The sequence below is a fragment of the Lygodium microphyllum genome, chromosome 17, assembly GCF_053477565.2.
Source record: "Lygodium microphyllum isolate KBCC chromosome 17, Lygodium_microphyllum_v1.1.10, whole genome shotgun sequence".
Classification (NCBI taxonomy): domain Eukaryota; kingdom Viridiplantae; phylum Streptophyta; class Polypodiopsida; order Schizaeales; family Lygodiaceae; genus Lygodium; species Lygodium microphyllum.
The window spans coordinates 62,766,986-62,839,074 of NC_141151.1; the positions used below are offsets into that span (position 1 = coordinate 62,766,986).

The 72,089-nt window shown below is 42.1% G+C and overlaps 1 protein-coding gene across 4 annotated transcripts; it reads right to left on the reverse strand.

The window, feature by feature from the left end:
* Nucleotides 1-8,740: 8,740 nt before the first annotated feature.
* Nucleotides 8,741-51,544, reverse strand: DNMT2 (DNA methyltransferase-2). Of its 4 annotated transcripts, XR_015694422.1 has the most exons (11): nucleotides 51,237-51,542; nucleotides 46,391-46,501; nucleotides 44,227-44,320; nucleotides 27,286-27,404; nucleotides 27,064-27,186; nucleotides 26,580-26,970; nucleotides 11,133-11,223; nucleotides 10,066-10,147; nucleotides 9,921-9,985; nucleotides 9,106-9,734; nucleotides 8,748-9,019 (listed from the first exon to the last, which is right to left on the reverse strand). XR_015694422.1 is itself a non-coding variant. In XM_087697512.1 (10 exons), the coding sequence occupies exons 1-10, from the start codon at nucleotides 51,297-51,299 to the stop codon at nucleotides 9,611-9,613; spliced, it is 1,263 nt and encodes a 420-aa protein (XP_087553638.1). In that variant the 5' UTR covers nucleotides 51,300-51,314; the 3' UTR covers nucleotides 8,741-9,610. The 4 variants fall into 4 exon arrangements, 2 of the variants coding, with proteins under 2 accessions (XP_087553638.1, XP_087553637.1); XM_087697512.1 differs by having other exon boundaries at nucleotides 8,741-9,734; nucleotides 51,237-51,314; XR_015694423.1 differs by lacking the exon at nucleotides 8,748-9,019 and having other exon boundaries at nucleotides 9,665-9,734; nucleotides 10,066-10,170; nucleotides 51,237-51,544.
* Between the last annotated feature and the right edge of the window lie 20,545 nt (nucleotides 51,545-72,089).

Below are 72,089 nucleotides of genomic sequence, written 5' to 3' on the forward strand. Positions count from 1 at the left end.
CATTTGAATGCTCTGATGATAGGACACATTGTAAGAAAATTCCACCAAAGGTAGATGTTGTATCCACCATCTATGTTCTTTACAACAATATGCTCTAATTATGCCTTCAATGACCTGATTTACACACTTTGTCTGCCCATCCATTTGAGGGAAAGTTGTACTAAAACAAAGCTGTGTACCAAGAGCTTCAAATAATCCCTTCCAAAAATGCAATGTGAATAGAGAATCACGATCGTTGATAATTCTCTTTGGAAGTCTATGAAGTCAAATAACCTGGCAACATCTAAGGCTTTGTAGCTAGTTTTGACCGGAATAAGGTGGGTAACCTTAGTCAACATATCCACAATTATCATGATCAAGTTGTCCTCCTTGAACCGAGGGCAATCCAACTATAAAATCCATACTAATGAATTCCCATTTCATGTGAGGAATATCAAGTGGTTGTAGCTTTCCTGGCAGCTTAACTCGTTCGGCTTTTACTCGTTGGCAACTCAAGCATTCAGTTACATATTTAAGTATATCACCTTTGAGCTTCTCCCAATGATAGCTTTTCCTAATTGCATTGAGAGTTTTGGCATAGCCAGGATATCTTGAAAATGGGGAATCATGAGCTTCCCATAGTATCTTCTTCTTAAGTTCTTGACTTGAAGGAATACATAATCTTGTCTTGAAGTAGACAAGTCCTTCATCAACAAAGAAGTTAAGATACTTTGCCTTAAGCTTAGGATTTTGTTCTTTATTATGAATTTTCTTCAGCATTTGTTGATATTTGGGATCATTCTTTGCCTTCTCCTTGGCTAGCTTGATGATGGGATTGCTAGGCATTGATATCATTGTAGCTAGTGTTTGAGCTCTAGGAGGTTCTTCTGAGATAAGTGCATTTAGAAATGATTTGTAGCTTAAAGCATCTGCAATTACATTCTCTTTGCCTGTAATTTGATCTCAAAATCATACTCTTGCAAGACTTTGATCCACCGACATTGCCTCATATTTACTTCTGGTTGAGTGAAGATCCACTTAAGACTTTTATGGTCAATTACCAGTGAGAACTTCTTGGAAGTAATTCCATGTCATGAGTAGCATAATTTCTCTTGTGAGTCTTCAATTTTCTGGAGGAATATGCTATTGGATGTCCTCCCTGCATGAGTACGCATCCCAAAGCAAGAGAGCTCGCATCGGTCACCACTTTGAATTCTTTGCTAAGATTAGGTAGTTGGAGGATCGGAGCCATGACTAAGCTTAGCTTGAGCCTGTCAAAGCTAGACTGTTCAACTTGGGTCCATTTAATGGCAATCTGCTTCTTGAGTAAGTCGGTGAGGGGTGCAGGAATCAAGGCATAATTCTTAATAAAGACTTGATACCATCCTGTTAAACCCAAAAAGCTATGAACTTCACATACAGTGGTTGAGGCAGCCAGTTTGTACATCCTTGACCTTGGCTATGATCTACTGAAATTCCTTCTACTGAAACTATAAACCCTAAATACTTGATTTGCTTCTTGAAGAACGCACACTTCTTTTTCTTAGCATACAACTTGTGAGTTCGCATTGTCTCAAGAACTATTCGCAGTTGTGACTCGTGACTTCCTTGGAATATGTTAAGATGTCGTCAAAGAATACAAGGACAAAATCATCAAGATAAGGTTTGAATATATCTTGCATTAATCTATTGAAGGTAGAAGGGGTGCTTGTTAATCCAAATGACCTTAAAATAAACAATGACCATACATTGTGCTAAAAGCAGTTTTTGGAATATCTTCTTGCATGATCTTGATCTGGTAGTACTACCTTGATCTGAGATCAATCTTGGAGAAAATCTTCACTCCTTGTAGTCAATCAAATAGTTCGTCGACCTTGGAATCGGATACTTATTCTTGATCATTACCTGATTTAGCCCTCGATAATCAATGCAGAGGCAAAGAGTCCCATCCTTCTTCTTTTGAAATAACACCAGAGCTCCCCAAGGTGACTTACTGAGTCTAATGTATCCCTGAACTAAGAATTGTTTAAGTTGTTCCTTTAGTTCTATGGCTTCCAGATTGGACATTCGATATGGTCGCTTTGCACAACTGGTGCAGCTCCTTGTACTAGCTTGATATCGTGGTCGACTTCTCTCTGTGGTGGAAGTTTAGTTAATTCTTTAGGAAATACATCAGCATATTCCCTAACCCACGACGGTTCATCTTCGACTTCTTTATCCTGTTCAATCTTATTTAATTTGATTAGATATATAGGTGAGCCTTTTCTTAAACCTTTAACGATTCGAAAAGCTTTCGCTAAATCGAATCTTCCGTTTTCCTACTTCTTCTTGTGTGGTCACTTGTTGTTCTACAAGATTTAAGAATGTGACTTGGCCCTTTTCACAATGAATATGAGAGTCATTGGGAATTAACCTATCCATTCCTAACAAGCATTCATAGGTTCCCAGGTTCATCACTTTGAAATGCATGTTGCTCTGATTTCCACCTAGATTAAACTCCACCTTACTTGTCTATTGTGTTGAGAAAACTTCTTTTCCATCAACTAACACAACTATCAGCCCATGTGCATGCATTGTGTCTATGCCTAGTTTTCTAGCACACCTTGGTGATATGAATGAATGTGTGCTTCCACAATCAATCAAAATTTTAAAGGGTTTACTATTATAGGTTGATGGTGTGTGAATCACTGAGAACTATCGATTTGGTCCCTTCTTGTTGAGAGAGACATGAACTCTTGCTCTCTCCATGTCGGTTTCCAAAGTGGGACCTTCATCATCTTCTACTTCCTTGAGGGTTATGCCGGAAACTCTTCCTCTAGCTATGGTTGTTTGTTGACTCTGGTCGTTATGAAACTGGCTTTGGCATACGTTCTATCCAAGTTTTGGGCATCGCCTTTGGATGTGGCCAGGTTCGTTACAATAATAGCACCTAAAAGTATCCTTATTACCACCAGTAGATGGAATAAAGTTTCCCACCACTGATGTTTTAGCCTTCTTGCTATTAACAGAAAAGCCATGTGTTCAAGGGATCATCCAATTCGTGGCAAAACTTGGATACTTATTGCACAATATCCATAGACGGTGCATACTTGAGAAGTGTTACAAACATTGAGTAATAGGCTTCCAGTGTCATTCCAAGTTGCTTTAGACCAAAGAATTCATTCATCTTTTGCATGTTGTATGCTTGTGGGAGATACTGGCCTCGTACTACATCCTTTAATACGTCCCAACTAACAGAGACTTCGGAGATTCCTTGGTCTTTACACCATTGTTTCCACCAAATTCAGGCTTTTCCTATTAGCTTCAACTTGTCGATCATTGCTTGATTAGCTGGGGTAATTCCAGCAGCAATGAAATAATCTTCCATTGCCATCAAACTTAGGTGGTTTGGTTTGCTTAAGCAGGAACTTCTTTTCTTGGATCTCAGCAGAATTAAGGGTAGGAACAATTTCCTGGGGTATCATAAGATTTCTTTAGTCATCTCCATGAATGTTATCATACAATTTGATCATATCTTTTCAAAAAGAGAAATCGTTTCAGAAGGAAAGAAATACTTTATATTAAATTTTCAAAGAAGGTTACATCATGATAGAGTTTTCTTAATTAACTTAAGGGATCTAACCATGGATTTCATATATATCTACTAATTCATAAGATGGTTTTTCAGCATATATATTCAATATTCGGTCTTTAGAAGGATGGTTCAGATATCCCTCTCTTTGGTAGTTACACCGAGGTCTCAACCTAAGACTACAATCCTATAACCTCTATTAATTTTTCATATACATATTGATTTCGGGGAATCTGACTTCCTTCAATATTGGGATTTGGATCAAAATCTTCAAAAGGAATAATTCTATTGAACTCGTCTCAGGTTAACATGGAGATAATCAAGACGATTAGACTCAATGTAACAGTCTATACCGTATCTCCTCCATTGCCACTCAGGATAGGAAGGAAAGAAATTGTATATCCCTTTAAGATAGTCATGAAACATCTTAGCCATCCATAGTTTGAAGAGTGCATAGCAGACGTAAACATAGCACAAAGCACTAGAAATTTCTTCCAAGTATCATCCCCCTGGAAAAAAAATCATTATCAACTAAATAATTTGCACAAGACTTAAGGGAACAAATATTTTTTAAATTGTTCTTAGTTGCTAGAATGGCAACCAATTTCATATACAATGGATAGATAAAATAATTTCTTTCACCATAATACATGGTTTATTTGGAATGATTGATTATTTGGGAGAGATGATTTCCCTACTACAATCTAAACATGGCATTCGAATACATCCATTGGGTAATAATCGGGCTTTGAAGAATGGATAAGGAAGATCAAGAAGTCCATCTTTGACGTAGTTGCAACGTTTAGAGCGACCCACAACCATAACCCAGTCCGCTGGGATGACCTTTGTCGCTTCCTCGTAAACATATCGATTTAGTTTCAGCTCCCGATATCTAGTGAATAAAGTTGAATTCACTTTGGCTTCATTGAATAAATAAACCTTCATGACTTTAAGTTTTTCCATCCATCTTATCCTCTTCAAATTGGTCTTTAAAAGGAAGGCAAGATGGTTTGCATCAATACAACAATATCCACCGCTTATCATCCAGCATCTTTCTTGGTATAGTGGAGAAGGATCATAGATGCGATCTAGAATCTGCATTACTTGCATTCTCCATCCATGATCCGCAGAATCCATTTCCGATGTAAACATTGCTTGGAAGATTATGAATCACTCCCAATCTTCGTCTCTCTTGGTAAGATTAAAAAACACATACCAACAAGGGAAGGGAAAAACAACTCATATCTCAAGCTACAACTACCCAGTTTTTTATTTATTTTGGTTTTGAACCAGTTGTAACGTACCATCGTTGATTACGTGACAAATAACGTTTTAGTAGTCGCCTAGAGTTTACCTAAATGCTCTAAGATCGCAATATTTCTTAAGAGACGTATCTTATTCCTATTGAATTTGGATAGAAATTTTTAGAAAAACCTATGGTATCGCGATTGGTAAAGGGTTGTTATCTGCACTCATGCTCCGTTAGTGACTCATGTGTGCCCGCAACTCCAACCATTGCTTCCACGTTAGTATGGCCACTTGTGATTCCTGCTTTTGAATTCTTTCTCTTTGGGGCCATGACGGAAATACGATTTGTAGAAGGAGAAGAACACGACAATAATATTGGCTATCAAAGGTGTAAGACTCTCGATGAGGATGATGGTTATTGCAGGATTCGATAATGTAGGCCTCACGAATGGTTCTTATTGCTTCATGGAGAGCAATACTTCTCTCTCTCTCACCTTGGCAAGTAAGGTTAAAAAAAAGAGTAGCTCTTTCTCTAGTATAGAGCAAGAGTGAGAGAATCGGTATGACCTCTCTTTCTCTCTAGTAGGCAGAGTAGGGACGAGAGTAGAGGTATGGCTTCTATCGAATTGATAGAATAGAATGGGTTCTTTAGCATCTTCTCTTCTCGGATTAGAGTAGAAGAGAATGAGAGACCTTCAGCATATCCGCTCCTTGGGTTGCATGGAATAGTGTCTATTCGTCTCGTGAGTAGAGTCTCCTCGCCTTGGAATTGTGGAAGAGAGTCTCCTCCTTCTCGATCAGCGTCTCATCCTCATCAATGATTGACCTTGTTGTTCTACCTGGTTATTCCCATGCCCTCAATTTATAGTTTTGCAGGGGGGGGTTGTTGATCAAAGCACATTAATTTTGTTTTTCACTTTTTTTTTTTTTTGGGGGGGGGGGGGGGGGGGGGGGGGGGGGGTTATTATCCTTCCTACTGTGCAACGTGACAATGAGGACGATGCTAACATCTGTGATGATGAGGATACTAACATCCGCGATAATTGGGGATGTTGATGTCCGTGATGATGGGGATGCTAATGTATGAGTTGTTGATTTTGTCGACGTTTGTTAAGCTATTATTTAGCTTATAATCTACCACTTTTATGACAAAAAAAAAGCTTATATAATTTATATGCTTTGTTTCGATTTAAGTCATTCTATAGTATTAGGATATATAACTGTAAGGCATATAAGTAACGCATTCATTGTCTTTTTTTTGTAGAGGGGAGAGGCGAATTGTGAATTGAGAAGATTTTTTTAATTTCTTGTGGGTTGAAAACATTACAGTTGTGTGGTTTAGACATTTTAGCATAAGCACTTTATACATGGGTGTACTTGTCGTCTAGATCCATCTTATCGTGTTGACTATTTTAGAGTAAGAAACTCGGTGTGCACTTCATAGTTACAAGTTTTGTCGTTTTGCAATATAAAGGTTGCATCATTTAACATGTATGTTCATTTTACTCTTCACGTTGAATACAATGGATTTTTCATTGTGAAATGAAAATGTAACAATTTGAGAAATGTGTTCTTTGTGCAAAATAGTACCCTCCTCGTTTTCATCCACATCCTCAATTTTTGCATCATCAAGTTTTACATTGAGATTAAAACCACTATCTTTTTCATGAGTATTCTCTAGAAAGTTTTCCTCATTTTGTCAAAATCAAAGCAATCTATTTGTCTTTTGAGTTCCCCTTAGAGCAGGCACGGAGCTTGCAGTACCATTAGGGACCTCCATGAGCAAAGGAGAGTACCAATTACTATTATTCTTTTTTTTTATTTGATTGATTTGAGGACTGATTCTAATTTTGGGTTCTTTCCCCCCTTTTATTTGCACTTTGAAACCCATTATCAAATTGTTTCTTTTCTTCTTTATTATTTGTTGTCTCCTTAAGCTTAAGGTATGGGCACTCCCTTATGAAGTGTCCTACCTTCAAGCATTTGAAGCATGCACATTGAGCAAGTTCCTACAAGTTAAGGGCTACTTAATAAGCAAGTTTCCCTCTATATCTGTGATTCTCAAGAAATGGAAAATTTTTACTAATGTCCATCTCTATCGACACCAATGAGGATTAATTATATTAGCTGGCATTTTCTCTAAGGGGACTATGATGGTTCTCATGAGTGGCCATAAATTTTTGGGGAGGTGTGTTGGGCCTACATAGGTAAGAGGCTTTATCATGCTTGTCAAACCTTGGATAGAATTCGAGAGTTCATTTGAATAAGGTAAGAGGGGACTTCTTTATCATACACTGCCATATCCCCAAAATGCTCACTACCATTTCTTTATCTTGAAATAGAAAGAAGAAATTATTAGGGAAGTAATTCATTTCTACTATTCTAAAAATAAGCGAGTCCCAATTGTTCTTGATCCATGCTCTCATGTATTCAATTGGAGACCTAGAGCCATGGCACCAACCAACTAAGGCTTTTTTTTCAAATATAAAATTCCAATGTTTAAGTGTAGGAGTAGGGACAAAGACAAATATGACATCCTCCTCTTCTTCTTCCTAGCTCGAAGGCGTAGTTCTTTGGCTTCCAAAGAGTGTGTTTCCACTTGAAAATGTTTGATAGCCTCCTTCCCCATTATTTAGCTTAACTGTAAGAGTCCCATGGTATCAACTAGCTTCAGGACATTGATGGTGTTGCACCTTTTTGTCTTGGGAAACATGATCCAATCTAGCAAAATAAGCTCTCTTGTAGAATTTCTTGATGTCAACATCCATCTGTGCCTTCTTCGCAAGTTTGTCTAGTTACATGTAGATTCTAATGTTGCCATATATTATTTTGAAGCGAGTGGGTGATGTTGTAAAGACTCCTACTAAAAAGTGGGTTATATGCCGCTTTCACAAAGTCAACAATTTCCTACCCTTGGTGGAAGATGATGCTAGTGGAAGATATTAGTCTTGCAAGAATTGAGCCAAATTGTGGAGTGGGTGTCGAGATACGATGTGTCATCATGCTAGAGAGTGTTTTAGTCTTGTCCTCTCCTTTGAGAGGGAGAGGAGAGAACGGACATCACAAATTATCCTTGGAGATCTAGAACAACTGAAAGTGACGTGGAAAAGAAAGGGAGGTTCAAGCATGCAAGGGGAGAACTATGCTTCAATGGGAAAGTTCCCGCTAGAGAGCTAGTTCTCTCCGATTCTCTCTAATTCCTCCTCCCCCTTGGTTTTTTAAAAGGTCCAAGTGCTTATTGTTGAATAATTTAGAGAATTGTGTTTTTGCTTTTGTTGCTTGAAAATCAAACTTGAATATAAATGTTTTTTTTTGCCATCGTGTAAATTGTTAACATAAGAATGTACATGCCTTCATGATAACAATACCATTCTAAGTTTAAATATAAGTCAAGTAAAATAAAATGTCTATTCTAAACTATGTATTTGATGAACAACACTCACAAGTATTTAGAGCTAATTAGGTTTAGCTACAAACTTGTCATATAGATTAAGATGTGTCGATGAACCTCACCGCACAAAACATAAGGTGGGAAACCAAAAAGTTGCTTGGTTAAAGTTTGAAATATAATGGTTTTTTTATATTTGAATTTTTCTTTGTTTAAGATTTAACTCATCACTTTGTACAAACCTAGCAATAATACCAAAAATGACAAGAATATACGAATAGCATGTAAGAAAGCTAGCACAAGTCTCTTCGTTGTTTTATAATTATAGGGGAAGGTGTCATTCCCTCATCTTTGTTAGAAAGACATGGACTTTTCTTTGCTTTTCTTTACTTTCGTTTACTATTGATGATGTTAAAAAAGGAACAAAAGGAGATTCAAAACTGGTGAAATATCGTATATAAAAAAGATTAATTCTACTTGCTAAAGTGAAGCCTCCAATGACAAGAGAGGACCAAACGAACAAAACTTTATTAGTTGTAAGTATAACAATTATTAATTTTACATTTAAAAATAACGACTAATAATAAATTGTGTAACGACAAATAACTAAGTAATTAAATATGTATGTATGATTTGTCTCACATACACACAAACAATGGGGTTAAAGCTTTTCCGCTGCTGCTGCTGCTGCTATTGTCTCCGAGCAGAACTCGAGGTCGTCGCCTTGAGAGCTGGTGCCGCCGGCCCAGTGCTGCTTCACGACTATTGCCTGCTGGCCGTTGGCAGCACGCCACGGTGCACAAACTCAAAGTCCACAAAGCATCATGATGGGCCTAATACAACCAACGATGATAAGCCAGCGATGAATGTCTTCTTTAGATTTAGTAATCAGATCAAACGCCTTGAAAAGTGAAACAACCTCAACAAACATACACAAGGAGTTGTGCAAGGTTTTCCTCGCCTTCTTTGAGCAATAATCATCGACCCTGAGGACCAGCACAAAAGCTTGCCTTTGGCAAACCCAAGATGTGGTTTCTGTTATACAGTATGTAGTGGTAGACTTATCCTTGGCTATACAAGGAGCAAAGTAGTGCCTTTTTCCCCCCCAGCAAAGAAAATTTCTATCAATAACACCTTGGAGGAAATCCCCGTTGCATAAAATACAAAGCACAATGAACTCTATAAAGAGAAGTACATCACAAGTACACTGCTTGTGTGAACAACCAATCTGGTTGGCTAAAGATGTACTGCACTCCACACTCTCACAATTTTCGCCTGTGATAAATATTCTATCAAATGGCAATCACACTAGAAATGTCAATTTTGCTTTGCAGAATGTGTACAATGTCATGTATGAACCTCGTTTTGAGTTGTCCTGCCCTCAAGTGTCTCTATCTGTGCATGATCGGCTTTAAATAACGCCATTAAGAGGGTGAGTCAGTATCATATGAGGCTTTGTCCAATCCATCATCATTTTTCTCTGTGATGAGGTAACGCAGTAAAGCTGCTGCAACAGCCACACTCAGGCTATTTCCTAGTAAGGCATACCTGAAGCATAACAGCATGAAACAAATTGGGTTACAGCTACAACCATACAGTTTTTGCATGATATACCAAATCCACACTTCAGAGAAACCAAAGAGTCAGCTAGTATGAACTCAAAAGTAAGGATGATGGATTGCACTTCTTGCTTTTAAGGGTTATTCATTTCATCATAAAACTCAGAAAACTGACCTTTGCTTCAAGCCTACATTGTCTGGGAAGTTGAAATTCGGTGGAAAAGAGTGAAGATTGGCAATCTGCAGACATCCATTCTAAATAGTAAAATCAGGGACTCATCAAACCTAAAGTACTACACACAGTTTACTGATCCCGTTACCTCTCTTGGAGTAAAATATCGCAATTTCAACTGTTTCAGCCAGCTTTTGCTCTTTGTCATACCATACTTTGCACTACATTCTCTAGAATTGTCACCAAGCAAGTTCTGTTAGTCACAATAACCACCATTAAGTACCACCTATTTAGATATTATATTAAACAGAAATGAGGATCCTTACTTGTAGAGTGAAGCAAAGAACAGTGAGACTGTACAACAGTCTTTAAGTTAATTATCTGGAGAGTGTGAGATCACATGGACATTGAATGTTTTAAGCATGTGCCTCCTGAACAATAGACACAGCGTGATTCATGAAACATTAAAAGCATTCAATTGCAGATCCCGTCTGCGCTAAATATGTAACTAACTAGGTGATAAAATTAGGAATCTCTTTGTGGAGGTTTAATAGGTATTGCCTAATATGGAATGTTTTGTATTTTGTAACCCACTTCTAACTACATCCTGAGTGTAAATTTAGCAGTTGGGAACATAGATAAAGCATACAACAAATAAGATTAAGGTTTGGAATGTAGATACAAAAGCTCGAGTGTGCAGTACTAAGCTTAAAATTAGTTTACCAATTCTTTAAGCATTTGATAAATTTAGAGTTGAAAATAAGGGCCATCCTTATCCTTCTGACAATCACAGCCAAATATCAGATATTTCAGCCTTCTCAAACCTTAAAGAAGAAACTTGTGCCTTAAAGAATGGCACCCAAGATAGAGGACAGGTTAAACAACAGAGAGGAAAAACCTGGAGGTTAAAGAACAAGGGCCACACAGCTTCCAACAGAAGTACTTCATAAAGAAAGGAGAACAAAAGGAAGAGGAAGAAAACAGAAAGAAAGGACACATCTCAGCACATGTGTCATGTGTTACTTACAAACAATCAGTTATGCAGAACTCTGCAAAAGGAGATGGGGACTAAGACTTTAAACAAACTTCAAATAGTTTTTGTGAAAGTACAAGTTATTCTATGTACAGCTAAGCCACACCTACAATTTTCATCAGTTGGCAAATATCTGAAGGTTTGTTCAAAAATATGTGTGATTATATAAGGTGCATTCATACCTAGTTGCTAAAAAAGAGCCAGTGCCTTTTACAAAGCGCCCATAACTCTTTGTGAAGCAGCAGCACCTCTTAGAGGTTGGCGTGACTATATCTGTAACAGCACTAAACTGCTTTATAATCCGTACACAGTTGTTAGTTGTATCTTAGCTTTTCATTACTCTAGCATCAGCATTCTACATAAAATGATGTCTACATAAAATGATGAAACAAACAGAATGAAGTAAATTACTAATACTATTTTGAGCCTCTTTACCTGCAGTGCTCTTTGCTAAATAAAAGCCATTTCAAAAGTGTGCTGCAAAAGTTCAAAACCAGCAAAGAAGCTTCCTAGTTTTTGAAAAGCATGCTTGTCATTGACTACTTCTCATACAAAGCTTGGCGTGACACCAACAATTGTTTCTCTATATAGAGTAAAGAAATAACATATTCTGTATCTACTTGTTTAGTCAATCGCCCAACAATATTATCCACTTGTTTTTTAACTCACCCAACAATATGCAATCAACCCTTTTTTTGACTTCCCCTCCACTCCCCTCACAGTCAATGTGGTTAAGGTTTGAGCTATTTAAAAGACATAGATTTCATAGACCTAGCAAATGCTCAACAAGATGCAGCAACTACAACAATCTCCCTCTGAGACTGATAAAGAATTGCTTCACACAGAGTGAATATAACTTGGGGAATTTTTCCAGACCAGGACAAAAAAGGCACAAGCAGGGACAGCTATGACTATTGAGACCACCAGTAAGATAGTCAAGCAAAGAGAGATTGAATCAAAGTAGCAAATCCCTTACACATGCCCAACAAAGTATTGTATTCGTGGGTGATTCAATTGCCCCTTTTTCCCTCCGCAAGATCGCTGAACTTAAAGATCAGAGTCATCAAGGTCTTGTGTCCAGCTCCATTTTGCTCATGAGCAGTTTGAGTCCAAAGCACCCATTTTTGGCACACTGACCCACCTGGGTCCAGCATGCTTGTGCACACACACTTTTTGTTAAAACAACAAAACGTACACCTGCATCCGCACATATATGTTGCATATGTTTACAGTGTTGAGATTAGAAATGTGTTACATGCTGATTAGCCTCTTAAACAGCCCTGAATGCTTATTCAATGAAAAACCCTAAAACGGGGCACGGTTTGAGAGAGTTTCTCCAAAACCCTAATTTGGGTTGGTCCATCCACATCTATAAATAGACAGGCTGCCCCCATTTAGTCTCCATCTCTTCAACGCAGGTTTCTCCCCCTTGTGTGCAGATTTTGGTCATCACTCTCCCAGCATGTAGCAGTCCAGCCTTCGTGATTGCTGCCACCATTCCATCTACCCCTCCAGCTGGCTGGCAACTTCTTCCATGCTGCCACCTGCTGCCTGATGACTATCCATTTGCTGTGTTTGGACCTCCACTGCCATCACCAGCCCTCAAACACCCTGTTTCTGCTTGCATTTTCCCTCCAGCTGCCCAAATGCCGAGTGTTCTTCATCAGGCAACTGCTCCACACTTGCATTTGCAGTTTCTGACTGCCACTTGTCATCATCACCCCTCCACTGCTGTGTTTTACAGCTTCCAGCTCCCGCCAGTCTCCTCTAGCATCATCCTTGCTATCGCCAACTTCCCTAGCCTCCCTTGACATCTGCGTTTGACAATTTCCTCACCTCCAACACTCCAACTGGTGGTCAAAACACTTGGGATCCATCTCTATTGGACATCTCTCTCTGACACTACTGTTTTGCCCTTGGCACACTCTATACTCTCTTACATTCATTTACAGTATTCATTCACTTCAGAGTTGTGTTCTTCTCTCTCTTCTTTTACTTGTGTTTGTTTCTATGTTCGAGTTTTGAGTTTTGCACGTCTGTGTTTGTACCGTTGTGTTTTTGTCGTGGTCATACACTGTGTGTTTCCTCAATGCAAACCCTAGCAGCTACTCCACAGTTTTCATCACATGGTATCAAAGCCGGTGCTCTTCTAAAGAGTATCATGCAGATATTGTGGAGTGCTAGGTTTTGTGCGACGCACATGAACCACTCATATCCAAATCACAATGTCCCAGTCGCCTTCTTATCAAGACCCCATGATATCATATCAAGCGTCTCCATCAATGAAGGCCTTGAGGAGGCATTATGGACTCCGCGAGGAAGACGACATCCCACCTTCAAAGTCACCTTCTTTGCTTTCTCTTGTTCTAGATTTCAATCTCATGACAAAGGAGTTTGAAGAGTACTTGCGCATCACGTATAGTTGAACTTACACCCCTCCTACTAGTGTTGCTACTCCATTCCGACCACTTGGTGAGGCTGGCCACCTCTCCAATCATGGAGGACATACAACATTTAGGACAATTGATGACCCATCTTCTCCGTCTCAGCCATGTTGAGAAACCACATCGTTTCATACGATTTCCCTTCTTCATTCCCATTTTTGGTTTCAACTTCCAGCCCCAAAAATGCTTTATAGGATCTTTTGAGAGTATCAAAGCATCATACGAGAGACCTCAGTAGGCGAGACTCGAGATTGTTCATGCCTATATATACGGCACCTCCCATTCATTCTTCACCCACTTCTTTCACTCACTTCATGAGACCATCATCTCTCTCTCCTCTCCTTTCACTATCTCCATCCCTGTTGTCATGAACCTATCTCCAGCTTCCTTGGGCTGCATTCATGGTGGCAATGGCTTCTTCCTCTCCAATTGGTGACCATCCCTTCATCATGGTGACAGCATTTTAAGGGTGGATTTCTTGCGTTTCACATCCTTTGCCCTCCTTCTTTAGCTGGCGTCCACCACCATCATCCAAGCATCAGATTTTCAGTCCCTATCCTCTACGTTTGCTAGTCGAGAGGCTGTATCCATTTGTGTTTGTTGCATTTCGTGTCTTCTATATAGTTGGCGACCTTCATCTCCGTCAAGAGCCAGCATTTGGGTTATTCTCTCTTATGTTTGGCAGCTCACACTCTCCAGACATTTGCATTTTGGTTCCTGGACACTTTCAAGCCATCACATGTCACTCTTCCAACTAGCACCCCCATCTTCAAAGATGGCCTACATTTGTGTTTTCAATTTCTGGCTCTTTTGTCTTCTCCGATGTCACTCCCCAGCATTTGGCGTCAATCTTCATGCTTGCGTTTGCAAACTCAGAGGCTCCTCATCCTCCGACAGCAGTCTTCCTACTCCAAGCAACACCAATCTTCATCCTTGCATTGGGGATTCAGAGGCTCCTCTTTGATGGCAGACTCCTTGTCCAAGTGACACCTCATCATCCCTACGTTTGTAGACTTAGAGGCTTCTTTAACAATCTCCCTACTCCAGGGCATCCTTCGTGCTACGGCACCCTTGTATGATATTTCATTCATTCATCTGAGTTTCATTTCTCTTCTCTTCTCAATGTTTGTCATACACTCTCTATGTTCCTCCCTAGAAACACTATTGTCTCTCTAGTTGCTCAGTCATTTCTTGGTATGGTATCAGAGCTAGAGACACTCAATGAGCCACGAAGATCCTCTGCATCAGTGAAGGCAAAGACAGGTTGCAAGTTTGGTATCAACATCTGATTTCCTTACCATTTCCGCTACGTAACTAGGAGATATCCTTTTTCTCCCTCCCACCCTCTCTTTTACAAGTTGGCACTACGAAATCATGGCATCTCCACTATCTGATTGCCTATCTATTGGGTGCTTCTACTACAACAAGAATGGTCACACCCCCAAAGATTATCAACATCACCCTTTGCTCCTTACCCCACTAGAGTATATGCATCTTTCACTAGGCACTCCTTGTGTTGCCTCTCCTTTTTGGGCCACAAAGATTGTCCTACATTGGCTCTCAACTTACTATGCTCAAGGCAATAAGCCGCATCCAACTCGCACTAAGTCCTTATGAGAAAATGAAAGCTTTCAAACCTCACGAGACTACAACTCCTCCTAGAGACTACCACACTACGTGGAAGTTTCACCCACCCACTTTCGGGTCTAGTGACTGCCACGGCCCACATCTTCTCCACAGTCTACTCCATTGAGAGCCCGCAATTGTTCCCCGCCCTTGGCTCACCCTAAGCCTTCTCCTTCTACCCCACCCTCTTCTCCTTGAGTTCAAGAAGACACCTCTGGGAGCTCACCGGCTTCTACTTCTTCAGAGCCCCAAATACCTTCTTCGGCACGACTAACGATACTTCCTTTGTCATCCAACACCTCGGAATCTGTAATCTATGAGTTGGGGTCCCTATCTCTCTCAGAGGGGACTCCAAAGGGGGATCTTTTTTCTTTCACCTCACAGGGGGCATCTTCTCTCTCTTCATCTTCAGAGGAGAATCCTACTCCTCCCATTTCCAAGGGGGACCCAACTACTCTCAAAGTTCCTCACCCACCATCCTTTACTTTCAAGGAATGGCTTTCTTTCGAGTAGTCATTTCCTCTACTCCTACCCAATCTCAAGAAGATCTATCTTCGATTGGGGCCCTTGGAATTTCAAACATGACTTTATGACTAGGCCTTCGTATTCCTTCCAACATGGTGGAACGGAGCTAGTGGCTTCTCACCCAAGGTTGTGTTTCAAGTTCTACTACTCATCCAATCTCCTAACTATCTTCACATGTCTCCTTCTCGATGGCATTCTCAAATTACAAGATGCATCATCTTCTTCTCTTCACCTAGCTCCTCTTTTGTGCTTCTTTTTGGGCCTAAAAGGGGGTATTGAGAAACCACATCATTCCATACAATTTCCCTTCTTCATTCCCTTTTTTGATTTTAGTTTCCAACCCCGAAAAGGCTTTCTAGGGTCTTCCAAGAGTGTCAGAGCCCCGTAGGAGAGACTTCAGTGAGCAAGACTCCAGACTGTTCATGCCTACACATACGACACCTCCCATTCATTCTTCAACCACTTCTTTCACTCACTTCGTGAGAGTCATCTCTCTCTCCTCTCCTTTCACGGTCTCCATCCCTGTTGCCATGTGTCAGTCTCTAGCTTCCTTGAGCTGCATTCATGGTGGCAGTGGCTTCTTCCTCTCCAATTGGCAACCATACCTTCATCATGGCAATAGCATCCTCAAGGTGGATTTCTTGCATTTGACATATTCTGCCCTTCTCCTTCAATTGGCGTCCATCACCATCATCCAAGTGTCAAATTTTCAGCCCCTATCATCTGCATTTATTAGGGGGTTGTATCCATTTGTGTTTGTTGCATCTGGTGTCTTCTACACAACTGGTGACCTTCATCTCCATCAGGTGTCAACATTTGGGTTGTTCTCTCCTACGTTTGGCAGCTCACGCTCTCCAAATATTTGCGTTTTGGTTCCTTGCCACTTTCCAATCATCAAGTGTCACTCTTCCAGTTGGCGTCGCTAGAGACCGCCTACATTTGCATTTTCAATTTATGGCTCTTCCGTCTTCCCCAACATCACTCTCCAACAACTCATGTCAGCAGTCTTCAGGCCTACATTCTCAGACTCAAAGGCTTCTCATTCTCCGATGGCAATCTCCCTACTCTAGGCATCACCAATCTTCATCCTGCATTGCGGAATCAAAGGCTCCTCTTTGACGGCAATCTCCCTGCTCCAAGTGACACCTCATCATCCCTGCATTTGTGGACTCCGAGACTTCTTCGACAATCTCCCTGCTTTGGAACATCCTTTATGCAGCAACACCCTTGTATCAAATTCACCTCACTATTTCATTCATTCATCTAAGTTTCACTTCTCTTCTCTTCTCAGTGTTTGCCCTACACACTCTGTGTTCCTCCCTAGAGACCCTACTGTCTCTCTGGTTGCTCAGTCATTTCTTTACAAGCCAAGCCCAGCGTCAAGTTCGTACAACCCCTTTGAGTCATATGAATCAAAACCCTCTCCTGTTTCTCCTTATGGTGTGCAAGATCCAAATGATTTTCTGTATGTAAACTTCGTTAGAGGGGCATTTGAAGTAGACATCCTTCATCAGGTATATCTACATCTTCTATTTCATTTGAGCATGTAAGCCACTCTTCTCAAATTTCTTCCATCCCACCCTCTTCCAACCCACACCTCGATTTTCTCTCTTCTTTATTCCAAAACCTTGGATTACACTCCACATCTACATTCCCCCTATTGGGATTCGGAACCTCCATTTCCGCTCCTAGCACATTATCATTCTCCATTCCATACTCACACTTTCCTACCACTTCACATCATGGTGCATCATTACAGGAAATGCCACCCTTTAACAATGTGCCATCCACTTATCCTTGAGCCACTTTGCACCATGGGGCTTTGTTGCACGGCATACCCTTTAACACAGTTCCCTCCACCTTTCCGCGAGCACATCATTTTCCACTGAGATGGTTGTGATGGGCACCCTCCTCACAACCCCCAATCACACACATCCTTTGACCTCTCAGACCCAAGGATTTCCCTCCTCGGCTTACGATGCATCATCACACTTTACATGGGTCACTCCTATGTAGGGATTCCCATCCTCTGCTCCACGTGTCCCTATCTCTCCCACATGGGCTCCTCATGCGGTTACCATGCCAATGCCTAGCCAATCCATGTCCAAATTCAAATCCACTATGCACACATTCCACATGCAAGTGTAGTCCTCCACCCTATCCATCTTACTCTCATTACACCCCTTCAAGAGATTGCACTTGACATATCAATCTCAATTTTGAGCTTCAAGAGTTTTCCATTAAGGAAGGTGATGATTTAAAAGTCAAGTTGGCCAAACATCCGCAGTTACTCCAAAGTTTGCCGCTATTGGCTCCCTGAAGTCAAAACGCCGATTAGGTCACATGATTGAACAAGTTGCCTGAAAAATACTTCTATTTTATCTAGCCCATCATCTCACTGTCCAGATTGCTGACCTTCTACGACTTTGAGTGTCAATTCTTGCATTACGCAAGGCTGCATGACCAAGTCCACAAGAAATCCTCTACACATACTTACTCATAGGAGGGACCGATTGCATTTGTGAAGATATGCTAGGGTTTGCATTGAGGAAACACAACATGTACAACCAAGACTCAAACAGAGACAAGCAAAACTCAAACCTTAAACGCAAAACTTAAAACTCAAACATAAAGACAAAAACGGAGAGAAGAAACTCTGAAGTGAATAAATGTTGTAAATGAATGTAAAAGAATACAGAATGCCCAAGGGCAAAGCAATAAAGTATTGGAGAGTGACGTCCACCGAAGACGGATCCCAAGTGTTGTGACCACCAATCGGAGTGACAGAGTGAAAGAAACACCAAACGTTGATCACCAGAGTGTGAGAAGACTTAGGTGACCACAGAGAATGATGCCTGATGATATGGGCGAAGCAACAAAACACACTAGTAGAACGTCGTATTAAAACACCACAATAGAGAAGCAAACGAGATGATGGTAGCTGTCGCTAAGGCTAGACCACCACATGGTGAGAGATTGATAGCTGAGATCTGCACACACACAAGGGTGAGACACTTAAACAGAAGAGATGAAGCTAAATGGTGGGAATTCCATCTATTTATAAATGTTAAAGGGTGCCTCAAAAAATTACGGTTTTAGGGGACCATTGAAAACTCTCTCGAACCATGCACCAAACTTGCATTTTGCATTAATTAAGCATGTTTTGGGGCTGTTTAAAAATGTTAATCAATTGTAAAGCATATTTTAGCTCAACAACATATTCTTCACAATGTAAAACCAACAGTGGCAAGAACTCACAAGATGCGGAGGCAAGCCAAATCAAGGGTCACTCCCTTTCTTCAAATTAAAGAAACAAAACCGATATGGCAACAACTCCCTAAGAAAAGCAGGTTTTGCACACACTGTGAGAGATCATGCCATGTGGACGAGGAGTGTCGTACCAAGGTCCTTCTTAAGTCTTCTAATGCTTTTACTCACACACACATACACACATTTGCATCATTGCATTGTTCCTTCACTTAGCTTTTCATTTCAGTTTTGTTTTGTTTTTTGAAGCATCTCATTACTGATCTTTGTGCTTGCAAATCTTTATCTCTTTTGCAAGATTTCGTTTTCAGTACAGGACTAACATACAAGTTTGCACTACTCCTACCTGGACTAGAGACTTGGAATGTGCGCCTTTTCATCCATGGTTTCATCCTAGTAGTTTTGCTCTTCTACCAACATGGAGGCTTCCTCTCTTGAGGCAGGTCATGCAACATCTCTCTTGATGCTATCATGGCAGTGACTTCTATCTTGTTCTTCTAGTTGGGATGCCTCCTCCCATCATGGTTCTCACTTTTGCATTGCATGATTTCATCATCTTTGTAAAGGGTGCTTGGGGGCAAGTGAACAATTTTTCCACAAGGGACACTTCCAATGGCACCTACTGCATAAGCATTTCATAGCATGTAGCATACTTATTGTGCATAGCACCACTAGATGGATCCTAAGCTGTTTCTACCAGCAATTTATACACTACCTATGACACCACCATTACTTCATCACCCTTCCCTCGTCATCAACAGCCTTGAGTGGATGGGTAGCTTGTTTATTTGGTGATGGGTTGGACCTAACCATCGCTTCTCATTCTCTCAGATAGTACAATTACTTAATCAACTGCAAACTTGTTAGAATTTGTCAATTCTATGGGCAGTGTCCAATGTTTTAGTCTTTAGTTCCTTTTCAATTCTTAGTGTGAACACAACTAAAGTTATAAGTTGTGTCACCACTCTTAGAGTTAGAGTTGAGTCAATTAACTCTAGTTGAGTTAAAGCTAGGTCTATCTTAGACCTATCTTGTACCTTTCATTCTCATTTTTACAATTAAGCAAGTACACTCTACTATTTTGTGTCAACGCACTCTCATTGTCTCTCTTTTCTCTCCTCCATAGCTGGCTGTCATTTTCCAACATTTGATATCAGAGCAAGGTTCTACGTGCGGATTCAGTTCAGCCACTGTTAGTCGATGCCACTCCGCCTAAGGTCTTATTGCTGTCAGCCAACTCTCTGCTTGAGGAAGAGAAGGATGAGCTGCTGTTGTTTTCAGCCTGCACACAGCCCTACACGCAGTCTCGTACGCAGCTTGCACGCAGCCTAAGGAGCTACTGTTTTGGAGGAGCTGCTGCTATTTTCAGCTCTGCCCTTATTTTCTCACCTCTGCCCATCATATTCTCAACCTTGTCTGCGATTTTTTGCAAACCCTAAAAAGTGCAAAAACCCTAATTTTCAAAATTGGGATTTTTTCAAAATTTTTGCAGATTCCCATCTATTTTGGCCATCTCTTTCTGAATCTCAGCTTGTGCTGCCCAAAATTTGCAGTTCTATTAATTTTCGCTCCCAGAGTTCAAATTGACATTTCTTTGACATTTCAGCCAAAAATTTTAGGGCTTTTGTCCGATTTGTAGTTCGACATGAGAATCTTCATTCGAAACGCTAACATTGGACAATTTCATCAACATTTGTGCAAGAAATTTGGGGCTCTTCGTCCTAGAGGCTCCGAGATGCATCACGAGGCAGATTCCAGTTGTTGTTTGCTGTTGGCATGCACCCCGAGGTGACATTACTACATAAATTTAACCTGTAAGGTACAAATTTCTTCAATTTCTTTGAAATTTTAGGAAGAAATTTGGGGCTTTTGCCCGACATGCATTCCAAGGCAACAAACAAGTGGTATAGCAACATTTAATTGCTGTTACAATCAAATTGAGCAAAAAAATTTGAAAAATTTTAGTAAAGATTGGCATTAAGTTGCTGTAATTTGTACTTTTTAGGGCATGTATTATGAGGCAGGTGTGGTACAACATTGCATTGCTATTATTTCTTGGCTAAGTGCTTATTTGGGTCAAAATTGAATACACATTGACATTTGTGTGACAGTTTGGTACTTGTTGCATAATCCCGAGAGGACTTTTGGTACTTTAAGAAGTACAATCTATACTTTAGCAGAGAAGTATTTGGCTGTAGATTTTTGTTCATTACTGAAAGCATGGCACATCAAGGGACTAATGATTAGAGCATATCCTTGGTGTCCTCACTCAGGAGGACAAACTTCATAGATCAAACTACCCGTTGTGGAGTTTTATGGTCCGCAACCTTCATGTAGCGAAGAACTTGTGGCACTATGCTACAGGTGATTTGCAACAACCAAGAGGTCTTACACCTCAACGTAACGCTAGAGGACAGGTTGCTAGTGTTGTTGCCCCTCCTCCCCCTCCTACTAAGGATCAAAGGAGATGGGACTCAAAAGATGCACACGCACTTTCTTTGATTGCCTTGTCAGTGAAAAGATCGATCATTCCACACATCCAGTCTTGTAAGACCTCAAAATCAGCATGGGATGTACTTGAGCGTATGTTTGCAACACATAACGAGCCTAGAATATCTTATCTTTGTAGAGAGTTGGCCAATGTGAACATGGATGAGGGTGATAGCATGACAGATTACCTTACTCAGATACAGGATTTACGCGAGCAGCTGCTCAATGTGGATGAAATCATTCAAGATGTTGAATGGGTAAGCATCACACTAAACTCTCTACCAAAGTCATATCTTGGTTTCCACCCCTCTTTGATGTTGTCTTTGGGGGGGAGGGGCAGCAGCCCCTTATATTTGTGGAGTTAGAAGGCCTCTTGTTGCAAGGGGAACACACTCAAAAGAATGTTGCATTGCATTCAGAACATATGAATATACTTTCCAAGTTCAAAGGCAAAGGAAAAGTCAAGCAAAATGCAAAAAATTTAGCAAAAGGGTGATGCTGGACAACCATCAAATAAGGTTTTCCAAGACACAGAGAAGTCTAAAAAGAAGGGGAAATGTCATTATTGCAAGAAGCCATGTCACTATATTGATGAATGCCGTAAGAGATTAGCCAAAGAGAAAAAAAGGACTCCGATTTGGCTGTCCAAGAGACATCAGCCAACAAATCTACTAATGGTGATGCTTCAACCAACTTTGTGGAGGAGGACTATGCATTTCTGACTTGCAATTATGATTCTTCAACGGCTGATTCAGCATTTAACACTGTTAAAACATAGTGAACATGGTATTTTGACAATGAAGCTTCAAAGCACATCACTTCTAGGAAGTGTTTGTTTTCCTCTTTCCATTCAGCCCGTGCTAGGAAACATGTTACACGTGCGAACAGCAGCAGTTATGATGTTTGTGGCATTAGGGCAGTCAATATTACTGTTGCAGATGGTTCTGACTTCATGCTTCTGGATGTCTTGTTTGTGCTTGGCATTACAAAGAACTTGTTGTCTATCTCTACTTTTAACAAGTATGGCTTTCACGTCATCTTTGAGGATGACAAATGCATTGTCAGAGACAGGGAGATGGATTATGTACTCAGGCTATCTAGGACCCTGTATAAGGATTTGTTTTTGTTAGATACATATGATGCAGTCTCATGATGCTTTGGTAGTCACTACTCTATTGTCGGCTATGCAAAATGCAGAGCTATGGCATGCCCGCTATGAACATATGAGTTTTGGGAGTTTCACGACCGTTTAGAGGTGTCATATGGTAGATGCATTGCTTCCACTAGACTCCTCCTCCTCATGCATGTGAGGGATGTATTTTGGGCAAGATGCATAGATTTGCCTTCAAAAAGGATGGTGCAGTGTGTACTGTCCAAAAATTGCAGCTTATTCACTCTAATGTTTGTGGTTCCATGAGGACACGTGCACTTGGAGGTCATCTTTACTTTGTTACATTTATTGATGACTATTCTTGGTATACATGGGTGTATGGACTGAAAGCAAATTCTAATGTGTTTATGCATTTTAAATATCTTGTTGCAAAGCTTGAGGCTGAAACTAGCTTGAAAGTACACGCACGGATAGAGGGGGAAAGTACACGTCTCATGCTTTTGAGACATATTTGCTTGAGCATGGCATTACACATCAAGCCACTGTTAGAATGACTTCTCAACAGAATGGTATTGCTGAAAGCAAGAATCGCACTCTTATGGAGATGACTCGTATGCTCAAAAGCAAGGGGCTACCTCATAGATTTTGATTAAAAGACCTTCATTGTGCAAATTATATGTTGAATCGTGCACCCACTAAGGCACTAAAGACGATTACCCCGTTTGAAGCTTGGCACGACAAGAAACCCAAGGTTGACTACTTTTGGGTGTTTGGTTGCATAGCCTATGCACATGTTTTGAAAGAGCTTCGTGGGAAGATTGATGACAAGGTTGTAAAATGCATATTTACTAGCTGCAGTTCGGAAAGCAAGGGCTATCGCTTCTATGACCCATGCACAAAGAAAGTTTTTGTCAGTAGGGATCTCATATTTGCTGAAAATGCTGCATTTTCACAAGATCACTTTCAATGCTAGCCACCATGACATTGGTGATATCTGTGAGGATCTCTTGCCACTTTCTTTGAAGTTCGTGCTGCTGTAAATGGCTGGATAGACATAATACAGCAAGCTATTGTTGCACCATATCCACCTAAACAGCAAGGTATTGATGATGGTTTGCCACATGCAGTGGAAGATGCAGTACAGCATGAAAGGGCTGCTGTAAATGCAGCAAAAACAATCTTGACATGGCTGTTATAAACTCTCCAAGAGAGTAAAATGAATGCTCCTTTAGCTCAACGCACTAGAAGGGCTACTAGACATGCAACACATGATGCAAGAGAGAGCCCATTTGGCTGATTTTACAGAAGTAGATGATTGTGATGAGCATGTATTTATGAGCTCACTGTTGGATGATGATGAGCCTACTTCCTTGGACAAAGCTCAGCAAGATGTACATTGGATGCAAGCCATGCAGGATGAGTTAAGACTCTATTGCCACTGACTCTAGATGGGATCTTGTGGATTTACCACTTGGTAAGAAAGCCATTGACACAAAATGGGTTTTTAAACTCAAACGCAAGGCTGATAGTACCATTGACAAGTACAAAGCACAATTGGTAACAAAAGGCTATGCATAGAAAAAGGGCATAGATTATAAAGAGACTTTTGGTCGGTGAGATGTGTAATTGCTATGGCTACAAATTATGGTTGGAAGGTACACCAATTGGTCATTAAGATAGCATTCTTAAATGGGGATTTGTAGGAGAATGTTTGTTTCACAACGTCCATGATTTGTGGCTAAGGATGTTTGTTTCACAACGTCCATGATTTGTGGCTAAGGGGAAAGAGCACATGGTATGCAAGCTAAACAAAGCTCTTCTTTATGGTCTCTAACAAGCTCCTCATGCATGGTACTCTAAAATTGATGTATATTTGGCCACCAAAAGATTCAAAAACAATCCAACCGCTCCCACTCTATACATTAAGAATAAAGGGGAGGACTTGCTAATATCATTCTTTATGCAGATGGCATGCTGCTCACTAGACCTTCAGAAGCAAAAATTGCAGATTTCAAGGCTGAATTAAAACATACATTTGCTATGTCAAATATGGGTTGTCTACACTATTATTAGGGGATTCAGTTCACCCAAAATAAGCATAGTATCATCATGTCACAATCACAATATGTCAATAAGCTGTTACATAGGTCTAATATGCAAGATTACAAACCTATGTGCACTCCTATGGAGCCAGGCTTAAAGCTATCTATCTATGCATGATGGTGAAGAGCCTACACAAGAAAATGTTGCAAACATTTTCACCAAGGCACTACCTCATGAGAAGTTTGAGGCTTTTTGCAACTCCTTAAACTTGCTACCCTTTGCTGATTGATCATTCCTATACTTTACCACATTGGCATTGCAGGGGAGTGTTAGAATTTGCCATTTCTTTGGGCCGTGCCCAATGTTTTAGTCTTTATTTTTCGGTTCTTAGTGTGAATACAACTAAAGTTATAAGTTGTGTCACCACTCTTAGAGTTAGAGTCAATTAACTCTAGTCAAGTTAGAGCTAGGTCTAACTTAGACCTATCTTGTACCTTTCATTCTCATTTTTTTAGTTAAGCTAATACACTCTACTCTTTTGCTTCAACACACTCTCATTGTCTCACTTTTCTCTCCTCCATAGCTTGCGGTCATTTTCCAACAAAACCATCTCTTACAACGCCCTTTTTTGTTTAAAGTTCATTGTGGTTCCATCCACCTTTACAAGTCTTAGTAGGCCACTAGGTAGCCAACAAGCACCCTTTGTCCGATGCCCTATCCTCTCTAGGGTGACTACTTGGACTCCCTTGGTGAGATAGCCATCGCCTCTGTAGTCTGGGTAGGCCACTGAGCAGCCACCGTGCACCCTTTATTCGATGCCCTAGTTGCTTTGGGGTGTGACGCCTTGGCATAAAACTAGGTTGGCCTTCCTTTCTAGTCCTATTTTGGGCCTAAGAGGGGTGGTTGAGCTTAAAAATGCATTATATGCTGATTATACTCTTAAACAACCCCAAAGCATGCTTATTTAATGAAAACCCTAAAATAGGGTGCGGTTCAAGAGAGTTTTTGTGAAACACTAATATGGAAGGCTCCGTCCACATCTACAAATAGATAGGCTGCCCCCATTCAATCTCCATCTCTTTGATGCAGGTTTCTCACCCTTGTGTGCAAATTTTGGCCATCAGTCTCCCACCACGTGGCAGTCCAGCCTTCATGACTGCTGCCATCACTCCATCTACCCCTCTAGCTGGCTAGCGACTTTTTCCATGCTATCGCTTGCTGTCTAGTGACTATCCATTTGCTGTGTTTGGACCTCCACTACTATCACCAGCCCTTAGACACCCTGTTTCTGCTTGCATTTGCCCTGCATCCGCCCAGGTAACAGATGTTCTTCATTAGGCAGCTGCTCCACAATTACATTTGTGGGTTCTAACTGCCGCTTGTCATTATCACCCCCTCCACTGCTGCATTTTGCAGCTTCTGGCTACCGCATGCCTCCTCTAGCATCATTCCTACTGGTCACCAGCTTCCCCTTCATTTGACAGTTTCCTCACCTCCAACACTCCGACTGGGGGTCACAATACTTGGGATCTATCTTCGATGGACATCACTCTCTGACACTACTGCTCTGCCCTTGGGCACTCTGTACACTTTTATTTATAGTATTCATTCACTTCAAAGTTGTGTTCCTTCTCTCTCCCTCTGCTTGTGATTGTTTCTATATTTAAGTTTTGAGTTTTGCATGTCTATGTCTATATCGTTGTGTTTCTGTTGTGGTCATACACTATGTTTCCTTAGTGCAAACCCTAGCAGCTACTCCACAGTTTTCTTCACATATAGTGTGTGCATTTTTACTATCCCTCACCAAGGCAATGAGTTGTGAGTCCTTAGCCTATATTATTGTGGCCAAGAGTGTGAAAGACTCGTGTTGTCTACTTTCATGGTATCATTCCTCATCTGTGAACTCCAAGATCCTCTGAGCAACTACAATGCAGCTGAATTTTCATAAAATTAACCTGATTCTACCAAGAAGGTTAACTTTCCGCACATTCCTCCACTTGAAAATTCTTTATTTATTTGGTCAAGAGAGCAAGGACATCTGCTCTTGTACAAAAACTTACAAAGAGGAATTTGTTTATGGTCTTGATTTTCACATAAGGGAGTTTGCAGGGCTTTTCACTTACCAAATGCATCCCCCCACCGATCTATTAAGGAATCCGGAACCATATATTGTGCCAAAATGGGAATGTTGAATTGTTCCTCTTTGTTCTCCATAGCAGTTGTAGCTTTTCTTTCATCTTTGAGCTGGAAATTCGTATTATCAACATGTGTGCCTTCTTTGGCAGGTACATACTCCAAGTCCAAGTACTCATGAATGCATTTGCATGGAGTATTTGGCTCCAAATCTGGCTCCCGGAGCTGTGAGGCTTCATGCGAATCCCCTGCAGCTGCATTACTGCTTAACAACTCCATCTCTAACCTCACTTCAGTATTAGTTTGTGCTACAGGACCAGGCTTGCAAAGTATCCGGTTGTTAAGCTGAGGGTATACAAAAGACATTGTGTTTCTCTTTGCCTACAAGACAAACAAGAAGAATATATTGTTCAATTTAAGAAATGGATTCTTGAAACTTTTGATCCAACATTCGAGCAGTTCAGATTTATGTACCAAGCAAAAGTAACGTGGTCGAGAATAAGGGATGCCAAATTGAAGGGGAGTTAAAATGAACTCCTGCCATGCAAAGCCAGTATCCTTCAAAGCCTGTACTAGCCGATCATGAGTGACAGAATCCTGAATAACAGAAACGAGTTGCCCTTTTTCAGCAAAAATGCTTAGCATGCAGTCAAGGCAAAGAATTTACCACCACTGGAATGATAACACTTTATATACCTCAAACCCCACTACATTCTCCAAAAACAGATGCGTTGGAGGCTTTGAAATGAGGGGAAGCATCTCCAATAACTTCAAAAAAGAGGAGGCCCTTGAATCTTCCACATCCTTTTGTAACCCTGTAACTCTTTGTCAATTGAGGAAGTCAGATCCTGCACCACACTACCTAAAGAATCTTAAAATCCTTTCTGAGTAGCAACTAAGAATATAGATTTCCTCAAGAGCAAAGTCTTGAACACAGAGGCACGGATGATTGATTACTCAAAAAAGTAAAGTGACTAAAGCCTTCAAAAATTTCTAGCACTATCATCCCTACATTATTCACAAGCAGAAATAGAAAGCACTCAAACATAAAAAGCACCCAAACATAAGGTAACAGACAATGATAACAACTCAACCTGCTATGCACAATGCTACATAATGCCCTCAAACCTGCAGCAAATGTCCAGAAAGTAAGATAATTTAGAAAGATAAATGTTTTGAGGTTGGATAGGCAGATAAACTTTTGAACGTTCAAGATTGTTGACGTACAATTCACATCCAGATCCTGACCCAAACTCCAAGAGAGCTATTGTGATACTCAAAGGATCCCATAAAGGGATACAAGGCCTCAACACATGCCAATCAGGAAAAATATAAATGCCAATGCACAAGCCATGCTGCAATCAGCAGAACAATATAAACACCACTGACACACAGATGGAACTGTTGCAGCGCCAAAGGCTTAACTGACCTAAACTTATCTTATTACTGTTCAGTAGACTGAGATGGGACAGCTGCCATGGGGTTAAAAGATAAGGCTGTCAGGCAACATTAGACTGATTGCCTGACTAGCTGCAGGAGGCCACTCTTTGTCTTTCACAGACAAGCCTATAATGTTTGCAGCCACATTTTCTGCCTCTACTAACTGCAGTATATCTGCTTGCCAATGTGACATGCGTGTGGACTGTGCATGTATCTGCTCAAGCTGAAATTGCAAACTGAATATCTAGCCTTGTGTAGCATAAATAAATGAGACATCCAATTGTTGCAGCATATGTATGAATGTCAAACATGTCACTATCATCATGCAAAGACAACTTAAGTCCAATCTCCATTGGTGTACTCTGGCTTGCAATCCTAGAAGCCAAATCTCTCAAGAGTTTACCAATATATCTAGACTGTGACAACCCAATGCCTCTAGTATCATGAATAAACTAAATGCCCAAATAGTAATGCAAAGGCCCCAAATCTAACATTTCAAAAGTTTGCTGCAAATTTTTCTTAAATGCTGAAATCTGATCAGCATGTGTCCTTGTGAGTAAAGATTATGCACATAAAGACAAATGACCAACAAGGATCCCCCCTCTTTGCAGGTAAAGAGTAGACTCTAATGGGCTGTTAATGAACCCTTGGCTGAGTAAAAAGGCATCAATTTTGGCATATCAAGCTCGTGGAGCTCGCTTCAAACTATACAAAGCCTTTTTCAGCTTGCATACCAAGGGTTCGAATCCTTCAACTGCCAAACCCATGGGCTGCTGAACATACACTTCTTCCTGAAGTTTGCCATGTAAAAATCTAGTTTTAATGTCAAGCTGGTGCGCAATCCAACCATAATGGGCAGCCAATGCAACCATACACCTAATAATAGTCGTATAGGATGTAGGAGCAAACGTCTCCTCATAATCAATGCCTTTCTTTTGTGCATAGTCTTTTGCCACTAGCATGGCCTTATACTTATCAATGGATCCATCCACTTTTCATTTCAACTTATAGACCCATTTAGTACCAATGGCTTTCTTTCCAACAAGCAATGTAACTAAATCCCATGTTTGATTCTTCGTTATGGAATCAAATTCAGCTAGCATTGCTGCCATCCAATGCATGTTTTGTTGTGCATCCTCAAAAAAATCAGGCTCATCATCATCAAGTGTGTTTGCTGCCATAACAAACTCCATAGCATCAATATGATCATGCAGACGTGTTTGTCTTCGAGTACGACCAGCAAGAGAAGCATCCAAATGACTATCTTGTAAAGTCTGTAAGTACCATCTAGGTATTTGTCTAGCCTCTTGATTATGTACATGCTCTTGATGAACCTCAAGTTTAGCATCTTGTTGAATATTCAGATCAGCCATAGGCTGAATTTCTGCATTATTTAATGGAGCAGCTGGCGGAACATTTTGTTCATTTAATGAAGCTCCAACTGTGTCACCAAAAGAAATAGGTAGCAACTCTTCAAACACATCATTTGCAGCCTGATATGTGTCATAACCAGCAAAAGATAATTCTGATTTTTTATCAAAAAATCACATCACTACTGACAAAAACTTTCTTAGAAACAAGATCATACAATTTGTACCCTTTGCTTTCACTACTATATATACCCCACAAATATGCACTTGACAACCTTATTGTCCAACTTTTTTCTCAATACTTTGGGAATATTAGCATATGCAAGACACCCAAAAGCATGGAAGTGACTAACTGAAGGTTTATGGCTATTCCAAGCCTCAAAAGGTGTTATATTTTTCAATGCCTTAGTAAGACACCTATTCAAAACGTGACAAGCACACATAACTGCTTCCATCCAAAATCCATGTGGCAATTTTTAGCTTTCAACCATACATCTAGCCATCTCCATGAGTGACCAATTCTTCCTTTTTGCAACCCCATTCTGTTGTGGAGTATATGCAATAGTATATTGATGTGCAATGCCTTTTTGCTTCCAAAAGTTATTTAGCAAGGAAGACATGTATTCCCCCCCTCGGTCCGAACAGAGAGTCTTAATCCAACAGCCAAATTGATTTTTCACAAGTGCAGTAAAAGCCAAAAATGCATCATACACTTATGACTTTTTCACCAATGAATAGGCCTAACAAAGACAAGTAAAGTCATCAATGAAGATAACGAAATAATAACATCCACCCAATGACTTTGTCTGCATGGGTCCACACACATCCAAATGCACAATCTGTCTACCTGTAGCTCTAAAAGCAATATCACGAGGAAAAGAAAATCTATGCACTTTTCCCAAAATGCATCCCTCACAAATGTGCTCAGGACATCTCTCCAAGAGAGGTAAACATTGCAACATCTGAGTACACTGCATAAGCATCAAACTGTCACAATTTACATGCCCCATACAAGCATGCTACAACTCTATCTATGACATAACAAGAGTAATAATAGATGCTAAGTAAATTGATTGTTCAATTGAATGAGCACCTAACTCATAAAGTCCATGATATAATGTGCCCATAAGGATCAAAGTCAAGAATTCCTTATCCTTGACCGTGCATTTAAGATCATCAAAAGTGACTTGCATTCCACACTTTGCTAATGAAGAAATGAACAACAAATTTTTCTTTATCCCTAGCACATATAATGCATCCTACAACAGGAGAGTAGAGCCATCAATGGCTTTCAAGACAATCTCTCCAACACCTCTAATAAGATAAGATGCATTGTTGGCACATTGCATTGATTTGCCAATAGGAGCTATAACAACAAAGGTAAACAAAACCCTATGCGATGTAATGTGCTTAGAAGCACCACTATCAAAGAATCAAGTGCTAGCATCCTCTGTAGAGTTGAATGCTCTATCTGCCCAAGAAGAATCATAACTACAAGTGTAAGTAAATACAATAGTCACGGCCAACAACAAACAACACGGACTCTATAGCTATAGCAGCAGAAGGTGCATCTGAAATAGACATCCCAGACTCTTTTTTCTCCTTGGCAATGCTTTTTTTACATTCTATGATGTAATAACTTGTTTTTTACAATAATGGCACTTGCCCTTCTTGGCTTGCATATCCCCCTCCTCATTGTTCTTCTGTGAAGTTCTTGAACTTTCAGAACTTTGGGAAGCATTCCTCAACTGACCTTCCTTGCCCTTCTATCTTGCCAAAAAAGCCTATTCAAAGGCTACAACATCCACCCCACTATTCTTCCTTGTTTGCTCTTCTAACAAACTAACCAATTAAAGAAAGGTAAGTGGCTGCGGAGAAATTCGCATTGTGAGATTCAATGCCATGTGAAAAACCAAATAAGTCATCAACTACTAGCACAAGTCCTAAATTTTATTAAGATGATCTCGCATAGCATCACCTTCTTCTATCCTCACATTTTCAAGCTTCTTCTTGAAAAAGGAAATGCGAGTGCGAGATTATAAACCCCTGAACTGCCATGCGATAAGTGACAATGCTTGGGCATCCCTCATGTCCCAAGCCTTCTGTACAACTATTCTTTGGGGTCATGGCTTGCCTTTAACCATGACCTTCTTGTGGAGGAGTAGAAGGAGCCATATCTCCAAGACAAACTTCTTCTCCACAAACATAATCCCAAAGATTTTTTACAACAAGTATATTCTTCATCATGAAGGACCATAGAGAATAGTTATTGCCATCCAATCTATCATCTTTAGATACATAAGTAAAGACATCACCTTGTCCTTGATTGGCCATGATAAATGTCACTCTTACAAAAGGCACAAGAACAATAACCAAAGATGGCTTAACCTAGAAATCTGCAAATTTCCAGATATTACAGCAAATTGTGTCACACTTGACCACTATTGTCTCAATGTGCCGAAATTTTTACAGATTTCAGCAAGTAGCACACTGTCCAATGCAAAAACAGTGCTCAGCAGCACTAAAAACACGAAAGCCCCACAATTTGACCATCCAATGTTCACAATTTTAGTCAATTTCAGATTGAAACTTCAGTACAAATGCCAATGTCTGCCAAACATGCAAAAACCCCAAATTTTCTGACCTAAATTCCAACAAATTTCTGCAATGTTCGCACGAAAGCACCAGCTGTGATGGCTAGACCTTTCCCTGTAAAAGCCCCTTGCTGTGGCTCTGATATTTTGAATAAAATTATAAGTTATACCTGTGACAGCCAAAAACAGGCCTAGGATGCTGAGATTGCTGGAAGTACAAGCGAGGCTGCCCAGGCTGGCAGCAGCGGCCTGGCTGAGCTGGAAGAGTTAGTAGCAGCTGGTGCAGGAGGAGTTGACAGCGACGGCATGTGCAGGAAGAGCTGGCGGCGACTGCTCATCAGTCAGGCAGCACAGCCTGAGCAGACAATGGGCAGGGGCGGCAGCAACTGGAGAGGCAAGCGGCACAGCCTACAAACGACCAGTTGGTGGCAGCAGTGGCACCACAGGACAGATCATGTGGTGGCGGCGGCAGCTACCTGAACAGATGGCTGGTGTTGTAGCCGGTGGAGCAACCGCCCAGTTGGGCTGGCGAGCTTAGCAAGAAGCTGCTTGGCATGGGAGCTGCCCCATTGAACCTTGAGCTCTGATACCAAAAGAGCTATCAACTCAGCACACACACTATAAACAGTAGAGAGAGTGAGAGTGTGGTCACTACACAACTTGATTAGATTCAAAGTGTGTAAGACAAAGTACAAAGTACAACCTTGAGACTTTAGGGTTGTGTAAGTGTCTTAAGGTGTGTTCACACACATAAGTGTGTAATGTGTAGTAGGATGCCCGCTATTACCATGCATGGGGAGTCCACCTTATAAAACATGTAAGATACCACGACCGAATTGTGTAACATAGATACACAAATAGAGAGTAATATGACCAACACTTGTGAGCATAGGTGTGAGTAAAACCAACAACAAGTGCGTGAATCTCAAGGACTTTGGGACCTCGTTATTGGTATCGAGCCTATGCCGGACCCTCAATTAGCTCACCCTGATCACATCCGTCAATAGAGAACCCACAATGCCACAGCTAATGTTGAGTTAATGTAGGGGTTGCTTCCCAAGTTCCACTCTCAATTATAGTGTTTTCCCCTCGCATCTGAGTGTTGGAGTCATCTCATTGACCATTATGCGGCTTGAAGTTGCACTCACCGTATCAATCTCAATTTTGAGCTTCAAGAGTTTTCCATGAAGGGAGAGGATGACCTGAAAGTCAAGTTGGTCCAATATCGGCGGTTACTTGCCGAGTTTGCAACTACTAGCTCCCCGAAGTTAGACAACGATCAAGTCACATTCTTCTTGAACAAGTTGCCCGACAAATACTTCCATTTTATCTAACATATTATCTCACTACCTAGATTACCAACCTTCCACGAGTTTGAGTGCCAGTTCTTGCGTTACATGAGGCTGCATGATCAAGTCCACAAGAAGTCCTCAACACACATCCATTCAAAGGGATGAGGGTTGGTTGCCTCTCCTTTGGGAGGAAAAACTGACAGTAGCAAGAACTCAAAAGATGCAAAGGCAAGCCAAAACAAGGGTGACACAACTTCCTTGACGAAACCAAAGAAACAAGACCCCTTTGGCAACAAATTCCTAAGAAAAATAGGTTTTGCACACACTCCTAGAGGTTAGGCCATGTGGATGAGAAGTAACATACCAAGGCCCAGAGTCTTCCTCCAAGAAAACCACAGCACACTACTACAGCTGCCTCCACTCCGGCTGGCCAATCCAGTGGGGCTATGCCTCCCGCTACTGCACCATCTGCCCTAGCGGCTACTAGATATGTGGCATGCGGACAGTCTCAGCAACCTATACCCTTCACTACTCCTAAAGGATTGGTTGATCGGTCTACTAGTGATTAGCCAATTGCACTTTACACATCCATTCCTAGGACATCCACTACACCTTCTAGGACCACTTTCCCACCTCGTTGTACCAAAAGGTAGCCACACACTTAGCCTTTCCCTTTTTAGACTTCTGTTGCATACTTACATACTCATTGCATTGCACTTAGCTTAGCTTTCTTTTATTTTCAATTTTGTTTTTGGAGCATCTCACTACTCACCTCTGTACTTGCAGATTTTTTCTCTCTTTTGCAAGGTTTTGTATTTCAATGTAGGGCTAACATGCAAGCTTGCACCAATCCTTCCTGAGCTAGAGAGAGAAGATTCACAATATTCCATATATAGTTCCATCTACTTAGAGTTTTGCTCTCCTACCAATATGGAGACTTCCCCTCCCACGGCGGATCGTGCAGTATCTCTCTTGATGCTATCATGGCGGTGACTTCTACCCTTGCTCTTTCAATAGGGATGCTTCATTAGCTTCATCCACATGGTTCTCGGCACCACATGAAGACCGACATCCTCAAGCTCCTTTTCCTTCTTCGGCATCGACATCCAAATTGAGAGGAGGCTCCTTCCCTTCTTGCTATTCTACAAGTTTCGACACTTGACTTCGATATCGTCCTTCCCCCCTGTTGTACCTTTCTCTATGCATTGCATGATTTCATCATCTTGTCAGAGTGCAGCGATGCGGAAGCGTGGGACCAAGACTGAGAGAGAGAGTGAACGCAGAGAGGAGGGGAAGACAAAGAGACAGTGGAAGATGAAGATCTGTTGTATAAAGTGTGTTGTATACAAAGATATGCAGATATGTACACGGGCGCAGTACTCGGGACTGCATGTCTCCACCTCGACGATGCAACCTGCTGCTCACCTCGAAGTCCGCTGCAGTCTGCATGATCTCCAGCCTGTAACCTGTGAACAGAACTGTGTAAAACTGTGTAGAATATCGACTATAAATAGCCAGTCAAAATGCACCCAGAATAGACAGGTCCGCTGTATTAAATGCAGCCGACTGACCAGTACAGGTCGGACTGCCACGTGGCAGTCCGACTGGTCAGTCCGACCAGGCTGCCGTACTGTACGGCCACGAATCTAATCGCTAACACCACCTCTCAGAGCCTGGACGGGGCAGAAGCCTGAGGGATCTGGCATGTCTCCGAAGTAGAGCCTGCGGAAGCGCCTTCGTAAACAAATCTGCAAGATTGTCCTCCGTCTTGCAGTACTCCACAGCTATGGTCTCATCCAGAATCTTCTCTCTGATGAAGTGGTACTGGATCTCTATGTGCTTCGTCCAGGCATGGAAAATAGGATTCCGTGCCAAGGCAATGCAACTCTCATTGTCGCATTGCAGCAAAGTAGGACGAGTTTGGGGGCAACCAAGCTCCTCCAACAATCTCCGAAGCCACACAGCCTCACATGTGGTGAAAGACGCCGCCCAATACTCCGTCTCAGTAGACGAAAGGGCTACCATGGGCTGCTTCTTGCTACTCCATGAGATAACACCTGCACCCAAGGTAAAACAATAGCCTATAGTAGACCACCTATGGTCCACATCACCAGCCCAATCCGAGTCGCTCCAACCTGCAAGTACAAGATCTGAACCACCTGTGCCTGCTAGATAATGAATCCCTAAGCCAGATGTCCCCCTCAAATACCGAAGTATCCTTTGGGCAGCCTGCAATGCACCATCTGAGGTTCACTCATGAACCCTGCCAAGAGACCAACATCAAAACAAAGATCAACACGAGTGTTGAGGAGCCGGATCAATGATCCAATCAACTAACGGTAGCGGGAAGCATCCGCCAAGGGAGAATCAGAATGTGAAGTGGCCTTCCAGTTCGGATCCATAGGAGTAGAAATGGTCCGACAATCCTCCATCACAAAAGAAACCAAGAGCTCTTGTACATATCTCCGCTAAGAGATGAAAATCCCCCTCAGAGACTGATAAATCTCATGGCCCAAGAAGAAGTGGAGTAGACCCAAGTCCGTCATCTCGAACGTCTGATGTAAAGCTGCCTTCGTCTCTTTGACCTTCTATGCATGATCACCTGTGACAATCTAATCGTCAACATACAACACAAAAAGCACACAACTAGCCTCGGAAGTGTGTACATAAAGCTGCGGATTGGCCTTGGAACGCCGATATCCCAACTGTGACTAAAGGAACGAGTCAATCTTCTCGTTCCATGCACGCGGAGCCTGCTTGAGGCCATACAAGGCCTTCTTTAACCTATAGACTTGCCCATCTGAAGATCCAAAGCCAGGAGGCTGCTCGACATAGATCTCCTCCTTCAAATCACCATTGAGGAAGGCCGACTTCACATCCAACTGGTAGACAGGCCAGCCAAGGCAAGAACAGCTCGAATAGTCGCCATACGAGCAGTGGGGGCAAAAGTGTCATGACAATCAATCCCTGGGTACTGTGCAAAACCTTTAGCAACAAGGCGAGCCTTGTGCTTGTCCAAAGAACCATCGCTAAGGTACTTGGTCTTGAAGACCCATTTGACGCCAATCACCTTCTTATTCAAGGGGCGAGGCACGAGATACCAAGTGCCATTCCTCTCAATAGCCTCCAACTAGGCTTCCATAGCTTTCTTCCATGGTGCGGACTGTAAAGCCTCCTTCACGGAGTTGGGCTCTCGATCCTGCATAACACGGGTCATCAAACAATAGTTAGAGCAAACAAGCTCCGTAGAATGTACCTGGTGCCTCCGTGACCGCCGCCGACCATCCTGCGGTCCCCACTCCTCAGGGACCCCCTCGATCCCTGAATCTCGGAGTGTCACGAGCCCAACGAGGAGGAGGCCGGACCTCTCCTTCGTCGCTCTCCATGCTGAAGACTCTGGGATATCCACCGGTGGTAACTCCTCGGGGGTGACCGGTGGAACAATAGACTCTGTATCGGAAACAGAATCGGAATCAAAAGGCGTTGGCTCCAAAGGAACTGTCTCGGGAGCCCAACTCTCCCCTGGATCTCCAAGAACGGGATGCTCCTCACCCGTTGCTATGGTCGGAACCTCCATGAACCGCACATCTCGACTGGTGTACACATCCCGCTTGACGGGATCATACAAACGATAGCCTTGGGACTGAGAGCTGTAGCCAACAAACACCTGTCTTCGGGAAGCTACTTCAAATTTATCGCGATGAATCTTGGGAATGTGAACATAGGCATCACACCCAAAAACCCTGAAATAAGAAACATCGGGCTTAGTCCCAAAGTAAGCCTCAAAAGGTGTCATCCCATCAACAGCCAAAGTGGGGGATCGATTAAGAATGTGGACTGCAGTAGCCACAGTCTCGGCCCACAGAAACTGAGGTGTCGGTCGGTGCTCCATCATGGTGCGCGCCATCTCGATCACACTTCGGTTCTTCCATTCAAGAATGTCATTTTCTTGAGTGTTGGTGTTAGCAAACTCCTGGTAAAAGCCTTTATCTGCACAAAAACAAGCAAACTCATTAGAAACAAATTCACCACCCTTGTCAGATCGCAAGGTCTTCAATCGCCGGCCCGATCGGTTCTCCTCAAATATAAGCCAATCCTTGAAGTGGGAGAAGGCCTCCGACTTCAACGCCAAGAAATAGGCCCAAGTCATCCTGCTGTAGTCATCTACAATCAACATGAAGTACGAGCTCCCTTTCAATGACTCGTTCCTCATAGGGCCACAAAGATCCGTAGATACAAGCTCCATCGGTGGAGTAGACCGCCGCAAAGCTTTGTTGGGAATCGCATCCCTATGCTGCTTCCCACGAATGCAGGAGACGCGGCTGCTAGCTCACCACTATGTTCGGCAACCCTCGAACAAGTTGTTCACGTGACGCCCTCCGAACATAATCATAGTTGAGGTGACCAAACCAAGCATGCCATAGCTCTGACTGTGTCTGAGAGGTAAAAAGAAGAGTAGGGAGAGCGGTAGAAGACGTCAATTTGTAGATGCCGTTCTCCTCATATCCTGATGAGAGAACCTTCCTTGACCCACGATCAAGGACTCGCACCGAATCACTGTCAAACTCCACCAAAAGTCCAAGTGAACAAATCTTATGAACCGAAAGTAGATGATACCCTAAACCTGGCACATGCAAGACCTTTGAGGTATGGGTACCACCACATCCATCTGGAATAAGCTGCATCTCACCCCGTCTTGCAATAGACACCGAAGAGCTATAATCTGCCCACGCGAAGGTCGCAACTGGGCAACACCGACTGATGAAGGAGTCATGTGCCGGGAGGCACCACTGTCAACGATCCACTCTCGAGCCTGAGGAGCTGTCATCACAGCATCAGAAGCCTTCGATGTAGAGTCCTCAATGACTGCTAGATGAAGAAACGCAGCTGATGAGGGTGCAGCCACCGCTCCAGAATCCTTCGTGTCCTTCTTGTTGGTGTCCTTGTCTTTGTCGGGGCAATCCTTCTTCCAATGGCCGGTCTTACCACAAATATGGCATGTGGATTCTTTTTCCTTGTCCTTCTTTGACTTGTTGTCCTCCTTCTTCTTCTTTTGGTCCTTCCCCTTCTTCTAAGAGGTTTGACCTGTCAAGGCTTCCGACTTGGAAGCATGCTATCCCTTCAGTTGTTCCTCTTGGTCCAAGACCATAGGAACCAACTCTTCCCACCGAAGAGTAGACTCTCGCCGCGAAGCAATAAGGGCGGAGTAAAAAGCACCGAATCGTGGCGGCAACTGGGACAGTAGTGTGATCGCCATATCTTCGAAGGAAATCGACTTCCCCGGATTCTGAACCTGCATCTCAAGCTGTCTAAGCTTGTTGATGTGCTCCCGCAACGAAGAAAACTTGTTCACGGACAAGGTCCACATCTGCACCTCCAAAGAAACCCGCTTCATAAGGGTCATCTGGTTATACATCAGGTCAAGCTCCAGCCATATCTCCCGAGCCACCGTCAAGTGCTCGATGTGGGCTATCTCGGCTGTAGTACAAGACAGAAAAAGAAAAGAACGAATCCGAGCATTCAGTTTGTCCCAGTGAGACTGTGCCTTGGCCAACTCCGCACGAGCATCGGAAGAGAGTTTGGACTCATCTCTCACCGAGGGCTGGTCAATCTCCTCCTGTACAAGCTCTGCCAAATCATAAGACTCAAGGATGGCCAACATCATCACGCGCCAGATACGGTAATTGTCGCCATCAAGCTTTTGATCTGCAGGAAGAGTCGGTAAGACAGGCACCTTCCGATCCATGATCGTCTGGAACTCCGAGTCAATCTCTATAGACATCTTCACTTGTAATGCCTTCACAAACGCAAAAGTAGCCCCCTCTGACTATGAAAACGCAGCCTGCTAGGGCTCTTTCTTCTGCGTCCCGTACCTTCTTCACCCGCCGGAGACGATGAAAAAGCAAAACCTGCACTTGAAAGCTGAAAACTCGGCCCTCCTCCTCTTCAAACAGCAGTAAACAGCAGCAAATCCACCAACTGGACTCCTTTCCCGCGCGCCCTCGCTCGCTTCAGCATTGTTCCGATGCGCAGCCTTCCTGCTCGCCCTCGAACGCTGGAAACGCAACCTTGTGTCACGATGGAATCTCCTCTTCAGGTAGGTTCTTCACTCAGTCAGCCCTTCTTCACTGCTCTGATACCATGTCAGAGTGCAGCGATGCGGAAGCGTGGGACCAAGACTGAGAGAGAGTGAACACAGAGAGAAGAGGGAGAGAAAGAGACAGTGGAAGATGAAGATCCGCTGTATAAAGTGTGCTGTATACAAAGATATGCAGATATGTACACGAGCGCAGTGCGCGGGACTGCATGTCTCCACCTCGACGATGCAACCTGCTGTTCACCTCGAAGTCCAATGCAGTCTGCACGATCTCCAGCCTATAACCTGCGAACAGAACTGTGTAAAATTGTGCAAAATATCGGCTATAAATAGCCAGCCAAAATGCGCCCAGAATAGACAGGTCGACTGCATTAAATCCAGCTGACTGACCAGTACAGGTCGAACTGCCACGTGGCAGTCCGACTGGTCAGTCCGACCAGACTGCCGTACTGTACGGCCAGGAATCTGATTGCTAACACATCTTTGTACTAGGGCGCTTGGGCAAGTGAACAATTTTCCCACAAGGAACACTATCCAAGTGACACTTGTTGCATGAGCATTCTTCAACATGTAGCATACTATGCAACCCATTGTGTAGAGCACAACTGGATGGATCCTAAGCTGTTTCCGTTAGCAGATTACACCACCATCCTTCCCATGATACTTCATCATCTTTCCCTCACCATCAACATCCTCGAGTGGTTGGGTCAACTCGTACTATTTTGTGATGTGTTGGGTGTATCATCCCTACTCCCGTCTTTTGGGTCATTGTTACTTAATCAACCACCACCCGTAAAATTAACTTTCCACCAAAAAAAGGAAAAAAAGAAAGAAAGTTCAATGTGGTTCCATCTGCCTTTGTAGGGCTTCGTAGGCCACTAGGCAACCAACAAGCACCCTTTGTTCAATGTCTGTCCTCTCTAGGGTGACTCCTTACACTCCCTTGGTAAGATAACCATCGCCTCTGTAGTCTTGGTAGGCCACGAGGCAACCGACGTGCACTCTTTGTCCGATGCCTTGGCTGCTTTGGGGTGAGACGCCTTAGGATAAACATTGCAGGCCTTCACTTTTAGGCTCAATTTTGGGCTTGAGAGGGGGTGTTGAGCTAAAACACACTTGACAGCTAACTAGCATTTTTTATCAACCATAAAACATGCTTAATTCATGAAAAACACAAATTTAGTACACGGTTCAAGAGAGTTTCACTGGTCCCCCAAAACCCTAATTTTTTGGGGCACCCATCAATATCTATAAATAGATATGTTACCCACCATTCACCCTTATCCCTTCAATGCAAGTTCTCGCTCCTCTGTTGTGTTTGGTCTATCTACCATCGCCAGTCCACAAACTCCCTCCTTCGAATGTTCCACTCTCCATCAACCAGGTGGCAGGTGGCAGTCCTCCCTCTTCATCAAGTGTCAGCCTTACAGTCTGCATTCGGCCCTTTCACCCCCAGGCGACAGCTAGTAACCATATTCACCCTTTTGGCAACCATCTTCTCCCTACTAATGGCCATTCTACAATTGTGTTTGCAGCTTCCTACTATCTCCCTTTGCTTCAAACACCTTCCTTGTTATTGCCTTAGTCATCGGACCCTCCAATGATTAGAGTTTGGTGTTTTCCCTCTACTTATGCACTTGACCAGTGGTCGCTGCACTTGGGATCCGTCTCTGATGGCCATCACTCTCCAACACTGCATTGCTCTGTCCTTGGGCATTCTGTACACTCTTATATTCATTTACAGCATTCATTCACTTCAAAGTTTCTTCTCTTTATGTTTGTTTGTATGTTTGAATTTTTGCATTTTACGTTTTGGTTTTGCTTGTCTCTGTCTGAGTCTTTGTGTTTCAATCTTGGTCGTACATGTTATGTTTCCTCATTCCAAACCCTAGCATATCTTCACATGTGAAACATTCCCTAGCTAGAGCATTCTAGGAAATAGGACTGAGAATGTTCCTCCATCTTGGAACACGTTCTCAATTCCAGCACATTAGAAAACATCATCTACACATTTCAAGCCCCTATTCCTACCTTCCATCTGCACATTTCAAGCCCCTATTCCTACCTTCCATGTGACTATGCTATTCTATAATGCTCGTTCAGAAAGTAATCTCCTACCTTCTTCAAAGCTTTGAATTCTTCAAGGCTAAGGTGACCGCTCACTCCCACACTAAAACTGGAGGAATCCATGTCACCCTTATTCTTTTGTTTATCCTTGTCTCATCCTTGTCTTCCTTATCCTTCTCTTTGTCTTTGTCCTTGTCCTTGTTCTAATTACAAGAAGCATCCTTTCATTTGTTGCCTTTATGTCAATGGAAAAAGTTAGGGCATCTACCAAGGTCTAAGGCTTGAACATATGAATGGAATGCTGCAAATGGGGATAGACCATGGATGAAGCAAAAACACCATCTCAATCTCCGTTATGCAAAGGGGAAGCTTGACAAGCAACTTGTCAAGTAGGAGAAATAAGAAAGCACTAACTTGTTTTGTTCAACTAAAGTATCTCACCTTTCCACTGCTAGAAGGGGTAAAGCCAAAAGAATTGACCCATCTAGGCCAACTAAGATGGCATACCCAATACTGACTCTTAAGGTACCAAAGTGGGCTTGCCATGCTTATGGCACTAGAATCAAAAATATGGGATATGCCAATGTTGTAGAGGATAAAGCTCATCTTTCATATCCCTAGTGCAAGACGGACCCACCATGTAACCAACAAAGACACTGAGTATTGAAGAACTTCAAAATATTCTATTGCTTTCAACTGTCGTGAATAAGGCATGTGAAGGCAATCATGAGATCCTAAAGGTAGAAGAATACTATCTATGAGTATAGAAGGTTCCTTGAGGACTTTAGAGAGGATAAGTAGTGGTACCTATGAGGACAAAAGATCCAACAAGGTTCAAAAAGGGGGAAGGTGGGTATTAATGACCATTAGAAGAGATAGAAGGCCCACCAATTTAGACAAGGAAGAAAAGGGGATATGCCAATTGACATTGGGAATCAAAAAAAGGAAGAAAGAAGAAAAGGGTCTTAATTGTGGCACCTCAAGAGGAAGAGATGTGCCACCCAAAGTTGGGACCCATCCACTATAGCAATCACCCACCCATGGATGCAAATAGAAGCATCATATGCAAAGAGTCCAAAGGACCTAACATCAACGACAATGACCATGGACAATGCACTAGCTACTGACTTGGTGGACAAGGTAATTCCAAGAACCTCATCCAAGTTCATCTAGTGAAAAGTTAAAGTTGGCTACCACTTTATCAAAGGGATACCATTGCAATTCTATGCCAAAAAAAAAAAAAAATAGAAGAGCACGTCTAAGCTACATGATCAAGTGGATTTCTTGACATTGCAAGAGAAAATTTCGAACACTTTGGGCCTCTAGAATTGAGGCCATTGCACCCGAGTGTCAACCTAGGCTTGCCATGGTAAGGGACCATCATAACGGTGAATCATTTTATTCACAAAATGACTCTTCAGCAACCAGACGGGATGAACTTTGCATGAGGCCTAAAGAGCAATACATAAACTACAATATTCTAGATTGAACGATGTCAGCTTGCAACACACAATTTCTTGTAACTCTTTCACATGGTTTGCTTTACCAATATATGATCATTTGCAACGATCTTAGTAGATAGCTTTCTCCATCCAAACCTAAAGACTTGCACATTGGGCAAGTTCATGGAGTCAAGCTGCCTTCTAAAGTCCATACCAAATAAGCAAGAAAGAGCTTAGTGAACCAAGGGGTTGCACAATGAGATGAAATGAAAGTTGAACACATTAACAAGGGATCAAGGATTGAAAGGCAAAAGACAAGTTGTTGGCAATGGTAATTATGTGATTCCACGCTTGGAGCATCTTTGCTCCTATGATCTTGCTTTGATTAATAGGACCCACAAGGGAGTCATACACTAGCCTGGTATGTGTAGGCCTTCTAGGCCATTATGTCTCTCGTTTGGTGGCCTTTTAGTTATTTAATTGAATTCCTTGGACATTGTAAATGCTGAATTATTGAGATTTAGACATCAAACACCAACAAAAATGTTGTCCTACAATAGCAATAACTAGTGATGAATGTGATACCACAAGGGTCTAAAGTGCATTCCCAAAGTTGTTTCCCAACCTCTTTTTTTCTTTAACTAAGGGTTATCCATTATGCATCACTTGAGATTCTGTAAAACATTAGCGAATATCAAGTATCCCATGCAAGGTGCTTAGTAATTGAAAAAGGAACGGTGGAAAAGAAAAGAGCCACAGCAGGGGGTGGGTGCATCGGTTGTTTTGGGTTGTTGGGTTGGTTGTTGTGATGGGGTGGGTGGCTGGCAGAATTTGTGTGCAAAAGTTCTGCCTGAATTTATATATTCCCCCCTAAGATTCCCCATATCACACAACCGTATTTACCAAAGTACATATTTCTATATAACCCTTTAGGCTTTATGTGCGTAAGGGCACTTGGATAACTCTAGAAACTCATTCATAAGAATGTTCTGGTACAAATGTCTAACACACATAAGATTTCACCTTGAAACTAGCCACATCTGACATACACTGACTAGTTTCAAGGTGACATTCAGCAAGGATAAGAGAAATTCGAGGAAAATAAAAAGCATGAAGATCTCAGACTGAGATAGCCAGTAAGCTGGTTTGAGTGAAGCTCCCCTAGGATCAAGCATAGAAGAGACTGCTTCTTTAATACAATCTACACATATCAAAGTGTATACCTACAGCAAAAAAGCACCTTCAAATCAAGATTAACCATCTACTCAGCTCCATGTCTGGTTCTCCATGCAAAAGTTGTCCAAAAAATAGCATTCAAAATGTGCTAATGCATACCTTGACGAGTGTATGGTTGGCATGGAGGAGACAAGAGCCATATATCTGCTTTATATTTGCAAAGCTGATGAGGTGTAAGATGCTGTATATTACCCTGCTTCAGACCAGAGCAAACTCAAACTTGGAATAAACTTACCCACCACGGGGGATTTGACTAAAAAGAAGTTAACAAGGAACTAAGAAATCTGAAACTTCATGCTGACTTTGAGAAAGATTAGGCAAGAGGAGCAGTCGTATAACAGCTTAAATAAGGTTCTCTATTGTCATCGTCTGTTAAAGAAAAACATGTCATTTGATCGCATACATGGGTGCCAAATGTGGAGCCCTACCTTCATGTGCAATATCATCAATAAACATGAACGAACAGACCACCAAAAGTGCAGAGACATTGAGGTATGTTTTTTTTTTTTTGAAGGATGCAATTATGGATGGACAAGGTCCCTCAAGTTTTATATGCACATACCAGTGCTTGGACAGATTTGAACCCATGCAGAGAAGTATGGGGTGTCCAAATGTCATGGTGCATAAACCATCTCAAACCTCCCATTGTTCTCTCACACTTCTTTGAATCCCTCATCCTACACCAATGCCAATCCTCCTTTATTCCCATAGCTCCCTTGACTTTAACCCCTTCGTATGAGAGGAAAATTCATGTGCACCATCACTGATGCCATCACACAATTGGCCTCTTATCCTGACGAAGAAAATCATCACACCATGCAATGATTGAGCTCTCAAGTATGACTAGAATCTCTGTTGGCCTTTCATTCATCTGACATATCTTGAGCTAGAGACGGCTCTGATCTTAAAGTTCACCTACGATGTAAATGTAAACCTTCGACACAACCTCCTCACTGTCATTTAGAAATTTGAATTTCTTATGGAGCAAAAAATATTTTTTCATTTCGATCTTTCATACAACGTGCAGTGCTGCAACCAGCTATTTTAGCAGTAACTGTGTAAAGCAGTACAAGGAAAAGGCACACAAAACACAGTAGCAAGTCCATTTTGAGGCATTCTACAGGCATGATGGGCTTTCTTCCATGGCCCTCCAGCGTCCAGTGAATAACTGTGCATGTGCTATCCACATTCATACTACATCAGCACAAACAGGATGTAACATGGAAGTTCTTGTTTGAATATTTAAAGATGTAGCTTGGTAGTTCTTAACAATGTAGCTTGGCAGTTGTTCCTTAAAGCCTTTGGTATGCTGAAAAGACATGATGAAGCTCTCACTTTGCGAAGATGGAGGATGGCCTTAATCTCAAACACTTAGGAATCCTAATTTTAAGTGGCTACAAGAGACACAGATGTGCCCTAAATCTATTGAACTAATACAGAAAAAAGGTGCTTGTAGGGTTTATGCTTGCTAAAAAGCTCAAGACAGTAGCTTGGATTCAACTAATGTGTTGTCAGGACACATACGCACTCAAGCACTTTGATGGATTTTAGAACTACATTGGACAGGTACATTCAAGCACACACATGCAAAGGCAAAACCTTGCATATGGAGGTGGGGTTAGGGCCATGGTGAAAGAAACAAACAAAGTCCTATTAGCATCTACTCAATGCCAAAATGATCTGTGAGACCAAAATGGTTAGGACATCTTATTCATGGTATGGCTGTCATTTGATAAACAAAGAAAAATAGAGGTAATATGATATCAAAGATGATGATGTGACCAATGTATACAATAGATCCTTGCTCTCCTATCACCTACAAGATCTAGGGTCCTGCTGAAGAGAGATCAACTCCTCTACAATAGTATCTGATGAAGTAATCTCCTAGGGATGTCTGTCTGTGGTCAAAGATGATGGCCCGGATCCTCAAATGATCTTGTGGACACCAGCTGGCTTGGAGACACAGCCTCCTGCCTCTGCATAGCTCTGTGGTTGTATATGTATGAGTCCTCTAGAAACTGATTCCAACAAAGCACCATGAACCACTGTCTGCTCACAGATAAGTGCTCCATTGAAGTTAGATTCCTTTAACAAATGTATAATTCACACATGTTTCCAAGTAGAGAAAAAAATGAAGTGCAAATTGTATCAGAATACAAGTTTGAGTCAAACTGGGCTGTAAACATCCCATGTGACAGACATATCTACAGAAGATACATTTAGTGTGATAAAGAAAAAGAAAAACAAGGCAATTACAAAGTACCTGATTGGGGCGATGACCAAAATTATACTCATAAACATCGTTTGCCAAATCATTGATGTCAAATGCCTCAACCACAATTGCTGGTCTCCCAACTTCTTCTAATGCATACCGCTGTTACATCAAAAAAACATGGCACATGCAGATGCACAACCATCAACTTCTTTTGATATTAGAACACCCCTGCACTTAGAAAGAATGGGTACTTCACTCATAACATTTGCCAAAATCACAAATGCAAGTAAAGTCCCTAAATATATGAGATTTATGCATATTCAACATTAAAATATTTAATGGAAGTTTCTCAAAATTCAGATAATTAGTTTTAGATGCATCCAGTTGCGACTAAAATATCCCCACAATGGTTCTCTCCCTGTTTCATAGCCTTTAACCTGTTATGTCTATAGTAGCCAACCCTATAGGGGCAAGCCCAGGCTGTACTAGTTTCTTCATTGTAGCATGTGCTTTTATAGAAGAAATTGTTTCTTGGGAGAACAGAAGAGCCCAGGCTGTACTAGTTCCTTCATTGTAGCATGTGCTTTTATAGAAGAAATTGTGTCTTGGGATAATAGAAGAGAGGGCTGGCCCCATCACCAGTGTAGGCAGTCACCAGTGCTACTGAACTAAAAAGAAAATGACTGCCTAACAACATTGTGGGCATTGGGCTCACCCAACAAAAACTATGTGCGCCCAATTGGAAACTGATCAGTAGTATAGAAGAAAAAGCCTGTGGGCTGTGTAAGCCACTAGGCAACACTAGAGAGAGCTTTTCCTTTCATTGATATCATGTTTATTACTGCTGATTTCTATAATCAATTATCAAGCCTTAATCTTTTTTATTACATGCAACAAGCAATTCAATCGTTGGATCCAGTCGCAAGTGTCAAGCTGTCTACATGGATGAGTCAGATTGCCACTTCCTCAGCTCAAGTCAATGAATTCCAAGCTTAAAGCTTCAAAAACAATTCCGCTCTTGGTGGCATCATTGGCAGTCAGTGATCCTTTTACTTGGCAGTTGAAAAGGATGGTAGACTTACAGGGAAGGGGACTGACTTGACAAAGTAACACAGGCTGCACTTGCCAGAGGATAAGGGTTGTAGCTCATTGTGATCAAAGTGGTAAAGATGCAACTATTTGCACACGAGATGGAGATTTGAGGCTTACCAAAGAAGACTTACAAAAGACTGGGATCTAGAAGGGTGGATTTGAGGAGACTCTTTTTCAATAGGGCTTCAGATTTTCCTTTCTTTGAATACATGCCCAAATTGGTGAGGAGGAAGTTCTTTCTGCCAGAATGTGCATGTATGAAAGAGAGTAATGGGAAAGCTGCAAACAAAAGCATGATGGGCAATGAATGAATCTAAAACAGATATGAATTATGAGATAAAATGTCAGGATGAGAACACTGGCCAAAATCATCCAAGAATAATAGTGCTAAGACTGAATATATCTAGGTGTACACAAGTACAAGGCATGAGAACATACGCAGGCACAAAGTGGCCGACATCAAAAATGTGCTCACTCTAAAAGGGGACACAGCGCACAATGCTTCCCAACTATATCAGTGACCAAGGTCCCAAATTAGAAAAATGCCAAAGCCAATACACATAATGAACTGTTTAGCGACCTAGAAATTGCCACAAATTTATCCCAAATTTCTCACACTTTTCTGGCTCTCAAAAAAGTCCCAAAATGAATTACTCCATGAAATACGAGTTTCTACAACTTTGATGAGACAATTGGCTCAGAAATTCCGTAGAAGGGAATCACTATCCCTTCCACTTTCATCCCCCACTATCCACACAGCATTGTCAGATCTCCTACCACACCCTGCTGCCTTTTATCATTGCTCACTCTCACATCTTCATCTGCCCCCTCGTTTTTCAGCCCTGCTGCCCATCAGTCTGCTGGTCTTTGGCATACTGTAGCCATAGTCAGCCTTCTCCCATCAATCATCAGCCTTTGCAGCTACAGCATCATCCAAGACTGCTGCATTTTCACATTGACTTTTCATTTAGAATTCTTTATTTGTTGCCGCCTTCTTTTGCATTTTGTCTAAGTTTATTGTGTTAAATGTGTTCCTACAGTGTACAGACCGTGTTTTCTCCACATACCCTAGTGTATCCTCACATGCTATCACAGCCAATGCTCTGTTAAATAGTGTTCTAAGTTATTGTGAGAGCTAGGTTTGAACAAGCAACACACACTAAACTGTGATGTCTCAGCCACCTTCATCTCAATGCTTCAAACCAATACGGTTTCTCATGCTCTCAAGCATCTCAAGCGGTATTATTCTCTCATGGAGGACAATGCTCAAGCTAGCTTAGACCCTCCTTCCGTGTTACCTTTTCTGTAGCTTTTTCTTCTTTTCCCCAAGTGAGGTACCACTTTGCACCTTGATGTTTCATTGACTTAAATATTACCCATGCACTATGCACCTCCCAATACTCGCAAGTGAGTACCCCACTATTTCTTGGTGCCACTATCTTGGTCATCCCCCTCATGCACTCTGCAACTCTTGTAAGGAAATGCTAAGGCAAACAGAGAGAAATGCAATGTCTACAACACAATATAAACACAATTTGATGAATGCTCGACAAAGAAAAGGGTATATAAAAATGAGAATGATGCAAAGGGACCTCAAGCCTTCTTGTCTCAAGCACTGAGGCAAAGTCGCTTCATGAGCCATGAAAATGTGACAATTGAAAAGGCAAATTTAGGGAGCTTTACACCCCATCTCATGCCCAAAAAGGGCAATCAAACGCTCAACCCTGACCCAAACAATCCCACCCCAAAAGACCAAGGCATCGGGCCAAGGCTGTCACTTTGGACTATGCAAGAACCTACCAAGATAGGAGAGGTGATGGATATCTCCTTCATAGTGCCCAAAAGATCACCCCAATGAAATCAAGACATTGAACCAAAGCTTTTGCAATGAGCTGCCAATGGGCTTGCAATGAGCACTCCTATATGCCATGATTTTATTTTATTTTATTTTTTTGGTTGGTGTGTTTGACCTAGCTCAATAGTTTATAGAAAAGTAATACCCTAGTATATGCAACCACAATCAAGGGTGCTTATGTAAAGATATGAAGAGGAAAAAACTAGGCAAGTGTAACTATAGTATGAAGTGTGGTAGCTGCTCATGATCCTAGGGGAGCAATATCCTGAAAGATGCATCGCTCAAGCAGGTAAAAGGGAATCTTGCTTCACAATGTGTGGATTTTCATATCAACGGGATGCCTACAATTGTAGGTCTTCATCTATACCAAATGCCCAACACATAGACACAATGCAAATGCAAATGCAAAGGGGTAATGCAATGGGGCCAAGCTCATGCAACAAGTTGCCACTTGGAGAATGACCTTAGGGGGGAATTGTTCACTTGCCCTACTAACCTTTTGCATTGATGAATGATGCAATGGAAAGGGTAGATACAACATGGAAGGAATGCTAATGTCAAAGACAAGAAAACAATGCCAAAACTTAAATGTTTGGTGTGGGGAAAGCAACTCCCCTCTCAAACCATGGATGTCAAAGCTAGAGGAGGAGGAGAGGAGCCAATGTCAGCTCATGGTATCAAGAACCTAATGAAGAATAAAAAGCACCTAAGATGGAAGAGTTGTGTTAGAGAAGCAACCAACGTGGTAGCACCAAGATATGCTTGAAGCTCAATTTCAGGAGGGGAGCCTCAATGCTAGTCAAAGGAACTAGGTTCAACTAAGAGAGGATACAAAGCTACCATGAGATGACCAACAAACCATGCCTCCAGCCCAACCAAGATTGTTGCATATCTGCAATGTTAGTCATTAACTATAGAAAAGCCTAACATGTAACTACTTGAAGAGACCAGAACCTACACGACAATGCATCATATTAAGATGCTTGTTTGATAAAACTAAGAAAACAAAGCTCAGCTAAGAGAGCACATGCACAAAAAGATCTAAAAAGTGAATGAAGGAATCAATGAAAGAGAATGAAAGTCTTCAAGGTAGCCTAAGGACAAAGTAGCCTATGGGTGTGACTCAATTAGCCTAAAGAGCTAAGAGGAGTGGAAAATGTTAGGCTAGCCCAAGGATGCGCTAGCCTAAAGTATCCTAAGAGATCTAGAAAGTGCTAGCCTATGGGTGGGAATGCATGTCTTAATTTCGGTAGCTCAATAGGCATAGATGAATTTCCACCAGCCAGCATCTTTGACATCGAGTAATCGAGTTCCAATCGCATGTCATCATCATGTGGTTTCGTCCGTTCTCTTTTTTCTTTTTTTTTGTGGAAAATAATTATGTTCCGAGTATCTTCATAGAACATGAACATTTGAAGCTCTCAACTACAAAGCTGCTTCATAGAACATGAACTGTCAACCAACAACTATATGGTGTTTGCTTTTAATGCTCCCCCATTTAAGAATAGGATTTCGGGGTCAATGATGATTTGCTAGATATATTCTGTGTAAGGAAGCACTACCAACCCAGGTTTCCCTGTAAGTGGGGGAGGAGACAAAGCATTACAGTCAAGATTGAAGTTCTCCCATAACAAATTCAACAGCAATTTTTGAACAACGATGGCAGAGATTCGACCTTAACATTCAGTCTCAGCAAATTCAACAGCACTTTTGGAGATAGTATGGCGGAAATTCAACCTTAACATTCAGTCTCATCAATGCAGTAAGGGATTATGACAAGCCCTGGAGGCTTGCTGAACAATACGAGAAAGAGAAACCAGAACAGGCTCAAAAAACCCAACTGAGCAACAATGCTTTCCTTAGAAACTGGAAAACTATTTTTTGAGGGACTGACAGACGAATCAGCAGCTCCCAAAAGATCAAAGGCTGTTCTGCTCGTGAACTTACCATGCCGCCAATGCCGCTGTAAAACTCGAGAGCTCGCAAGGGTGAGGAACCTTCCATCGTCATGCTCCGCCACCAAGCTCTCACACGCTGCGTCGATGAAATATCGATATATGAAAAAAGACAGCAAGGTCATTCTCTTCATAGAAAGAAAGACGATGCTTGCTGAAGAAAGAAATGCGTGGGATGCTCTTCATAGAGACTTCGATATTGCACACTTGGCATTGATGTCGGCGGGCAGAGGGAATGCACCCTTTACATGGCACAATAAACAAGAAGGCAATAATTGGTGCGCTGCCAGGCTTGATAGAGCCTATGCAGCGCATGGGGGGTGGTGGCTTGCACCCAAACCGAGGGTCCAGACCATCAATGAATTTACTAAATTAGATCATCTACCTATGCAGGTAACTGTGAAGTTGATAGGGACCAATGGGGCTAGGCATGGTCCTCCCTCTTTTCGTTTCAATTGCTCTTTTCTCGAAGACAAGAGGTTTGTGGAAAAGATGCATGCACAGTGGAGCACTGCCACTAAAGAGGCTGAGGACCCGATTGTCAAAGTCAAGAGTGGCATTAATGCTATTACTGGTCTGGCCAAAAGCCATGGTAGGAGGATAGCAAGGGAAAGATGCGGGCAATATGAACTAGCAGTTAAAGTAAGGGAGTGTGTTAGCAATGCATTGCAAGTGTCACATGGTGACCATTACATGGTTGTGATATTGCATGAAATCGAGAGTTATTTGAGGAATGAGAAAAGCAAGAAAAGGAATGCTATCAAGATAAATTAAAGGGCAAGGCTATGATAGAGGATGATGCTCCCACGCATTGTTCCATGCTCTGAAACAAAAACAATGTAGAGAGACTATTTGCTCGATGGTGGATGCTGAGGGAATAGAGCACAATGATGACGTATCCATTGCTGGTGTCTTTGTTAGACATCTCTCAAGTATGGTTGGGCTTCAGCCACAGTGGTGGACCCTGAGTGTTCCAAACTTTGTGGCTTGTCTGTGGAAATGATATATGTACATTAGCAAATAAATGCATCAAGGATGATCAGATTCATGCTCAGTTTAATGAGGGTCTCATTAAGCTTGTTCCTAAGAATGTAGCTAGAACTAAACCTGAGCATTGGAGGCCACTAACAATGTTAAATGTAACCTACGAGGTCATTCCCAAAGCTCTAGCTATCAGGGTCAAGTTCATGCTAAAAGATGTATTGCATAGGGCTCAATATGGATTTGTGTGGGGGAGAAATATTCAAGATGTTATCCTCAATATTGTTGTGGCTATGGAGCATGTTGTTGAGCACCAAGGGAAATTTGTCTTAGTTAATATGGATCTTGATAAAGCTTATGACAGGTTGAGGTGGGACTTCCTTCTGGCTGTTATGCATAAACTTGGGTTTGGAATTGGGTTTGTTAGTATGATTGCAACCTTGTTCACTAATGCTTTTGCTAAAGTCAGTGTGAATGGCTTTATGTCTCATGCTTTTCATCTCAAGAGGTCTGTTAGACAAGGGTGCCCCATTGCCCCCTTGTTGTTCGCTATTGCCACATATGCTTTCCTCAAGATACTGGACTAGAAGGTTCAGAAGGGTCTCTTGAAACGCCTTCCCTTGCCAGATGGAAAACAGCTCTGTATGCAGCTCTTTGTGGATGATAATTCTTCCATCATAGAAGCTTTCAAGGAGAATGTGGAAGAGTTTTTTAGCACCATAGAGTTGTTTGCCAATGCCTCAGGTGAGTTGATCAGCCAGCACAAATCTGAGATTCTACTTCTTGGAGGGAAGGACCCCTCAAACTAGATTGAAGGAGTGGATTGTAAACTGATTAAGCATGGGCAAGTGTTTAGATACTTGGGGGGCCCTCTTACCTTAGGTGCTTCCACCAAGGATAAATTTAGTTGGCTGGTATCTAGAGTTGAAAACAAGATATCCAAGTATGCCAATCTGCCTTTAAGTTTTGGCACCAAGCTTTGTGGTGCTTGACAAAATACTATCACCAGCGGTGATGTTTGTTGCTTCTATCACCCCATTTGCAAAATCTCAGTGGGAAAAGGTGGACAGGATGATAAGGGAACTTCTATGGAAATTTAGGGGGAAAGAGAGAATGCAGTATCTCTTGGGAGTGTATTACCACTGAAATTACTAATGGGGGCCTTGGTCTTGAATCCATAAAGGACAAGATTGAAAGGATGCTCTTCAAACTACTTCTATGGTTAGAATCTAACGAGCCTTGGGCCATTATCATCAAAGGTGTTATTATGATGGCTAGAATTCATGGTAACAAGGGATTGAATCTTGGCTGGGAAGATAGGATTCTTGCAGTTGGGTATGAGATGAAGTTCAAAGGCTACCCCACTATCCACAAATTGCTTGAGGTGTGGAGGAAGCAGCTTATATTGATTGACTGGCAAGAAGGCGACACAGCATTGTTGTAGTCCATCTAGACTTGTCCTTATGTCTACAAAAACAAGGAAATCCTAGAGGGGATCATAGATAGAACAAAGAAGGCTTTGACCTCTAAAGGTGTGGTTAGATGGGAACACACCTGGAACCAGCAGGAGTGCAAAGTCATGGACAAGGAGGACATACATCTAAAGTTCAGTCTCACTCAAGATGAATTTGATTTGCTCTAGCACATGATTGATGAAGTTAAAGACCGTTGGCTGATAGGGGCTAAGATTGGCCCCAAAAAGGCTTTAATGTGTCTTGGTAACCACAAAGGGAAACCAACATGGAAGATGAGGAAGAGGAGGGATTTTGTCAAAGCCAACAGAACCATTGCCTCCAAGGTTGCAAAGGAGTGGAAGGATCAATATCCTAACACCTTCCCCCATGTGTGGAAGTTCAGATTGAAGAGGGCTCTAAAGGCCTCTTCTAATAGAAGGTTGAACCTGATGTTGTGGAGAATTGTTGCAAAGAAACTCCCTACAAGAGATAAAGTGGCAAAATTCAAGGATTGCAACCCACTGTGTGCTCTAGGCTACACTCATATCAAGACGAACAACTATCTCTTCTGGTTCTGTAGAGCTGCCAGAGGGGTTTGGAAAAGCATGAAAGAATAGATGAAGCTAGCACAATTCAATGAGGGCATAGGAATGAGAGCTGCACTCCTAGGCGATCCAAGGAAAATTGATGAAGAGACTATCAAAGTATGGAATATCATAAGGGTTGTTGTTCTATCCACACTCTGGAAGAATAGAAACAGAGTGGTGATGAAGAAGGAAGGGCTCTTAGCAAAGAAGTTCTAGTCAATATGTGTAAAGAGGATACACTTGCTTCATTAGGTAGACTTAGAAAAAAGGGACATGCGTATAAGGTAGCCTTTCATAGGCTCACTAAGTGTAGATAAGCATGTGGCAGTGCCTATCCATCTAGATGTTTTTTCATTCTCAATAAATAAACTGCGCATTATTAAAAAAAAGGTCATTCTCTTTTGATTATGCTGTTTTGCCTTTAATAACCTTGCTCTCTTTAATATGTAATCCCCTTTTTGCCTTCCCTCCTCCCCCCCCCCCCCCCCCCCCCCCCAAAAAAAAAAAAAACTTTTTCTTTCCTTTTGTTCCTTCCTCGTCTCCTCCCCTTCTTACACTTATTTTCTAAAGGTTGTGAAGGCCATTCATTTTTACCTATCCCAAGGGGAGGCTATAGCGTATCATTCCACTATGGGTTGATGAATGATGACTTTTAGAAATATTTAAAAATTTTGTTTGGTTGCTTTTCTCAAAAGCCCTACTAAGTAGGAAAAGGTCTCCAAAATCTCTAAGTAGAATGGGAAAACCTCCAAAAGGAGATTTTCAAAGGTTGGAGAGAGACAGAGCAACCCATTCTCTAAGAATAAAGAGGCTACTAGAAAGGGCAATAATAAATAATACATCTAAATGATTAATAAAGTCAATATGATTTATCTAAACTCTAAGGGCCTAACTAATCTGAATAGATATAGGTTAACCAAAGGCTGGTTGAAATATTCATAGACTTCTCTTAACATCATCCACCTTCGAGAGATAAAAAACAACAATAGAAAGCCTAGCAAAGAACTTGAACTAATGAGTTAACAGCCACTTGTGGTTCTCTACCTCCCATACTCACAAGAGTGGGGGTACATCAATTGGGATTAGTAATAGCCTCCAAGGTCTCATTGAAAAAATGACAACAAGCACAAATAATAGATGGATAGAAGTATAGCTTAGAGGGCAAGAAGAGTTTGCCTTCATCGTTATGTATGCACTGTGCAACCCTAATGAAAGGACGACAGTTTAGACATCTCTTATGGAAATGCAATGCCCAATCATTATTTTAGGTGATTTCAATATGGTAGAAGACTTTGATGACAAAATTCTTTAATGAAAGGTCAAGTGATCTCAAGACAAGAAAAAAGAGCCTAGGCGAAGTGCAAAACATTTCATAGATTGTTGGATGTCAATGCCGTTAAGATTGGATTTACATGGAGAAACAATCAAATTGGACAAGTGACCTACAAAGCCAAGTTAGATTGTACTGATAACTTTTGTGAATGTACATTGTAAAGTGGCCAAAATTTTAGTTCTATCTTATCATTACCCAATTGTCACATGTTTGTCAAACAATTTAGATCATATTAGAGCATATTGGTTTCATACCGACCCAATGCTCTTTAAAAAAGTAAGGCAATAAGTCAAGGTCATTTGGAAATCTACTTTTCATAATACCAACAAGCTAGCAAATACTTGGGCATCAACAATTACAAGACACACAATATCTCCTCAAAAGAACTAGAAGGGAAATGGTAAATAGCATACGAGAAATCCAAAACTCGAAATACTCTAGACTAATTGATTTAGAAAATGAAATAAACCAAGGAAGGATTGAACATAACGAGGAACTATTACAAGTTAGAAGAGAGCTTATATCCATTAAAGAGGAAGAGGTTGAAAATATCAAACTATATACCATAGAGTGGTGGGCAAGTAAGGTGGACAAACCAACCATAGAGATGTTCGATGTAATCAAAAAGAAAAAAGATAAAGATACCATCCTATGCTAAAGAAAAATGATAGCACAATAGCTAGTAACAATGAGAAGAATCTAGAGGTAGCTAAACAATTTTTTGCTAAAGTCTTCTCTCCTCTTAAAGGCCAATCCAATGAAGTATTAATGGCAAGGGATATGATTGCCAATATCAAGCCTAAAGTAGTTCCTACATCAATAGCCCACATTTTGGATGGAGATTTGGAGGAAATTGAAATAGTAAACACCATTTATAGCCTAGCCAAGGGCAAGAGTCTGGGCTTGGATGGTCTCCCTGATAAGTTCTATAAAGAATTTTAGGAGTGCCTAATCAAAACCCTTCTCCTAGTATGGAAAGAATCAATAAGATATGGGGCATTACCAATAGGATCGAATCAAGGAGTAATAAAGCTTATTCACAAAAGAGATCTCAAAGATGACCTATCCAATCGGTGCCCAATAACTTGCCTATCCTCAACTTATAAATGTTTTGCCAAAGCCTTGGCAAGAACGTTGTCCTCACCTAACACACTGATTGAGGAAAGAACAAAAAGGGTTTATAAAAGATAGATACATCCTTCACTCAATAATAGGATTGTGGGAAGGATTTGCATTTGCACAGAAGAACAAATAGGACTTTACGTTCTTTAAGACCAATTTTGATAAAGCATAGGATATATTAGAAAGGTGCTTCATTCTGTAATCTCTACAAGACATGGGATTAGGGAGAAGATTGATTAAATTTATGAATATATTATTCAAATGCTAGTGCTAGGGTTGCAATAAATGGAGATTTGTTTGTCCCATTTTCTCTATATTGATCCATTAGACAAGGCTACCAATTGGCACTTCCACTTTTTGCCATAGCATAGCAGATGCTCTTGGGCGGCTAACCAAAAAGGAGGTCTAAGAAGGTAGACTCGAAGGAATCAAGCTACCCAACAACATATACATGGTTTTGAATCAATTTGCAAATGACACAAATGGGTTAGCCAATAATGACCTAGTGCCAATCAAATCCTTTTTGGATTACATTAATTTTTTTCTTGCCCCAAAATTAGTTGTTAACCCTAAAGGAAGAAGCTCGAGTGAGAGCACAAGAAAGGAGAAGCAATGGAGGAGTGAGCTACGGCGAATGGTGCAAGAAAGCAAGAGAGAGAGACTCAAGATGTGGGAACTCCAACAATCACAATGTGTAATTGACTTTCGCTTATTCAAATATCATTGAAAGAATAAAGAATGAAGTAACAGTGATGGGCATTATAGAGGCATTGCCAAGACCCACGGACCGCTTATTGTTCAAGTGTTTCAAGCAAGCACTAATGGCTACCTCTCGTAGCCAACACACTATCCTTCTCTACGAGTGTAGTGAGCTTACCTTGATGCCCGATCGAGTTGCTTCCTCTCTCAAGTACTTCGATAGCTCCAGGATTCTTGATACAAGCTCAAGCATCCTTAAGCATCCATCTCCAAGCTCCATCCTCCATAGCCGCATGCGAGACAAGAGAAGAGAAGAGAAGAGGAGAGAAGAAGAAGAGAGGAGATGATGGAGAGCTTCATCTCCTTGATCCCTCACCCTCACACACTCACTCCCTCACACTCACACTCCTTCCCTCAAGCACACACAAGCAAGCAAAGAGAAGAAAAGAAGGTGAGTCTCTTGTTGCCACACACCAAAAGAATGAGCTCTCTTTCATCTTTTGAACTTTATATACAAAGCCCTAAATCCCCTTTGGGCGTTCATCCCCTTTTTATATGGCCGGTCTAGCCTAGGCCCTTTTTTCCATTGTTCTCCTATCTTTCTAGCTTTATTCCTATCGCCCATCTACATTTACAATTTGTACAAGTCAGAGCCCGTGGGTCAGAGCCCGACGCTCTTAAAATAAATCATGGTGTGCCTTGCGCTCTTTTACAAAAGTATTGACGTGCTTTTTCTTGTGTGCCTCTCCTTGATTTAGGACTTTTTCACACTTATTGTGTTTTCTGATTTTTCTTGGAGTGCCTTCGTTCTCCATTCCACTTTTGCCTTGGCCTTGTCTTCTGCTTTAGATTTTCTGGATTTTCCACCTTGTTCGTCTGAAGGTTAACATTACCACCCTTGTAGTTGAGTGCTAGTCCCATGGCACTTGCTGGGTGGTGAGTCGGACGGTGGTGTTGGGATAGCGAGGTGGCTTTTTGAGGTTGTATACAAGACATGTTGGGGGGTGGACTGGAGGGATTTATGGAACTGAAAGGTTCTTGAGTTGGGAATGAACCTTGGTGTTAGAGGGATTTATGGACCTGTTGGAGGGATTTATGGAATTGAAAGGTTCTTGAATTGGGAATGAACCCTGGTATTAAAGGGATTTATGGACCTATCGAAGGGATTTATGGAACTGAAAGGCCCTTGCATTGGATATGATCCTTGGTGCTGGAGGGATTTATGGACCTATTGGAGGGATTTTTGGAGCTGGAAGGCCCTTGCATTGGATATGTTCCATGGTGTGGGAGGGCTTATGGACTTGAAAGGCCCTTATACGAGCCCTGGTGAAAGGTGTGCTGGAGGGATTTATGCCTTTGAAATTGACTATGGTGTTGGATGGATCCTAGTGGGGAGAGAGGCTGATGGGTGGTTCCATCTTTAAAATTGAATATGGTGTTAGATGGATCCGTCTCCTAGCCCTCCGCGGTTGCCTTCTCTTGCACTATTCCAAATGAGCTTCTTCATTCACTTTTTGATTGGGGCTTTCATCGACATGGTGACATTGTTGCATAAGATGGGGAGTGCATTGCATGGATGATGGGGTCTCTGGGGCTGGTGGTTGCGGCCTTTGTTTGTATCTGAAAAGAAAAGAAGGTGCACTACCTGGGGGTGTTTTCCATTGTCATGTGGTGCATTGTGCTCATGCTAGTGGGACTAGGAGCAAGCTTGGGCGTTGCCGCTCACGTGATGACTTAGTTTGTGCATAAGGGAAGTGTGGTGCATGTAGCTTAGGGTGACATGCCTAACCATAGGCGAGTGTTACCTCCCTAGGTGTGTCCTTCCCTTGATGTGCCCTAAGCGTGAAGTGGGGGATCAAAATGAGGTTAGGGGGTTAGGAATAGAGCCGGCCCGACCGGGGCCATCAGAGCACCTAACTTGAGGACCCCTAGTGCAGTGGCTGTGGTGGATGTGCAACTTGTGGTGGCAACATGTGATATCTCTTCCTTTTTCTTTTCCTTTTACTTTCTCCTCTTTGTTTCTCTCTCTCTCTCTCTCTCTCTCTCTCTCTCTCTCCTCTTTTTTAAAATAATAATAATAATAATAAAGTTACATAGTCGTGACAGAAGTTTAATCTTTGTCATCAAAGTGAGGTGGAGAAGGGGGCTTAATAGATTTATTAAGGAATCGGTGGCTTGGAGATACCCCTTGAGGTTAAGGCGGACTTGAAGGATGGTGGCGGAGAGGAATGGATGATTACAGTGGGGGTGAAGTGGGTATCATTCATGTCCTCTAGAAGAGCTAAGCAAAATGAAGGCAATAGAATAGCTCGCATCATTAGTCGAGCCATCGCGCAACTATCTATAGTGTTAGGATCAAAATGGAGTACTGGGAGGCCGCATTCCTGCAGGGTGGAATCTTGCCCAAGGAGTATCCTAAGCAATCTAAGGTAGTTACTAGTAGTAATAAAGGCAGGGTTAGGGCATGAATAGAATTTGTTTGTGAATTGGATTAGGGTATCATACAAGTTTTCTGATGTGAAGATGAGGGCATCTTCATATGTAGTACAATGAGGGTTATAGATTATAGGGAAGTCGTAGCGGCTGTGGACACTGGAGTCAAAATCCACTCTTCGACCCTTGGAGGTAGGGCATGAAGGTTGGGTGGTTCCGCTCGAAGGGTTGAGTGTTGCAAAACGCCATCCAAGTGTTCAGGTTGGTGTCGCAGGCCCTTCTTCTCTAAGTAGGTTGGCATTCGTAGCTGGGCATGGACCTTGGTACTTCAAAAACTTTATTTTGCCAAAATTCAACATCTTCAATGGTCCATAAAGTGGGGTTCTGTGCTCTCTTCTTTAGCCACTTCTGCCCAAGCTTGCCTCCGATGTTAATCGCCTCCTCCACCACCTTGATGGGTAAAACCCTACAGGGGGCGGCAGGGAATTGGAAGTTAAGGTCAAAGGGGCTCCTAGCCGTTTCTTGCCTCTCCCAAATTACAAGGTCAACATGGAAGCTTATTGGGGTGTCATCCGCACATGGTGGGATAGGTGCCTGGGGTACCCTCACTCCCTTGGCATTCCATTTTCTCCTTTTCTCCTCCACCATTTGTTTCCTTCTTTCCCTTAGTGCTGCCTTTCTTTCTGTGGAGGTGTTTGTGTATTGTTGCTCTTTAGGTCGCACGGAAGGAGGCAATGGGACCAACTCCTCTTCATGCGATCCCATTCAAAAGTTCTCATCCATTTCTCTCTCCTGGATTGGCCCATGTTGTCCTTCTTCGATGAACCTGAGTGAGTCCACTTCCTGTGACGTTAGGCCTGCCAATAGGAGATAATGGCGTTGCTCTTCCAGGCTTGGGACAACTCCTCTAGGTTGTGGCAGCATTTGTAGTCGTGCTTTCAGTGCTCTATGATCCAATCCTAATTTCTTTTTTATTGTTTCTATGGACTCTACTTCCTCTGCTTGAGTGACGTTTGGTAGTAGGGTGTCCAAGAAGGCACGTTGCTGGGTTTTGAAGCTCACTTGGGCGGATGTTGCTCTGCTTTTAGCAAATGTCCTTTCTTTTTCGGCTTGAGCGAGACGGCGTGCCAAGGCTTTGACTCTTTTCTCGTTCTGGCTAGCCCATTCTTCTGCCCTCTTGTTCATCTCTTCTAAGCCCTCACCTTGCCTTTGTGACAGGGCCACTATCAGTGGCTCCTGCCTTTTCCATTTTTGCACAAGTTCTTCTTTTTCTTTTGTTAGGCGTTCAATCTTCTTTTCTAGTGTTGCTTGTTCCTCCCTTTGTCTTTGCATTCCACGCTCTGCTTGTTCTTTCTCTTTTTTATGTTCTTCTTGCTCTTGTACCCTCTCTGCTTCCAACGCGCCGAGCTCTTCCATACTCTCTTGGAGTTTTCTCATTTGTGTTTCGAGCTCCGCTGCTGTAGAACCAGGAGTTTGTATTCCCTTTGCATTGCAACTAGCTCTAGGTTCTCTTCCTCTAGTCTTTTTTGCCATCGTTCTTCGTCGTCTTCCTTGGCCCTCAGTTTTGCTTTTAGCAAGTTGATTTCTTTTTGTTGCAAGGCCAATTGGCAGGTCTTCTCTAATTGGAAGGCATTTTACATTTATTTTTATGTTTCCAGCTTTGTCACAGTTGCTCTCTTCTCCTCCTTTGCCCTTTCTAACTGAGTGTAGAGCTCCTTGACATGCTCGTCTTAGTCAGTGGGCTATGGCTCCGTGGTGGTAGCATCTATTCTTGGTCGCTTGGGCCATTGTTGAGATTCGACGTTTGCAACAACCGATCTTTTCACCCCTGTCGTTGGGGTTCCCGCACTAGAGGTGGGCATTGGGGTATGTGCCTTATTGACCAAGAACTGCACCCATGCCATGAGGTTGATGGCGTCCTCTGTGGTTGGGGTGCTTGGCATTACTATGATGGTGGGGTATTGGGCAAGAGGGTAGACGGGGTCGGGTGGAGTGCGACTTTGCCCTTTCCTTTAGGGACGGGTGGAGGTAAGTCTTTTGACGCTTGGGTATTGGTTCCCAGCTTGTCCTACCAAGGCAGGCTCATTGTTGCTAGTTCCTCCTGCCTACACTGCTGTTCTATGGACATGTGCACAACTTGTGCCAAGTCCTCCTCTTCTTTCCTTCTCTCAACTCCTCCTCTTGTTCAACAGCTTTTCTCCTCCTCTCTTCCTCGGCTCTTTTTGACTCAGCCTTGGCTTTAAGTAGATCCGCTTCCTCTTTTTTCTTCCTCTCTTCCTCCTGCTTCTTCTTTGTCGTCTTCTTTTTAGGCATATTCGCCTTCCTCTTGCTGGACTAAGCTTCTTGCTCGCCCTCTTCTTCACTAACTCTCCTCTCACTTGATGGTTCTTTGTCATGACGAGGAGATGATCTCTTAGGCGTTTCATTTGATCCCTCTTCTCCATCTTGCGACTCTCTTATTGCCTCTTGGATAAGGGTGACAATCAAGACTTCTCCATACCCTATGAATGAGGCATGGCCGAGGGCTTCTTCCTGTTATTTCCCTTTGATGCTGGGGATTCTCCACCCACTGGTCTGCTTCCAAGGTCGAGATGTCTTGGCTGATTGGTCTATGCCCAACATAGCCATTCCAATTCACTTCATGCAACGAATGAGCCACCACGCTCTCTAGCACAAGCACGTTGATCCTATGCATGAGCGAATTGTATCTTAGGCTGGAGAAGAGGGCATGGATCACCTTTTCTTGCAATTTGATCTCAGCATCTGGATGCCCTGGATACTTATGCCATCATTTATTAAGACACTTTCCTTCTTCATCCCCAGCATGGCATAGACATCTCTTTTATGTCTCTTCTCCACCTTCAGTTCCAACCCCAACGCCTTCTCCACTAAGGCCTTGCTAAGCGGGACCTGCACCACCTGCTTGATTCCTTCCCTGCTTGCTAAGGACACTATCCCACTCTCCTTATCGGAGTCATACGTCCTCAAGAATTCCACACACCTAGTGTGGTTGTCCGAACTTTTTGATATACATGGCAAGGTTGCATTGATCCACGATCCTCCTTACAACTTCCTCACTTGTCAACACCCCTTTGATATTGTGGATGCTCCTAAACCTAAGCTAATTGGGTAGGCGATGGGCTCGGTCTTGCTGTGACATCTTCAGCTCTTATCATAAGCCATGGTTTGTCATTAGTGTTTTCCAAATAGTTACTCACTGAAAGAAAAGATTTCATGCTTGGCATATTAACTTATTTTTAGTAAAGAATTAGACTTTTTCCTCCAAGCAGTCTAAGTCTATTGCTTTCAAATTTTATTGTCGATTCCTCAATCACACAAGTTGCTTCGTCCTACCATTGAGATCCCTCATGTGTGATTTTCCTTTATGATTTTTCCTATGTGTTTGGTTTGTTTCACCTCACCTCCCCCTCTTTGAATTGAGAAGAATCCTTCCTAGGATTAAAGAGTTAGAGGATGAAGGGCGTTCATCACATAATCTTAGTGCTTTACATTCGCATGAGCTAGGCATAGAAATTCGAATTATACTCGAAATTAGCATAGCTATCCATGTCAAAAGGGCGAATGCCTACATGTGTAATGTAAGTGAGGACGTCAAGCAAGAAGTCACCGGAGTCCACTCGACTAGCGACATGCAACTCCTCCTCAATGAGGATGCAATCTAAATAAGGATGTCCCTCAATGTGTTCTTTTAGGGGTCAGCTAAGAATGGAAGTCAACACCCTATAGGAAGTTGGAGTGACATAGGTTGGGTCATATTCAGATGCCTTGATTGCACGTTGATGTTCAGCGTTGGTCATTATTTGGCATCCCTCTAGCTCCCATTGCAGGTGTAAAGCGTACCATTTCTGCAAGAAGGAGGAGTTGTGGTCGGTAAGCTGTTTCAATTTCTCAATTTCTTGGTTTGTGGCCATGATTCTATTCTTGCTATATGACGAAATGAGATGTTTCTTGCTATATGACGAAATGAGAATGCAATCTTATAACTATTGTTAGGATGCACTTGCACTGATTGTATCCAAAGAAGCCATCCAAAAAATTGTAGGGCTCTTTGCCAACTACTCTCTCGAGCATGTACTTGGTGTACGATAGTGGGTAGTTATCTCTCTTCATAGTTGCGTTTACCTTCTTGTAATTGACACACGCTCTAATCTTCCCATTCTTCTTTAAAATGATGACTAGTCTGTGTGTTCAATTTCGTAGATCAATCCCACTCTCATCAGTTTGTCAATTTCTTTCTTAACAGAGTGAGCATGCTTTGGATTCATGGGATATGATCGCTGCTTGGTAGGTATTGCGTCATATGTTATGGGTACGTTGTGAGTCACCACACTCGGGTCTACCTCTTTGAGTTCCTCTAGGGACCAAGCAAAGATATCTATATACTCTTGCAAGAGAGTAATGAGATTTGTTTCATCTCGCTCGGCCAAGTCATCCACTATAAAGACAAGTTGTGGGGTCTCCCCTTCCTTAGCTAGATTGACCTCTTTGACCTTGGCAGGTCCCCCGATTGGTTTGCTTGCTTGCCCTTGTCATTTGGCTCCCGACAAGATCACCACCCTATCTCCCTTTTTGAACTTTGTGAACCATTTTGGCAGGTCTTGCCATTTTCATTGTTCGTCCGTTCGCGTTTCTTTGCTCTGCCCCTGTTATTCCTCCTTTAACTGTCGACATCGTAGGTGGACAAGTAGGTCCCTCTTAGTGCATCTAGTCTTGGGAGGCCAAGGAATTTCTAGGTCACTATCTAAGTTGACCTTCGATTTGGAATTAAACTCTTCATCTTTGCTAGAAGAGGGGCTCTCTCCTACTGGTCGTAGCTCAGAAGGTGAGTCTATTTGTAGTAGTGGTGCGTCACTTGGTTGGGCTAGGCCTGCTTGCTTGTAGTCAATTGCACCCGTGTGCTCCAATCAATTTTGATCGCAATCCTTGTGTCCGACTCCTTTCTCTACTCTAAGTGCACTCCGTTGCGTGGTATGGGGTCTACTCATATTTGTTCAATTATACGGCCCCCCAGTGTCGTACTCTAGGGTATCGATTTCCCTTTTGCTCTTATCACTGAGGGAACAATAGTCCTCATATTCGTCGTCAGAGCTATCTTTGTCCATTCATGCTCATCCAAGAGATCTTGGAGTGGCTTAAGATTCATTGCCGGATTGGCAACCAACTTGTTGTTTAAGTACCCTAGGATCTCCAGGAGCTCTTTAGGAGACTCAGAATGCAACATGATTGGGTCTTGCACGTAGGCTCCCGGTCATCATGCAGAGTGGTAGTGAAAGGACGCCCTTGAGCCTACTAGTTGCCTTGATGGCTTGTTCATACTCCTCAATATTTGAGAATGGTAGGTTGATGGTAGCAAGAACATGCATCTAGTCTCACTCGTCCTTAAGGCACAGGCCCCATAGGATCCCCTAGTCTATCCTTTACCCTTCAGCATGGTGGAGATGGCATCTATGTCGACTAGCATAGTCTTCCAAGTGTCCATCTATACTCTTACAACTTCTGTTCGATTACCTAAGAAGATAAGACCATTGCCCTAGTCCTCTATGACTCTCGCGTTGTCCACTCCCTCATGACTATGAAGTCAACAGAGAATTGGGTCCTTGCGATCTTTACTGGCCAATTTTTCAACACTCCAAATGGTTTCACCTTCATTCAATTTGCCAGTGTGACGTTAAACCTAGCAGTCTCGATTGGTGGGTTACCCCAAGTTTGGAGTACTGCATGGCTTAGCACACTCACTCCTGCCCCTGTGTCCACGATCCCCTTTCTGGTGACGCCTCCTAGTGCTAAGACTGGTAGGATTATATGCAGCTCCGTGCCTTCCCAAAAGGCATTAACGTGCAAGCATTTAGGCATGGAGTGCAGTGTCAGATTTGGTATTTGGGTTTTCGCATCGTGCTCAAGAAAATCTGTGGTAATTGGCTCATTTGATTCTTCAACCCACTACTGTAGCTCCAATCATAGCGTTGGGTGCTGCCTAAGCAAGTCTCCTAAGCTTAGAGTTACTAGGGTGATCACCAGTGTATTGTTCCCTCACCCAGTGGTTGGTGTCATGTCGCAGCGTGTTGATAGCTCCACCCACCACCCGTGATAAAGTCCCTTGATGTGCATCTGGATATCTTGTATATACTTTTTGGCTATGAATATGATGTGTGGCCCTCAAGATGGGCCCTTATGCATACTAGTGAGCATGTTATGATCCGTGTCGCATTGGGGTATTCCGTGACATGTTGAGAGGTTAAGATGGCAAAGTTGGGGGAAGGGTATGGTGCTGCTTCAGGGCATAGGCGGGGTCTCGAGTGGGTATTCGAGGGCTAGACCATCACACTTGGTCACTTGCCTCTCTCCTTGGTCTACGGTTCTTGGCCAATGGCCTTGATTGTCTTGTTGGCCCAGAGCATCTAGCTTGTGGTGCCATTGCCTCCCTTGACCTTGGTTGTGGGAGAGAGATTGGCGTGCTTATGCTTGAGAGATCATCGATCTCGTCTTCCAGTATGGGCTCAGCGTCCTTCAGGTGCTCTTGGGCCTCCTTCACCCATTATTTCATCTTCTTATGGCTTTGAGTTGGCACTTCGGGTTGGGGTACTCCCTCACCTTAGCACTTTGAGCAAACACCCAAGCATGTTAAACAAATCCGTCAGTAAGTTGGCACACCCCCTGTGTAATAGGGCAAAGTGTACACAACACAGGCAAGACGTGACACAAAGAGGTGTATGCTTAGGGAATGTGAAGCCCAAATCAGCCCAAGTACATGTATACGGACCACGACATATCAACCATGCAACATCCAAGTGAAGAAGATCCCAATCTCAGAAGACTCAAAACTCAATAGCATAAACCACCTACTCAATGTCTATCAAACATCCAACGATGCTCCTACTGGCACAAAAGCCATATGGATCAAGCCAAGAAGCTCAAGAAAGGCATATGAGAGCACCAGTGATGAAAGATCCAAGACCATACATCAATAAGACATCATGAGCATATAGGCTCTGTAGCCTCCAAGTATAGCATCCATAGACATCAACTATATTGCAAATACAACTCTGGCAAGCCAAGAAATATCCCAAGTAAGTTTTGGGAAGCCAGATGCAAGGCAAGACAAGGAACTAGTAGCAATCGGCTCCAAACAATGTAGTATGTAGTAGTGGCATAGGCCAAAGCATGTCAAGATCGGTCAGACATAGGTAACATACATGCCATATGTACATCTAAGACAGAGTATCAAATGCATTCCAAAGTTGAGCTCAAGCAAAAATAAAGATCCGGAACCAATACAAGATCGATGTCGTACCCCGAAGGTCAATAGTTCATTGCCTATCCCAGAGACATAGCCCGAAACCAATAGGCATAACCAAACATGAGGTAATAGGCTTCAGCCCACTGTTGTACAGTAGTGATTTACTGTTCAAAATTGAGTATTTTCAGCAAGAAAATCAGTCCAAAATGATGGCATAACATGTGCCTTACATCCCCCAAACAATCGGGCATTAATAGGTACCAAATCGGTTAAGTAGAAGTGCCCAAACAAGCATAGCATTAGATGCCAATGTTACTTTTGCATAACACAACTGTGAGACTGCTGTAAACAATCATGGGAATGTATAGATTAGATCCAAATCTAATGCCAATGATCAAGGAGGCTTCAACACATGTTAGAGATCATTGCCAAGCCCGAAGAAGGATGGCATAACCATCACTGAGGAGTAGGTGAGCTGATGTAGTATGTTGTCGAGATTAGCCAAAAAATGGTGCAAATTTGTTGATCTCTTCTTCTGCTACTATGCATCCACATGGCCTCAATGGTAGTGGTTAGAGGCTCCAAGGGGTGCCCAGGGAGGCACACAACAAGCCTCAAGTGCCCAAATGCAAGAGGAAGCAATATATAAGCTCCAAGGGTTTGAGCTATGGCTACCCTGATTGACAACAACTTGAGAACTGAATAAAAGCACTGAAAGAACACTTCAATACCTTTGTAAAAATGCCCTGAGGGTGCCTCAATAGGCCAGGAAGGTGCTCGGGAAGTCGCGGAGCGACAAGAGCTCGGGAAGGTCGGCTATGGTTGTCTAGAAGGAGACCCAATGTTGCAGGTATTTGAATGGAAGCTAAGAATGCCATGAACTAAGCTCGGGAAGTCGGGAAGCCTCGCTCTGATACCAATTGAAATGTGAGAAGGATTGAAGCTTGCTTGGAAGTGGGCTATGGTGGAGAGCAAGAGCAAGAAGAGAGAGAGAGACACAAATGGGAACTCCAACAGTCACAATGTGTGACCGGGCCTTCCTTTATTCAAACTATCACTAAAAGAATAAAGAATAAAGTGACAGTGATGGGTGCCCGCCACCTGTAGTGTGCAGTGGCGGGTGCTGTCAGTGTAGTAATACATGGGCGGCTAGCAGAGGTGCCTTTATCCCCAACACCACGTAGAATATCAAAATCATAAGGTTGCCATCATGGGCCTTCTTCACATAAAAGCATCAAACTTATGGTACCATTCCCTAGGTGCATGCTTAAGGCTATAAAGGCCCTTTGCCCTTTTCCTCAAAGCCTTTAGATTGCTACATATAAATCTCATCATGCAAGTCTCCATACAAGAAAGTCATCTAGATCTAGTTGTGCAACCAAGGCCAAAACCAAGTATAGGGTAGTCATCTTGATTACAATAGGGAATTTGATAGAGTCTAGATCTAACTATGCAACCAAGGCCAAAACCAAGTGTAGAATAGTCATCTTCACCACAATAAGGAAGACTTCATCAAACTCAATACCATGTTTTTGCTTAAAATCCTTAGCAACTAATTTGGCCTTATAGGCTAGCTTGGGGAATCAAGGGTTATTCTTCAACTTGTACATCCACTTGCATGGCAAAGCACACTTTTCACTAGGTAAAGGAACCAAGTCCCACATATGACTTTTCTATAGTGAGTCATGCTTTGATTACACAGCCCTCTCCTAAGAGTGACTATCACATCCACGCATAGCCTTATCATAGGTAAGAGACTCATCGGCATCTATCACCATAACATAATCCATGGAGGACAGAAACTTATCAGGATAACGACTATCTCTAATAGACCATCTCAAAATGGGCTATGGAGCCTGTATATCATGTTTGGAACCATAGTCTTGGGCCATGGGAGTTTTAGTGCTACTATAGGCTGTCTAGCTGGCTATAAGATAATGGAAGTCTTCTCTTGAAATATCACGAGGGGATACTAATAGCCATTATACAAGAAGTTACCTAGGAATCACACCCAAGAGCAAAACCATGAGTATAGGAACCTCTAGGCATAGCAATACAAGTGATATAACCCATGTGCACTAAAATACTAGAGTATAGACCCTCAAGGGAACAAGAAGAATAAGAAATCAAGAGACTATAGCAGGAGATAGTGATAGTGGCGGTGGTGGAGGTGCCGGCAATGGCCTCACATCTACAAAATTATTTAGGACACAAAGAGATAGTGATATAGAGATATTAGTTCCTTCTCTTTGCACCATTAAGCCAAATGTAAATCTCCTACAGTTGATAAAGTTGTCTCTAGGAGCGTGTAAGGAATTTAAGAAGATTCTACACATTGGGTATATTGTTGAGCCCTTGGGAATATCATGAGTAGGAGATGATTGGTTTGAGCATGTTGAAAAGTATTGTCCAAGGGTATCGACATATGTTGATGGAGTATTAGTGGACCGTGCTATTATGGACACAGGATCCTCCATCAACATTATGAGTTTAGAATTGATGAAGAGACTGGGATTAGAAATAAAAAAAGATGCCTCTCCTGGCATTTGTCTCAATAGTATGCTTATAGATAATAATGCTCAATCTTGTTAAGATTAACCTAGGATAGTATGTTCATTTTCTTTGGGGCCTGATTTGGTAAGGATTGAATTATCTCCTAGAACAAATATTAAAAGAGAGGACTATGTTTTGCATGTGCTATATGTTTGGGCGGCGCATAGACTTGGGGTCAATCCCTGAGGTGTACGAGAGTCTTAGTGGAGCTACAACAATTTGCTAGGGGGTGTTCCCTATGGATGTGATACAATCTATTTGGTAACTCCAATTACTTGGACTTGGAAAGGGATTCATTGAACTATGAATTAGACAAATTCCTGTCTAAGTTAGATCAGTGTGTAGCCTCCAGACGCTCCCGTCTGTCTATGGGGTGTTTTGGTTGAGCATAGAGGCTCGGCTAGTCCAACATGTGGTGCATGTACCTCAACAATATGCCTAGGCTACTTATGCATTTTCTCCTCATGTAAAACAACATCATGGTTGTGGATGATGTGAGCTTATGGATCCCATAGCCGATAGCCCATCTCACGTGCATCCTAATAACCAAGAAAGATGCATTTCACAGAATTAGGATCCAACTTATTGCACTTGTCCTTGGAAACATAGCAAAAATCCTCACAACTAAAGACACGAAAATGACCATATGAAGCCTTAGCCCAAAAGTATTGCAATAAGCCGCCTTGGCTAAGCATACTACAAACTTGTTGTCCTATTAATGTGCCCAAGCATACCATTTTGGGGTGGGTTGTATGGGGCCATCAACTGACACTTACTTCCCCTCTCATCACAAAACTACTCAAAGGCTTTAGATACATACTCACCTCCATTCTCAAACATAGGCATTTCAGTCTATACCCATACTGGTTCTCAACAAAAGCAAGTCAACGTTGAAACATAGCTAATACTTCTGAATTCTGCTTTACAAGGTATACCGAGGCCTTATATGAGCAATCGTTAATGATAGTAATAAAATACATCATGCCACCTAATGCCTTGCATGGCATAGGTTCACAAACATCAGAATGAACAACAGCTAGTTGCTCACCTATGTGTGTAATGCTAGACTTCTTATGCGAACTATGTGTCTGCCTGCCATAAAGACAATGACCACAAGAATCAAAACATTTATAGTCAAGGGGAAAAAGGTACTGCAAATATGTAAGCATTTTCATTCCCTTTAATGACATGTACCCAAGGCAATGATACCATAACAATACATATGGTACTGCAGCCACTCTCAAAACATGGTTGATAGACCTAGATACAAATAAGGGATAAAGAATGCCAAACTTGGAACCTCATGTCATGACAAGTTTCTCATTGGTAATCTTCTCTAAGGAATCCCCAAAAGGATATAACATAACTTGCATCATCCAACTATCCAACAAAAAGTAGGCTTTTAGTTAAAGTTGAAACATGGCGTACATCGTGCAGAGTAAACATACTGCTTGAAGCAAATTGTAGCTGGACATCTCCAATACCGATAATATCCAATGCCAACTCATTACCCAATTCGACAAATCCTATCATGTTGCAATAGGAGTGGAAATACTCTCGATGAGAGGTAACACGAAATGAAGTCCTTGAATTAATCAGCCAACATTGAGTATAGGTGGACAAGGCATCAGTCAATTGCAAAACATTAAGAGAAGAAGCTACAAGTATGTAATCATCATCAGAACCAGTCTACATGACATTAATCTTTTCAATCTCGATGTTGGACTTACTAAGGACAATTCTTCGATCATCATTCATTTCCTACACTTTGCCCTTTCCCTTTTCCTTGCACATCATTGTGCATTTTATGGCACTATGGCCAAATATGGTCCTACTTCCCATAATAATGACAAGTCAATGAGGACTTACGAGCACAGGACTTACTACAAGACTATCCACATGACTGAGAATGAGATTGTTGAGAGTCTCTCCCACGACAGTCATTATCACTCTTACCAATATTGCCTCTAACTGTCAAAGCATGAGAACTATGAGAAGCATCAACATTCTTCTTGTTAACCTCTTCATTCTCTAGTGCACCTTCTATATCCTACCATTTCAGCCTATCAGCAAGCATATTTGCACACATAACAGTATGAAATGTGTCCCCTGACTTTGGTAATGTAACCAACATGAACAAGGGAGGAAGATTGTTCTTAAAGCCAATCCCTTGTGAAGACAAAGTGTCTAAAAATAGAATGAAACTCATTTAAGTGGGTGGACATGGAAATCCCCTCCTTCATATGAAGGTCCATGAGTTACTTCAGCCAATATATCTGAGAGACAGGGCTCTACTTGTCATAGACATTAGGAATCTTATCCCATAACTCCCAGACGGTCTGCTTGCCAAAGACAACATTATAGAAAACCTTCTTAGAGAGTGACAAAATGATCATAGATTTAAACAACTTGTCCAATGCAACCC

Excerpts from the sequence above, each read along its gene's own strand:
- DNMT2 (XM_087697512.1), bottom strand. The coding sequence starts at position 51,299 with ATGACGATGGAAGGTTCCTCACCCTTGCGAGCTCTCGAGTTTTACAGC. Across the intron at positions 26,971-27,063 it reads GACCACGTTACTTTTGCTTG|GCAAAGAGAAACACAATGTC; the intron begins GTACATAAATCT and ends TTTGTCTTGTAG. Across the intron at positions 9,986-10,065 it reads GATATTTTACTCCAAGAGAG|ATTGCCAATCTTCACTCTTT; the intron begins GTAACGGGATCA and ends GGATGTCTGCAG.